Source organism: Odocoileus virginianus, chromosome 20, assembly GCF_023699985.2.
Source record: "Odocoileus virginianus isolate 20LAN1187 ecotype Illinois chromosome 20, Ovbor_1.2, whole genome shotgun sequence".
Taxonomy (NCBI): Eukaryota; Metazoa; Chordata; class Mammalia; order Artiodactyla; family Cervidae; genus Odocoileus; species Odocoileus virginianus.
Window position 1 is genome coordinate 47,556,284 of NC_069693.1, and position 68,994 is coordinate 47,625,277.

At 51.9% G+C, this 68,994-nt stretch overlaps 4 protein-coding genes and 1 long non-coding RNA gene across 10 annotated transcripts in view; 2 read left to right on the forward strand and 3 right to left on the reverse strand.

The window, feature by feature from the left end:
• Positions 1-14,153: 14,153 nt before the first annotated feature.
• FOXL1 (forkhead box L1) lies at positions 14,154-18,351 on the reverse strand. The gene has a single exon (XM_020892037.2). It carries the CDS (start codon positions 17,082-17,084, stop codon positions 16,044-16,046), a length of 1,041 nt encoding a protein of 346 aa, XP_020747696.2. The 5' UTR covers positions 17,085-18,351; the 3' UTR covers positions 14,154-16,043.
• Positions 18,352-25,626: 7,275 nt separating this feature from the next.
• On the reverse strand, positions 25,627-28,495 carry FOXC2 (forkhead box C2). Its single transcript, XM_070451429.1, has 2 exons — positions 26,338-28,495; positions 25,627-26,018 (listed from the first exon to the last, which is right to left on the reverse strand). Exon 1 carries the CDS (start codon positions 28,021-28,023, stop codon positions 26,515-26,517), a length of 1,509 nt encoding a protein of 502 aa, XP_070307530.1. The 5' UTR covers positions 28,024-28,495; the 3' UTR covers positions 25,627-26,018; positions 26,338-26,514.
• Positions 26,461-35,143, forward strand: LOC139029940 (uncharacterized). Its single transcript, XR_011482271.1, has 2 exons — positions 26,461-26,513; positions 35,048-35,143. It is a non-coding gene; the product is annotated as an uncharacterized lncRNA (long non-coding RNA).
• Positions 35,144-35,478: 335 nt separating this feature from the next.
• MTHFSD (methenyltetrahydrofolate synthetase domain containing) lies at positions 35,479-53,122 on the forward strand. Of its 6 annotated transcripts, none has more exons than XM_020892033.2 (8): positions 35,479-35,582; positions 39,093-39,196; positions 39,769-39,882; positions 41,985-42,098; positions 44,743-44,833; positions 47,031-47,143; positions 47,399-47,524; positions 52,338-53,122. In XM_020892033.2, exons 1-8 carry the CDS (start codon positions 35,567-35,569, stop codon positions 52,818-52,820), a joined length of 1,161 nt encoding a protein of 386 aa, XP_020747692.2. In that variant the 5' UTR covers positions 35,479-35,566; the 3' UTR covers positions 52,821-53,122. The 6 variants fall into 6 exon arrangements, with proteins under 6 accessions (XP_020747692.2, XP_020747693.2, XP_070307534.1 ...); XM_020892034.2 differs by lacking the exon at positions 39,769-39,882 and adding an exon at positions 39,915-40,028; XM_070451430.1 differs by lacking the exon at positions 35,479-35,582 and adding an exon at positions 35,768-36,216.
• A 12,299-nt stretch (positions 53,123-65,421) lies between these two features.
• The window catches only part of FOXF1 (forkhead box F1), a 4,500-nt gene continuing 927 nt past the window's right edge, over positions 65,422-68,994 (reverse strand). The window contains exons 1-2 of the mRNA XM_020892035.2: positions 68,344-68,994; positions 65,422-66,904 (exon numbers count right to left, since the gene is read on the reverse strand). The exon at positions 68,344-68,994 is cut by the window's right edge and continues 927 nt beyond it. Of these exons, the coding sequence (XP_020747694.2) occupies positions 66,744-66,904; positions 68,344-68,994 (812 nt within the window). The 3' untranslated portion in view covers positions 65,422-66,743. The remainder of the gene's footprint in view (positions 66,905-68,343) is intronic.

Genomic DNA, 68,994 nt, shown 5'->3' on the forward strand with positions numbered 1-68,994 from the left:
AACACAACACACCCTGGCTTAAGTAAATTGGCTTAAGAATTGATCAGCTCCTCTAATCAGATGTCTGGGGCAGGGAGAGCCTCAAAGACTCAAGTACTGTTCTCTGCCCGCCCCACCCCCATCTTCTCTTTTTTCTTCCAAGAAAAAGTGTGTGTTTAGTCGGACACGCAGTTGTGTCCAACTTTTTGTGACCCCATGGACTGAAGCCCGCCAGGCTCCTCTGTCCATGGGATTCTCCAAGCAAGAATATTGGAGTGAGCTGCCATTCCCTTCTCCATCTAAGAAAAAAGAAACCGCCAAACTGACACTGTCCTCCTTGATACAGTCAGATGGTGTGGGAGAGAACTGAAAAAGGAGAAACTTCTCCCTGGGTGACTTTTGGGTCAGCTCCCTCCAACCACGGAAGGCAGGAACCACAGCCACAGGCATCTCCAGGCTCCCATGTTTCTCAAGAAAACAGCACTTCTCCCTCAGCACTAGGGATTAAAACCCTGTGGTGGACTATGATTGGCCCAACAGGAATCACGTGTCTGAGGCTGGGCCCAATCACTGTGGCCCAGAGGTGGAGCCCGATCCACCTGCAACCACGGGAGGAATTCCGGGTTGCCAGTCCCAGTTTTTTCTGGTCCCTCCAACAAGGATTTGTGGTTTTCTCTTTAGTCTCTCCCCAAGCACCTGCTGTTACCTCCTGTTATAGCTACGGAAGGATGATGAGTTAGTGGGGGCATCAAGAAGGGTAAAGACTGTTGAAGAAGGGGAAGACTCAGAGGGAAGAAATGGTGTCTGAAGGGCTGCAAAAGAGACAATTAGATTATGCATAATAATTATTGTTTACAAGGCATCACAGTCCTCATCTCTCTGTTCCTCCATCAAAACCCTGAGAGATGAGGAGGGGGTTCAGGGCAGGGATTATATCCCACTCAACGGGGGAGACAGACATCGGGGAGGTGAAGTGCCTGCCTGCACTCACTGCTTAGATTATGAAGAAGAGAAGGGAAAGGACCCAGACTTTCTTGCTGCCTCCCCCAGTCTCCCTCCTCCCTCCTCCCCTGCCTGCCAAAGCATCAGCCAGCGGGGAAGTGTGAGGGTTACCAAAGCACAGACCACCGCTCCGTGATCTCATTAATATTCTCCTCTAGGTTGACTCTGGTTTTTACTTTAATAATTTTAAAAAGTGAACTTTGAAGGATTGCTGACGATGGACTATCAGTACCTCTTTGATATATAGATTATAACCAAAAGCAGATACAAGAAAGGGAAAACAGTGTTACTCAGCCCTAGCTAGACAATGTTACCTGGCCACAGCTCCACCTCCACGCCCAGGCCTTGGTCTGCTTTCCTTACATGAGAAGATCCGCAGGTGTTAGAGGGAGTGAAAGATGGTCCGACCTTGATGTCTTTGGATGGAGTGGAGGAGAATGGGAAGGGGCATTTCTCACTTTCTCACTGGGTGACTCATGATATGTAACACTCAAAATCAAATATGGGAAAGCATGTTTATTATGGTTGTGTGTTAATTTTCAGAGAGTCTCTGCTTTTTCCTGCCCCCTCATTCCTTCTGGGTCTTAGTACATGATGGAACAAGGGCCTGCCACTGCAACATCTGATATCTTGTAACTGTGATGCCAAGTAGGTAAAAAAGTGTGTGTGGGGTAGGGGGGAGGGAGAGAGAGATTGGAGGGGGAATTAATACTCGGAGAATAGAGTGAAATATAGGGCCACAGGGGCTATTTTAAGGTACAAAAAAGGAAATAGTAAGGCTATCAAAATGTAAAATAAATTGTTTTACTAGAATTGACTCTATGAAGTTTTTAGGAAGATACATAAACCCTAAGAAATTGCATTTTTTTAGGGGAAGAAAAACTTGTTAACTATAAGAATGTAATCATAAAAATCCAAAATGTGGGAAATCCCACATGATAAATGACATTTCTTCAACAAATAAATTGCCGAAAGAAAAAAAAAGAGAAATCAAAGGACTAAAAGTCACCCAATGTATAGCTTCATTTAGATCCTGATTCAAAGAACCCGGTTTTTAAAAATTATGAGAAAATGGGGGGAAATGACTCAGGAATTTTATGACATGGAGGAATTTATTGCCAATTTGTAATCAGGGTATTGTGGACCTTTAAAGAGTCTTTCCTCATGTTTTAGAGCTATGGACAGAAATATAGAAGAATGAAATGATAGAAAATCCAGACTTCATCTCAGAGGCAAAGTTGATATGGAACTGATAACTGCTGAAGTCTGGTAAGTAGGACATGAGGACATTTTCTACTCTTCTGTGTTTTAAAGGTTCTATGATAAAAAGTTTAAAATAAATCAGACTTTGTAAACATGTTGGAAGCCCCTCCTAAGTTCCATTCTCCTAAGTGTGTGGAGCCCAATCCTCAAAACCATCTTCCAGGTGCTGAAGTAAGAAGATGCATCATTCTTGTCCATCACCGGGCCAACAGCACGGCTCCTGGACAGAGAGGCAGGGGGCCCTGGTCCTGGATTTGGGGAAGGGGGTCCTGATGGGGCTTCAAAGGGGGCAGGTTTTGCCCATTTCACAGCCCACTGAGAATTCACAGTTCTCTAATTGTGAACCAAACATGAACTTTTTTTCAGCTAGGGAACTCATTTATGCTTGGCAAATGGCAACATCTCATTTCAAAGCCAGGAAGGGAGGACTTTAAAAGATTTAAAACCCAACTCCAAAAGTTCCTTGGACATCAAATAGCTTTTTCAAAACAAGGTTTTGATGAGTTAAGAGCAAATGAATCAGAAACATATGGATTAAATTCCCCTTAAAATCCACATGGGTTTAAAAAATGAAGGGGAATGGAGGTTGGCAAATATCTTTTTTGGTTTTATCAGACCCCAAGCATTTTAAAAACAGTGCAAGACGGTTGGCAAACCCAAGATGCAGCTGAATTCATCCTGTGATAATAGCGGGTCTCGAGAAGGACCCATTGCACAAGTTGGGGATGCCACGCAGGGCTGCTGTTAGCATCCCATCCCCCGGCGAGCAAAGGCCTCCCCGCCACACACCAGAGCTCTGTGAGCAGAGGACTCACGCGGATGGCTCCATAAAGGGATTCTGGTCGGTGTAGCCACCCGCGCTTCTTGATAACTGTGTGGCAGGAGATTAAGATAGACTGCAAAGGGCAGCATTTCCATTCTGTTCAGGTGTGCGTGCTCCGTTGTGTCCGACTCTTTGTGGCTCCATGAACTGCAGCTCACCAGGCTCCTCTGTCCATAGAATTGCCAGACAAGGACACTGGAGCAGGTTGCCAGTTCAGGTCCAACCTCCGATCAGAGATGCCCTCCAAGTCTCCCTCCCCACCCCCGCCGAAGCCCCCTTTGGGGGAACTCCAATGGCTCTCAGCTAAAGAAAGTAGTACAATCTCGGCTCTGTGCTGAGATGGGCCTGCCGCAGGCTCGGGACAAAAACCCAGCGTGTGTTCTGTAAGAAGGTCCCTGCAGAGGGAGGCCTGTGGCCAGGCGTATACGTGGGGGTCCCTCTGAGCTCAGACGCAGACCCCAGGTGTGTGAGAGCAGGGCAGCCCCCACCCAGCCCCAGAGAACTCCTTCTGTTACCGGTGAGGAGACAGTGCTGAGGGCACAGGGCCGCCGGGGTCACCTGTCAAGACACACAGCAGCGACGCCAGGGGTGGGAGCTGAGCTTCCCAATCCCCAGGTCACACTCAGGCTGCATCTCAGAGCACACATTGCACAACCAGGAACCATTCTGGAGCATGACTGACATCGAGCGTCCTCAAGGATGGCGTCCCGAGAGAGGCGCAGAAAAACATCCATCGGTGGCCCCCTGCTCCCAGAGTAAGCCCCAGTTCTCATCTTGCGTGTCTGCAGGGGGCACCCCATCCGCCCTGTCCACAGAGGACCTGCCAAAGAGGCGGATAGGAAGAGCGGTGAGAGGACGGAAACAGGGCCGGCCTGCCCCCCAGCTCCACCACGCAGAGCCAGAGCCGTGCGGTGCTGAGCGAACTGCCAGGGACCCTGTGGCCCAGCTGGCTCGCCTGTAAAATGAGGATGCTGATCGCTCCCATCCGAGCGCGGTTGGAGGGACTGCGTGAGTTTCTCCACGTGAGGCTGTCAGCGTCGGTCAGGCCCGGGGACCCGCCATGCATGCCCACGGTGCTGACGGTGACGCTGTGCCAGTCGCTGCAGATAAATGACCTCACCCCACTCCATCCTCACCACCGCCTTGATGTCATCACCTCCATTTGAGGGCTGAGAAATCCGAGGCTCCAGGAGGCTGAGTAACTTGCTAATGAGCTGCACAGACAGATTTCCATTCCAGATAGGGCCGGCTCCAGAGCCGCCTGCACCCCGAAGGCACCGCCACTCCAAGGGGCATGGGCTGGGTGTTCAGCCTGGGCTCAGCCCCCTCGACCAGCTCTGCGCCATGGACCAGCTGTGTGACCAGTCACCACAGGCCTGTCTGAATCCAAGGCCATCCACTCTCTTTAGGAGAGGAGACCATCCACTCTCACCGAGGAGAGGCCGAGGGGCGAAGGAGAGACACCCCGCCACCTTCAGTGCAGAGTCCAAGCCCAGCCCACCACCCCCCTCCCCGCTGGGTAACCCCAAGAAGATTCGCTCACTGAGTCTCAGTCCCCTCATCTGTAAGATGGGCCTGTCATTGGTATTTACATCATAAGGCTGGGAAAAATAAATGACAGAAGGCCTGTGCTTCTCTCGCTGGGCAGAGTTCCCAGCATGGCTAATTGCCCGATAATTACGGAGGCTCAGGCCTGCATTTTCCCCCACGCTCCAGCCTCCGCCTCCAGGAGGACAGGGTGTCTCCACAACAGAGTCCTTCACAGGCAACAGCGTCCTTTCCGTAGCCCAGCCTTGTGCCTCCCAGAACCTGTCTAGGGTCCAGGCACAGAAAAGCAACGACATGCCGGGGCTCCTTATGTCTGTCTCCACTGACACTCTGAGGTTGGCCTGCCTGGCTGTTCTGCCTGTGAACATGCAAATGGCTGTATCTCGTCACGCTTCAAAGTCCCATACCAACCAAGTCACTACAATTCTAAGATGCCACCAAAGATGGGGTCCTATAGATGGGACACCTGATGGGTATGGACTCAGCCTCCCCCCACCATGGTTTTCCCATCTGTAAAACAGAGCCAGTAACACCTGCTTCTACGGGGCAGTACCCAAAACACAACAAGTGCTCAGTAAATGATCCACCTGCCATGGGAGACTCTAATCCTCCATCCAGTTTCACACCAAGCACCAAGAAAACTGTAGATCAAACCATACCCCAAAAAAGTGCAGGGATGAGCTTGGCCTTAGGCTTGCTTCAGATGAAAAGAGCTTGCTTTGCTATGTCAAGATCACAAACCTATTACACTTTTAAAACCCAAAGAGGAGACTCGGACCCTTTGAAGCCAACGTAAATACAACTGTTTAACAGTTTATTTTAACTATCCAATGGGAACCCAGTTGCTTAAATGTATTCACGTTGCCAGCAATCTCTCTGCGACATGGTATTTGTTAGAAATCAGGATTTCACTTCACAAACCGTCCTGCGGTCGCCTCCGCTTTGTCTCTTAACAGGGCTGTCTTTATGTGAGTTTTCTTTGGCTTCCCAATAGAAGAGTAACAGATTCCTTTTGAAGTTTTTTTACTGATGAATGAGCCGCTATAAATAACCCTCCATGGCAGCCGCCCGATCTCTGAAGTTTACTCTGGAATAATAGTAGCAGTGGGAATGAAGGGCAGTTCACAGCAGCGTGTCATGAAATACTTTAATGGGCTTCATACTGTTTAACTTAATCTTTACAGATGTAAAAACAGAAATACAATTATTTTAACAACTATTATTACATATTGCTTTGCTAATGAAAACAAAGTCCTGGGAAGCACTGGGAGACACTGAGGGGATCCTTATGACCCTCATGGAGCTATGCTGGGTCCTGGAGGGTATGGGATCTGGGGACAGAGGGAAAGTCAGGGATGGAGCGTCTTGGCTCTCCCACAGGTCTCTTTCTGCCTCCCAGCTTTGACACACACACACACACACACACACACACACACACACACACATATGCAACCATACAACACATCCTAATGATGCTGTCATACCAAGTGCAGCTTCTCGGAGCTGATTTCAGGCTCAGCTCTGCGGTATGAATTATGGGGCCCATGGAGAATTTCTGTTGCTGGGAAAGACAACCGCTTGCTCTTAATGGAGCTCGAAGGACTTTTCCTGTTTCTCACAGTCCCCAGCTGCCACCCCGCCTCCTTGATCCCAGCTCTCCCGCCCCCGCCCCCTCAACTCCAGCTTCCAAGGAGCATCCTCTCGCCAGAGGGGACTGGGATACAGCTCACTCGCAAACCCATAAATCCAGAGGTCGCGCCTGCAGTCTGAACCTTCTCCCTGCCCCTCTGGGAAGTCGCGGAGATTAAATATGGAACCCCTGGGTCTCGTCCACTGCGCTGTGAAGACCGCCCTCCCCTTTGATTCTTCGGGGAGGTCTCTGCCTGCAGAGGCGCGTCCAGAGTCCAGACATGCCTTTTTCTCATGAGCTGTGGCCTAACCCCCCTCCCGCACTCCAGACTGGGAGCTGGGGGCCCCCATGCAACCCTCCACTGGGTAATTCTGTGCCTTCTCCTCCCTGCTTCTTGGAGCGGTCCTCGCCAGTGAAACTAGGAGCTTGCCTGAACCCTGAACCCTTCGGGAAATGACAGGATTGGGAAGGGAGATGTCAAAAATATGTATTTGGAAAGCTAAGCTGGAGACAGGGGCTTGTACCCGCGGCAAGCAGTAGATTTGCCCAGTAGTCAGTGGCTGCTCTGGATTCTCACAGCCCCAACCCCGTGGACTGGGGGCACTGGGCAGATCCTTGAGAGCAAAATAGAGGGCAGCTCACTCCCAGGGAAAAAGAGCCAGACTGGGACCCTGGATGCCTGTCTAGGTCTGCCCAGGTTTACCCATCAAGTGAGCCCCACCACCCGCCCGCCCTGGGCTGAGCAAGTAAAGGGGTGAGCAGCCTTGTGTGGAGAAAAGCACCAGGAGTCAGCAAGCGCTCTCCCGGGATCGTTCTACAGATATTCACTGTCTGCTCTGCACCAAGCGTTGGATCACAAGCCGAGGGACGCTCACTCTGGCAGGAGAGCCAGGCGTGGAGAAATGCAATCCTGTAACAAACATTTTTGGAGGCCTGCTAAGTGGCAGGCTCTAGGCTGGACATGATAGGAAAAAAAGGGCACAACAGAGAATGATGTGACCTTTGCCCTCAAGAGCGCATTGCATCGTGGGGAGGGACAGATGCAAAACTCATTACTGGGCAAGTAATTACTTAATTGCAGTTGGGATAAGTACTCTAAAGAGCTGCAGAATCCTCTTAAAGTGTGTGAAAGGGCAAGCGAAGAGAATCAAGCTGTGTGTCCCTCGGGCTGAGGCAGAGTGCGTGAAATGCGGCTCGTCTAAACTAAGATGTGTGGTTAGCACAGGATACACACTGGACTTCCAAGACTTGGTGCCAAAAAGATATAAAGCATGTCAATAATTTTTATATTAAACCACATGCTGAAGTGGGATTGAATCCAGGTCTCCTGCCATTGCAGGCAGATTCTATACTCTCTGAGCCACCAGGGAAACCCAGTACCTTGGATAGGTGGGGTTAAATAAAATAGACCCCTGAAATGAACTTTACTTTACTTGTTTCTTTTCACTTTTCCTTTTGTAAGGTGGCTCCTAAAAATTGTCAAATCGCTCTTCTTTGGCTCGCTGGGCTGGAAGATCCAAAAATGTATCCCTGAGCAAGAGGCTTTCTATGGCCCTTTAGCTTGAAAATCCCAGAGAGATGGGAAGGAGATAGAAATGTGGCCTATGCCACTAGCTCTGTTCTTTGGGTGTGTAGATCACACAGAGGGACTATCTGGGGTTTCTCAAACCTCAGGGCTGTAGAGTCAGATAATTCCCCACTGTGAGGGGCTGTCCTGTGCTCTATAGGATGCTCATGGCATGTCTGACCTCAAGCCCCTAAATGCCGCTAGCACCCCTCCCCTGGTTATGACAACCTAAAACGCCTCCGGACACTGCCAACTGGCCCAGGGGTAAGACTGCAGTGGTGAGAACCATCCTGCTCGACCATTGTGGGACCAGGTGAACATTCTGCACTAGAATCCTCAGCGTCTCTGGTAGAGGGGTCTGGGCAGCACATTTTGTCAAGCTCCTGGGAGGTTCTGCCGTGCAGGCCCCACTGAAGGCCTCGTGGAGGATGCTGTCTGCTAGGGGGTGTGCCCCCTGCCTGTCTCTTCCACTCCAGGAGGTGAGGAGGTGTTCGCCCTGTAGGCTCCCTGCTTTCACGCTTGGTCGGGTAAGACAAAAGAGTGGCTAGAGCTTTAAAGACAGGAATGCTCGCCTGAGTGTGGTGCTTCGCCAAGGATCTGCTTTGCAACCTGGGGGAGAGGGGTGGGTACTGGTAAGATATCAGTAATAAAATGGACACACTGCTCCCCAGCTCCCAAGTTCACCTCGAGATGAAAGAGACTGTGCAACAAGACCTCAGGATGGATCCTGATGATGAAGGAGGGTGCCACAGAGCTGGAGAGCCTGGATCCAGACCCAGCTCTGCCACGCATGGGTCACGGGACCCTTGGAAGTGACCAATCTCTCTGAACCTGCTACCCCACCTGTAAAAAAGGGGAAACTACTGTCCCTAGCTCTCGGACCCAGGAAGAGTAAATACACAGGAAGGGTGATAATACACGTAGAGTCCTTAGACCCCAGCAGAGACTGAGTGCTCCGCAAACACTGCAGTGATGACTAGCCCTCAGAGATCTTATCACTCTTTTGTTAGCTTAAGTTTTTACTGCAAATGCTCCTTCAATTATACAGGAACAATTTGCAAGCCACTCAGAGGATCTTTGCAAAGGCTACAGCCGTGGCTCCCAAGCTGCCAGGACCATAGAACTGGCCACCGCAGAAGCCGCCGCCTCCAGCAGGACCTGAGAGCTTCAAATCCTGGGTGGTTCTCACAGCTCCGGGTCCCAGGATCACTCCTGTGGTCCACAGCATCCAAGCAGGTACACAACCCCGCCTCCTGGCCCCCCTGGCTCCCAAGGTCACACCTGTACATCTGGTGGTGGGCCCTGGCCTAGCACACAGGTGAGCAAGGGGTGCCTTCTCTTCTTTCAGTATTTGAAAGATTAGATAGAAAGAATGGGAATCTATCAGGAATTGGAAAGCATTGAAAAGATTTTGAGTAATCATAAATATCAAACAGGCCCTCACTGGTGCCTGTCAATATACTTCGCTAGTCTCCCCAGGTGAATATAAGCCCCTCAAGGACAGGACCCGGGTCTGGGCTGTTTATGTACGACTAAGGTGTGCCACAGGCCTGGCACTTAATAACTATTTGGTGGATGGAGAATATCAAACTATTCTGATGACAAAGGCACTTGGAACAAGTTCCTGATTGTGGAAAAATAGAAACATTTTTGCTCCTTTCTGGGAATCCCTAAACATATGTGCATCCTTTACCATGAGCTGAGCATGGGTCGGTACTGGTGAGGCACTAGTTCAGGCAGCAAAGATGGTGTAAAAGAGAACAGGCACTTAGGACCCAGTGGCCTTGAGTCATCCTCCATCACATGGGGAGACTATTTTGATCAAGTGGAAATTGAGTACAAATGTGGATAAATAAGAAGAAAGGGTAAGGGGTGAACAACCCCTAAGCACGATTCCTTCCTCCCCTGGAGATGCACCTGAGGGCCTTGGTACCTGGCTATGTGGCTCACGGTCCTGACTGCGGAGCAGACCCTCCTAAGGAGCTTTCAGAAGCATGCCATCTGGTCCCACCACCGGCCAGCGGAGTGGGAACCCCTGGGAGCAAGGCACAAGCCCTGGGTGGCCATCCTCTATCAGAGAGGTGAGCACGAGGCCCCTGGGTTTGCTCTCACCCCACATGGAAAGCCAATGAACCCCTGGAACAAACAGCAGAGACAAGAAGTGAAACACACTGGAAGTAGATGTATTTCTCCTGAATCCCATCTTTCTTATGTGACTGAGTGGCCCTTACTCAGATGCTGCGCTGTCCCTAGGCTAACAGTGTCTCTCACACCCACCCCACCCCCTTGAGCCCATGCCCAAGGAAGGGAAGGAGCCGCCATTGCAGGGGTGCTCTGGGCACCAGCAAGAGCCCAACATGAATTATTCATCACTGCCTCCCCCCCCCCCCCATCATGCTCTCAAGATGGAGCCCGCAGGGCCGACACAAAGTCCAAAAATGTGGGAAAGTTTATTTATTTCTCCAAAACATTCCTGATTTGTAATGTGCTTTCTAAAAATGTTCTAGCTGACCCAGCCCCTGCTATATTTAGCCACAGCATTTAAAGAAATGTTCCTTACCCTTTATAAGGCGGGCCATGAAACATGAATTTAGGAAAAGCGGCTCCCCAGTCTGGTCCCTTTGTCCCTGGGAGAGGGGTGGAGCCTCTCCTTGACCTAGAGGCGCGTGGTCCTGGTGCTCCGGGCAGGGACAGCAGGGGGAGGGGGCAAAAATAAAGAGTTGCATTCATTCCCAAGGCCCTTGAGTTCACAATGGCTGGATGGCCAGCCCTGGGAAGTCCCTTCTAAGCTCTCGGGCAAAGAAGGAAACACCAAAGGACTGGCTCTCCTCTGTGAAATTGCTCTCCTGTGGTTTCCGAGGATCCCCGGCTGGGTATGGCAGTTTTTTAAAATTTTTTTTGCTTTTGGTTTCGTGTTCGAATGGTTGGATCATCTCAAGAGCTATCAGACTGCAAGGAAGAGATGAAATGGCTGCCAGCCGTCCCCGGACGAAGAACTGGAGAAGTCTGCCCAGGAGGCTCCCGCGACCTCGGAATTATGGAACGCGAGCAGGACTGTGGGTTCATGATTTTGTTACGAAACCGAGACATCACAAATGCACTCATAAAACAAAAGTGTTTAGATTAGAGGCTATGCCTGTATACAGAGATGAGACCTCCCATTTACCGAATGCTTCCTGCACGCCAGATATTTTATGTATATATATATTAACTGTTTTGGGCTTCCTTGATGGCTCAGACGGTAAGGAATCCTCCTGTAATGCAGGAGACAAAGGTTCAATCCCTGGGTCAGCAAAATCCCCTGGAGGGGGCATGGCAACCCACTCCAGTATTCTTGCCTACAGAATCCCATGGTCAGGGGAGCCTGGCAGCTACAGTCCATGGGGTCACCAGTTTAGTTCTGACAGCTGCCCGATGCTGAAGGCTTTAGGACTAGTCCATTTTTCTGGTGAGAACTAGGAACTTAGACCCACCATAAAATTTACTCCTTACAACAGCTTGACGAGGTGGTTACTAACATTGCCCCCATCTGTACAGGTGAGAAAGCTGAGGCACAGAAGGGTTAAGTCATTTTGCTGATGTCACACAGCAACTGGGTTATTAGCAGAGCTGGGTTATTAGCCTCTGTCTGGTGGGCACAATCTTGATGAGGTTAACACACTCCCCCCTCCTTCACCTGAACCTTGAATCACTGAATGGTAACGAGTCTTAAGACATTAATGGGAGGGTTTTCTTCACAGTAGGTGTGTCTGGAGAGACCTGGGAACGTGTGGAGCAGGAGAAGGTGACCACTGCCTAGGAAAGAAGTGTGACCCTGGGAGGAGGGTATGCAAAGTGTTCATTTTGCACAGGATGGGTCCTGAGTCCAGCTGTAAGCTAGGTGTTGTCCAGGGTGACATGGGCTTGTGAGCAGCAGAGGGCCACCCCACTTCCCAGAGGCCCGACCTCGCCGCTGCTGGGCTGGGACACTTTCTGGAAGTGTTAGACAGCCTCTGTCACGTTCTGCCTACTACCCAGGAAGGAACAGCTTTGTTTTAAATGCTCAGCAAACACAAACGGATACAAACTATGTGCAGTCATCCCAGGCCCCAGCAACTCAGCAAGACATTCTGGTCTCGGCCCTTGGACGCCAACAGTGTGGTCCGGGCCCCGGAGGAAGGAACCCCTCCTCCACTGTCCTGGCCACGCTCAGTTTGAATTGTCCCCACCGTGGCATGTTCTGTAGCCCTCTCTGCCCTGTGGACTGCTGTTACCTGGGCTCCCTGTAGGCTGGACTTCTGGTGGATTTAGCCATTGGGAGCACCTTGGTGAGGGTGGAAGGCAGAAGAGGAGTTGGGTGTTTCCGCTCAGCTCCTCTCAGTGCTCCAGTGGCATCTACACTCATTCCGCCCACTCCCCTGAAAACAGTCCCTCTCCCCCAGTCTTCTTCCAGTGGCTCATCTAAGTCAGGTTCTGTTTCCTCCCGGAACCCTGATTTTCACTCTGATAGAAAAGGAAAGTTGTGACAAATCTGTGCCCAGTCGGGCCCAGGCCCCACCACTCACTGTGACTCTCTCTAGGTCACTGTACCATCTATGGGGATCTGTCTGACTCTGCAGAACCCTGAGTCTGAGGCCTCTGGATAAAGACAAATGTAGATGAGAACTTGCTACTTGGGTATTCAGGCATACAGATTGCTTGAAATGTGGATTTTAAAAAAAGCTTTTACTTTTCCAACAAACTCATGCTCTTCAATTTTAATAATGAAGCTGGATTATTATCATGTGTATTTTTGACTGTATGAAGCAACCCCTGCTTCGTGGAAATAAGATTCCAGCCACCGTGAAGCACACCGAGTCATGGCACTCACACGGTGCATTCCTGGCGGACAGGCTCCGGCCTTCAGCTGCAACAATAAAATCCAGTGCGCCTGATTCATTAACCCACACGTGGACAGACACCGAGCACTCTTAGTGAAACGGCAGAGACCGCAGGTAGGCACCTTTCCAGAGAGGTGCGGTTGTACTGGAAAATGGCAGGACACATCCTGTTCCTCCGGTTCTGGAAAACCTCATGGGGCATGTGAGAACCAGGAGGCCATCAGCTTCCACAGGATCCAGGAAATACCCAAGAGCGGACAACACAAAGGCCTTTGCAGGGTCCCTGCACCCTTGCAAAAGTCTGGGAAGTAAAGGTCTCAGGGGGGTATGTCTTCCAAGACTCTTTCATAATGTCTTTGTTAGTTTCACTATAATAGTGCAAAAAACTAAATTATTCCTTGTTCAAATTCTATAGCGAAACAAAATCTTTCCCAAAGTGCCAGTACTTGGGTTATTCTAAAAGAAATCAGCACTTGCTCTGAGTCTATCTGCCTCAACTACGCAAAGAAAGATGAATTTCTGACCATTTGTGTGTGTAGAATATATATAAACATGTGTATATACACATACACACATATGTACATGTGTACATACATACATATACACTTACTTATCATTGTACATACACCTGCCATATCCCCCATTGTGATCAGTGTATTCGTGTGTGTGTGTGTGTGTACACGAGAGAAAGATCACCTACAGGAAACAGAATCTGTTCCTTTTGTGTAGATGAGAACATAGAGGCATACTTTACATTGCCCAAGAACAGGACAATATGGTTGCTTCTGGTTTACTCAAAATTTAGGTGATTTTGCTTTTATTAAGAGGGGAAACCTTTCCTTGGTCTCATTGATCCATAACCATGAGCACATGACTAAAACTGGGACATTAGAACAGCTATTTGGACAACTACGTCCCAAAGCCCCTCTTTGTCCTTAGCAGGGAGTAGAGCACATGGAATTGTATAGAATCCACAGAAAACGACCCCACTGTTCATTTCTGTTTGCTTTCCTCAACCAGATGAATGTGGGGCTGAGGTAAGAGAATTCCTCCTTATGTATGTATGAACGCTTACAGAGTGACACGTACTCCTGCCTTTTTCCTTCTGTGCCAGAAAAATAATGTTTGTACTATACTTTTTGGAATTGTAACTCTAAAATGCCATCCTTTTTAAATGACACTATTAGAATATTTGCTTCCCCAGAAATGAGCCATCATAAGTTAACAAAAGAGAGCAAATCAAACATAAAGAGAAAACATTAAAAGCATATCCCGCTCAGCAGAATCTTCATCTTATTGGGGACCCTCAGGCAACACCCTCCAGTCCTGGGGTTTTCTGTCCTGCCCTCCAGTCCATGCAGAAGCCCTCCTCTCTCAGAAGCCAGAGCCCGAGAAACGCTGCTGGGGTTCCCAGATATGATCCCAGTCTCCCCTTTTCTGTTATACTCTTTGTTCCCCCCAGTAATCCACTGAACCAGTCCCTGAGAGGTTAATGAAAAAAACAACTTTATTCACAGAGGTTGAGACTTCGGGATAACAATAGCCAACAAACGGCCCTTCCAGCACATTGTAAGTTAATCACAGTGATCTTGGGTCTCAACACGGTTCATCAGAGTTCTTAACATCAAGGACGCTGAAGCTTGCCCACCACAGTGCTCCCACCAGCCCGGGCGGAGCTTGGACATGGACGCTCCTGGGGGTCAGTAGCAAATGGCCTTCAGCATGAATTCTCAGTCACCTCTGTGTTTGCTAATTCATAAATTATTCTGTTTGTCTGAAATATCATTTCCAACATATTAACCAACAGGCTCTCAGATGTGATGTTTGTGTTCACTTTTATATAAGTTCTGGAAACTGCTTTAATCTGCTTTAAAAAATTATCTCAAAGACCCATCTCTGCCTCCCTCCAGGAACTGACTTACTGTGCTTTTCCCACATTTGATAAAATTAAAGTAGCTGGGAGGTTCAGGAAATCGAGTCTCAGAACCGCCACCACAACCCAAAGAGATACCGTGAGAGCTTAGATGCATTCCCCCAAAGTTCCCAGCTGAAGTGGGCTGTGAAAATCTCAATTTCCATAACCACATCTTTGTCTCAGCCCCCTGCCCTCCCGCCCACTCCTCGCCCCAGACTTGCAGTCACCTCCAAAAGGTGTTTGTTTAGCTGCAGGCTCTGGGCCTGCCTAGCTGGCACTTGGAGGGAGGAGGAAGCTGCCGTTGGCCAGGGAGCCTCCCACCAAGCCTCCTGTTCCTGGGGGCCCAGAGAGCTGACCACCCCCAGACCCCAGGGGACTCCCTTGCTCTTCTGAGCGCTCACCCATCCCTGCCTCCACTTGCTTTCCATGTGCTTGTTTCACCCAACTCTTCAGGTTAAAAATAGTCCTTCACCACACAGTTCTGCAAAATGTGGCAACAATCAAGCTTCCCTAACCCTCATGCACTTCCGGTGTCCCTAGAAATGTTTTGACCCCTTAAACAATAAAGCTAAGAGATAGGATGTCTGTGGTTGGTAACAGGCATTGGAGAGCACGTGTTTTGACTAAGGAGCTATCGAACTATCTATTGTAATGCAACAAAATGCTAAGTTACACAGAGTGCACTTTTTAAATAGAGGTTGTTAATACAGATGTTCACAGGGCAACCCTTATAGTAAAAAGAATCAAGCTTTTAGCCAAAGAATATAGCGTGTTCCTTTTACTATCTAAAAGGAAAAGAGAGAAAATTTCTCTATTTACAATGAAAGTGTGGTCTCTCAGCTTCCGCCTGAACATTGGTCTTAAGTCCTCATCAAGCCCTAGGATCTGCAAAAGAACCTAAAAAACAGGTTGCCCCTGGTGTCCCCACAACTGGACCTTAGCGACAAACCCAGCTATGAACACCCATCACTCCGTGGAGCCCAAAGCCAAGGCCTGGGCCACAGTGACAGCCGAGCTGGCGATGGTCAGATCGTGGCTCTTAGACAGAAAGGACCACACTGCGGTCATCTGCCTGCCCTCCGATTGTCTTCGCCCTCCCCCACTCCCTCCAGACGCGCAGGACCTGTCTGGGTGCTAGTGGAAGATCATGCCATCAGACTGACCTAAGGTTCAAGGAATTTTCCTGCGCCTGCGGTAGGAGGTCTGAGATGCCCAAGTCGCAGCGTGGGCAGGGTCTTTTAAATCTCCGAAGCTGTTCCAGTTCTGGGAAGGTCCGTCTTGCAGGAGGCAGGGGAGTGTGCCCACTCGTGCAGCTGAGGATGCAAATACTTCCCACGATCCATATGCAGTCAGAGGAAATCATTTATTTTAAAACGCGACTACTTTCTCAGCGGTGGGAGCCCTGCTTGCTCACACGGAGCTCAGACCAGGGCGAGGGAAAGGAGCCGCCGTCTGCTTTACTGGAAATGAAGCACCGCTTCCGGGAGCTGCAGGGGGAAATAGGAGAGAAAGGGGATCCCGAGCTGGTAGAAGCCGCCCTGGACGTGCGGGTCGAGCATCAGGGAAGCGTTGAAAGGCGGACGGAGGCTGGAGGAGGTGGCCAGAAGCGAGGCGCCCAGACAGCTGCCCGGCCCCTGCTTGGCGCACCCCAGGAGCTCGCCCCCTCCAGCCGGCTTCTGCCCCTGCCGTCGGGCCAGAATGCTGTCTATGCTGAAGCTCTTGGACTTGTCCGAGCTCTTAGGAGAGCTGCGGGAGGCGGGGCGCGGAGGAGTCTCCGGGCCGTCCACCGTGCGCTCAGGCTGGCCGACAGCCACCGCCGCTGCGCCCTGGAGCGCGTCGCCCGCGTCCCCATCTGGGGACCCGGGCCCGGGCCAGGGGAGGGACGCTGGCGGCGGAGAGGAGGCTTCCCGAAGGGGCGAGGGGCGCGCGGGCGCTCTTTCCTGGATGGGGGTCGCGGGGCGGGGGCGCCCTCCCGCGCTCCGCACCTCCGGAGGCGCCTCTGAGCTGCGCTCCTGCGTCTCGGCGCGGACCCGCTTGGCCTCCGGGCCCCCCGGGCCGGGCTTGGGCTTTCTCTTCCGGCGCCGGTAGTTGCCGTTCTCGAACATATCCAGGCAGCGAGGGTCCAGCGTCCAGTAGCTGCCCTTGCCGGGTCGCCCTTTCTCGCGGGGCACCTTGACGAAGCAGTCGTTGAGCGAGAGGTTGTGGCGGATGCTGTTCTGCCAGCCCTGCCGGTTGTCGTGGTAGAAGGGGAAGCGGTCCATGATGAACTGGTAGATGCCGTTGAGTGTGACCCTCTGCTCAGGCGCATCCTGGATCGCCATGGCGATGAGCGCGATGTAGCTGTAGGGCGGCTTCTGGGGGGGCTCCACCCGGCCCGAGGCCGCCAGCGCGCCGGCGGGGGCGAAGGCCAGAGGCAGCCCGGGTCTCTCGGGGCCGTACAGATAGAGCATGGGCGAGGCGGCCAGAGCAGGCAGCCGGGGGCTGAAGAAGTGGCTCATGGCGAGCGGGAGCCCGTGCGGCGCTCCCGGCGATGCCTGAAACCCGGGCGGCTTAGGGACAGCGCCCCGCGCCGCAAGGGCCCTCCCGGGGAGCCTGCCCTGCGTCTGCCTCCCGCTCCGCCGCTCTCCCCAGCCGCTCCGCGCTCTGTCCCTTCTTCATGGCTTTAAAAAATGTTAAATAATTGTTGTAAGTTTGCTATTATATGTTGACTTAGCGCTGGAAAATAAATTGTCTATGATAAACAGTCGCTGTGTTCTCAGCCCACCCACATTAATTAAAATTTCATTGCTGAAAAACTCCAAGCTTTTCCCTCCACGTGTCTTTTTGATACCAGCCAATCGGTTTCAGGGTTATTCCTTCATTTGTTTATAGAATTAGTCTGTTGATAAGTCCGCCCACCCAAGTTGAATCAAGCTGTGTTTATTTGGAAAAATTTCCGGGCACCCAATATATAAACGCACTGATCTGATGTTTGAAATATCACGTCCACCCCTTGACGCTGTAAGCACACACAGTCAGTCAGGCAGGATGTGGATCGAGGTGGCTCGGGAGCAGGGTCTGCCCCACCAGGAAGAAGAGGTGGAGCTGGGAGGGGCGCAGGGGTGAGTTTTACCTCTGGCCTGGGGGAGCCCCGAAATCCCATGGCCTCCCACAAAAGACCTTTTCTTCTCCCAGGCTTAGTAGGAGATGGAGAGATGACACAGTCTCATAAATGCCTTCTGAGGTCTTGGAGAGCTCTCAGATATTTTAGCAGGGGAGAGGAGATAGATGAACGCCTGATTAGAAGAGGATGCAGCCCTCCTCTGAGACATCCTCGGGATGCCCTGGAGGAATTGGGCGGCTGGGTGGCGGGGGGTGTGCTCCCTAGGGGCCTCACATCCCAAAATGGGCAGGCCTGCCCCCCTAGGGCTCCCTGGGGATCCAAGAAGACGATCCCAGAAGCCCAGCTTTTCCAATGCCAATGGCACGGGGCACTGAGAGTTGGCGAAGGCGTGCAGTAGCGGGTCCACAGCTTGGTTGGGAGCAAGTTTCAAAATCACCCCTTTTGGAGAGTCGAGGGGGAGAAGCTAAGGTCTTTCTGATGGGGCTGAGATTGCAAGGAGGAACACCATAAAAGGGGAATTTGGCAGCTGGCGCGGGAGAGCTGGTATTTGTGAATGCGGGTCTCTTGCTTTATATTCTGCGCTTTCCTGTTTATAACAAGGAGGGGGTTATAACAACTTTACAAGTGCACGCAGCTGGCCCGTGATTACATTAAGCATTTGGGAAGCCTGCTCGCTTCCCCCCCTCCACCCCACCCACTCACCCTGGGGTGTAAGCACTCCCCACCCTGACTCATTTTACATTTAGCCACGTCCTGGTTTGAATCAAAAACCTTGATGATGCTGATTTAGAAGGAGGTGTCTCCCCTACTCTGCTGCCTTTGGGGAGGGGGGTGGATTGGCACTTAACATGACTAGTTCCTGTTTATGATCTTTGCTGGATATATTTTAAAAGAAAGAAAAAGCTCAGGATAACTGAATTAACATCTCATTCAGTAAACCATGTGGATGCCCAAGAAGAAGAGGGCGGGGTGAAGAGGGAACGTGGTGGTAGCTTGAGGAAGGACACTAAAGGTACCTTAAGGCACGTTTGCTGCCTAACTCCTTAGGGCTGTCCCACTGTCACAGAGGTGACACCATGCTGGGGACCGGCCACCGGGGCTCAAGTCATCTCTGAACGTGGAAAAGCAGGGAGAATCCCAACTCTAAAATGGAGGATCCAGAAGGTAAAGCCTGTGTTTGGGGGTTCTGCAGAGACCACAGGGGAGCAGGGACGTTTGAAATACCTAAGAGGAAATCGCTGACAGGGTCGAAAAACCGGTTTGGGTGCAGGCAGGGCTTGAGGGAATGCCAGGTCAGGCCCCGGGACACATTCAGGCCTCTGTCCCCAGCGCTGCTTTTCTAACTTAAGCCCAGTGTCCCGCTGGTCCCCGCCTGGGTCTCGAGGATGGCCCTCTAGCCAAGAGGGGGCGGGGCGCTGTATTCTTTCTGGATCCCTGGCTTTCATCGGAGCACCACACTTCAATCCTGGGATGGAAAAAGAACCTCAATGTCGGCGCTTCTGCAGCCCACGGGCTCCACGGGCTCCAGAGTCACCCCAACCCTCCAGATCAGCGCGCTTCCTGCAAGTTCAAGTTTGCATCCGGCCTTGGTGCCGGCTCCAACAGACCCAGAGCGAGAGACACACCGGTGTTACTGCGCGGTCCCTCGCCCCCCACCTCCTCACCCGAGCCCTCCCTGGAGTTTCCCGGACACCCAGCGTCCAGCACGCACAGCCCTGCCTGAGGCGCGCCACCGCGGCGCTCCTTCTAAACTAGGAGGCAAATCCGAGCTTGAATTCTTACAATGATAAACACCGCCCAATTTGGGCATGGGCGGGACGCAGGCGGAGACACGCGCGGCTGGTGGGCAGGGCACTGATAGTAAAGAAAAAACAACCCCAGTTCTAGCGGCCGTCTGGAGAGGCGCGTCCCGCTCCACGTGCTGGCAGCAGTTAGCAACCTCTCTGGGAGATTCTGGCCACAGAACTCCGGCAGGGCTCCCCGACCCGGCTCCGGCGAGGGGTCGGATCCTGGGTTCCCAAGTGAAGTGTGTAACTGAAGCCGAGGACGCCGCGGGCAGGAGCCCCAAGTGGGGGCTTATTTCCGGGGAGCGCCGGGCACAGGCGCCGAGAGCCGAGTGTGGATGCGCCCTCGTGCGGAAGCTCTGTCGGTAGACTCACTGGGGGACCAGCCGAGCCTGGGAGACGGCGGGGAGACAGGGTGACTCAGAGAGCCAGATGGAGACACTGACCGTTCCCTGCAGGTTCAGAAGTCTTCAGGTCCCGGAAAAGCACATTCATCTGTGAAGTCAGTGGGCGCGGGTCTCCCAGAAATCACGCTTCCGGAAGGACAGGGGCAGTTCCAGCTCCGGGGCCCAGCGTGGGACGAACCATTCCCAGCGCCCTGGCAGGAAGCCTGCTCCTGGGGCTGGTCAGGCAACCAGCGGGGACCACAGAGGCCCCACAGATAAAGGCTTGGGGTGGGGGACAGCAGCTGCTCTTGTGCCCCACCCCCATAAGCCCTTCTTCTGTTTCACCGGTAAATAAAGAAGGCTGACATTCAAGTGAACCATGATCTGCATCGTGTTCCCGAATACCTGCCTCACTTTTCTAAGTGTGAAGACAGTTAACACATTGTGTGTGTGTGTGTGTGTGTGTGTGTAGAGGTAGGGTGAATGAATGATTCTTCCTTAAGTCTGAGAAGAGTAGCACTATAAAGATGCAAGATCGCTTTACTGACAATCTAAAATGTTGAGGAGAATGATAGTAATAAGGATAACATTAATAGCTAAATCTGTCTTGAATTACTATGTGCTGGCACTCTTCTAAGTGCTTTCCTTGTATTAAGTCACTCCATTCTCACCGTAATCCTAAGAAACAGAACTTTAAAAAAAAATCATTCCCATTCTGCAGACCAGGAAACTGAGGCCAGGAATTTGATTTGCCTCAGGTCTCCAAGAGGAAGTGTTCCAAAAACAGGGAAACAATCACATTATAATAGCTACTGTGTGTGGATGCTGAGGACCCTGTGGAAATTCTGTTGAGAACCCTGCCACCATCTACAGAAGATGGGAGGATGGATTTGCCCATTTTACAGATGAGGAGACTGAGGTCAGGCAGAGAGCACCACAAAACAATGAAGGTAGTAAATAGCACAGGTTGGAATCCACATGGTTTCCTCCAAAGGTTGATTCACTGCAGTTCGACACCCTCAGTTGAGCACAGAAGCTGAGAGGTGTGTCTGGAGTAATCAAGGTGGGGGGGAAGGGGAACCCTCTGGAGAGGAGAGGTGTGTGCCGTCCCACCCCCCAGAGCTGGGAGATTTCGGGCATTGTAAGTAGGAGACCCAGAGTCCTCACTTACACCCTTCCAAAACCGGGGAGACTCTTTCCTCCCCTGCCCTCCTCTCCCACTTTGAAAGGATGGGGAGTAGTGTCGTCTGCTTCTCTCAGGGGATGTGAGCCACGAAGGTAAGGGCTGGCTGGTCAGCTGATGCTGATTTATTCCCAGAGAGCAGGGGCAGTTGGGCCTGGGCACTGCCCTGCCCAAGCACATCAGCATGTAGCTTGATGTACGCAGCTAATTGAGATCCAAGGATCCTTTCTCTTCTGTTGTCCAGGTACATCCTAATAGCAACAGTCTTTATGATGGACTTGACATTTGGAAGCACTTTCCACACAGGTGTTGGGTTCCTTAGTCTTCACGACAGCCCTGTTCGATGATCCTGCCACTTTTTCAGTTGAGAAAGGGGCTCAGAGAGCTTGAGGTAACATGGCCCAGGTGCGTGAACCCTCAGCTGGCCTGTGTGCACAGGACTTGAGTTGGTGCCTGTGGGTTCCGGTTAGAGAAAAAACTTCCTCTGGGGAGACCATCTGGAAAAACAACGCGAGGGCACAGAGAGTGTCCAGAGGGGCTGCTGGAAAGGTAGGACCCAAGGTCAAGGGCCACTGAGCCTCCCTGAGGTCAGAGTGGTCTCTCTGGCCTCATGACCTTCAGCCTGGGTGGGCCTGTGGACAGAGCACAAAGAGCTCCCCAACTCCATCCCCCTCCAAGGGACCATGGATGCCAGCAAACCTGTCAAGCTGTCCACCCACCCCCTTCCTGCGTTTCAGCTTCCACACACTCACAGCCCCAGAATAAAGCCCCACAGACCTGCTACAGCAAAAACCGTAGCACCAGTAAGACACCTTCGAGAACCGAACTTCACACAAGTGCCGTCCTGCTGCTGCAGAGCAGAAACGCTGCAGCAGCAGAGAGAAGCCTTGCGTGAGTTGAGGTCCCAGCCTTCCCAGCTGCCTGAAGCTTTCTCCCCCTTCCTCACATGCCTCTGTCAAAAAGCAACATCTCAGATGACTTGGTGAGCTGAGACCATGTAAGACAGAGGCCGGCAGGGAATGCTTCTCAAGGTTTGGGAAAGCATTTCAAATATGTGGTACCAGTAGGCACACTGGGTGGCTCTGACCAGTGTGTCCCACTCACCTGGAGTCTGGCCTCCCAGCACCCCTGGCCTGGCCGCACCTACAGGCTCCAAACCTCAGAGCTCTACTTCTCCACTGACCCCACACCCCGAGCGCAGGAGCCCAGGGTCCTGGCAATTCTGGTTGTCACATCCCCTGAGACGCCCTGAACAGGCTCCGAGCCCCCAGTGCCTCTGCTCATTCTTCGGGGGAGTCTTTTCCTGGTGGCTCATCTGCAAAGAATCTGCCTGCCAATGCAAGAGAAGGAAGAGATGCAGGTTCTACCCCTGGGTAGGGAAGCTTCTCTAGAAAAGGAAATGGCAACCCACTCTAGGATCCTTTCCTGGAAAATCCCACGGACAGAGGAGCCTGGCGGACTACAGTCCATAGCGTTGCAAAGAGTTGGATAGACTGAGCCATTGGGCACATACATTCCCATTGGCCAACCTGGCCCCAAACCCTTGTCCAGTTTTCTGGATGGGCGCTGGGGATGAGGATGGAGATGAGGTTGGAGGCAGTGAACACTCAGCCTCCAGGGACCTGGGAACTCGGCTCTGTACTTCGGGTTAAGCTCACCAACCTCTCCCGGGCTCAGAGGCAACCTTCCAGGCAGTCTTGGGTAACTGGGAGGAGATGGACCCCCAAAGATCTATGAGCCAAAAGCTGATGTTCCTGGGACCCTGCATTTTCTTCTCCCTCTAACTTCTGGTCGTCATCTCTTACGAGCAGCAGAGCAGAGAAGCGAGGATAAGTGAGGGCCCATCGCAGGAGCCGGGGATGAAGGAAAAAGCACACCGGACAGCCAGCACTGCACTTGCACTCACCTGCTCATTTTACAGATGAGAAAACTGAGGCCAGACAGGAAAAGCACCCGTTCACACAGCGAGATGTGGTCCTAGACCCCCTAGCCCATTGCTCCAGCAATTTGAGAGCGCATTTGGACACCGATTTTGGCGTCCTCCTGGACAAGCCACTTGAACCAGGGCAATGAGGGCCGCTGGGCCGCACACCCAAATCTGGTTGCAGGAGAGAGGCCCAGATCTCAGCCTTGGGTGAAAGCAGAGAACTTGAGTTTCTCTGAGTCTCACAAGAAGCAGAGCTACTCCAGTTGCGGGCCCTCCAGGGCTGAGAACCAGGGTGCTCAAAGCCCACTGGGTCTCTCTGGCGGCCTTTACCTGTCAAAACTGGACCCTGGGAAGAGACACAGTCCACCCAACCAAGGCCAGTGAGGGACGCAGGATTATATCTATGGGAAACGGTCTCTGTCGTGGTGCTCGGGTCGCTTCTGTTTTATTTGCAGTTTCTTTGAGACCTGCCCGGCTGTATCTTACTGGGTCAGGAAGAAACATGGCTATCACACGTGGCTTCATGAAAACTGCGTCTGTGGAGCTGCCCAAGCAAGGAGTCCTGGCAGCCTGAGACCGGCATTCCGGCCCAGTTCCCGGCCTCCTTTCCCCAGTTCCTCCAAGGCCCCGAGCCTCCCGAGGAGAGCGGCGGGGGAAGGAGCTGCGTGTGGATGGATCCGTGGAGCCAGGACGTCCCCCGCCCGGGGTCCCCCGCGCCGTGTCGCGCGCCGTCTGTGCGCGCCGGCGGCAGAAGCGAAGACCAGCAAGGCCGCCAGCGGTGCCTGGGCTCCGCGCTCAGCCTCGTCGGCTTGCCCTTACCACTCCGCGGAGCGACGGGCGCCCCAGGCCGCGGAGCCTGGCGGCCGCGCGGGCTGCGGAAGGCCGAAGGCCGGGGCTGGGCCGGGCTCCGAGAGCCGCGCCGGGCCCCCCGCGCGCCGGCCTCCGCGCGCCCCAGGCCCCGACTCGCTTCCACCCCGCCGCCTCCAGGGTTCCCGGGTGAAGCTCCCAACACAGTCCCCAGGTGCCCAGGTTCCCAGGGGACTGGAAAGGGCCCTGGCCCTGGACTCCATGGCCTTCTGGAGCCACCCCATCAGGCGAGCGGCCCACGCACAGCGGGGACTTATCTAAGAGACTTTCGCAAAGGTAGGAGACCCCAGGCATCAGGGCAGACCAGGTCTCAGACCGGTGGGTTCCACTTCTCTCTCCGTTGTTTTCCCTATGTCTCTGAGACCTCCTCTGAGTTCCAGATCTTACGGTGAGAGTAGTCTTTCAGGGAGACTTCTTTAAAACATCTGGGGAAGAAGAACTCGCCAGAACCCTCTCCTCGAGGGGAGCAAAGTGAAACCCCAGTGCCCTGAGCCGCAAGCAGCGATCTGCGGCCTCATTCTGCCGCTCAGAGAATGGTCTCCGGGGTCTCTCCCTCTCTGTCTCTGGTCCTTCCCACTCATTGAGCACCAAGCACCTTGGCTCACCCCTCCTGCGGTCACGAAAAGGAATAAAATGCAGCCCTCGTGTCTTAACCAGCTGCCACCTATGGGGCCATAGATTGAAAGAATCTGTGTTGCACATATGGGGGAAATTATTATGCTCAAACTTTCCCCAGTGCTATTTCAGCATAATACAGAGACAAAATGGCATGTTAAAAACAACAGAATACCCAGGTTACATTCAAGGCCACCATATCCAGGAAAATCAGTATCTCCTGAAGTGTGAAGTTCCTGGGAGCTGCACTTCAGGGAAGGTTACGGCTCACCTGCTGGGGTGGGAAATGCATTCCCAGTTTGGAACTCTGGACCCCAAAGTCACACACAGAGAGACCAGGAGGGGAGCTATGTTTCGGCCAGTGAAACAGCAAAGTCATTTTCTCCCGCAGCTGTACCTCATAGAGGATGTGTTGCTATTTAAAATTTTAAGGACGAGATATCAAAATTGAAAAGTCATCTGTCATTTAAAATCCTGGAAAAGTTGACAAATTTAAAACTCTAAAAGCATTGTAAATTATTTTTGAAGTGCTACGAGGCTTTAAAGTTTTTCACTGCAATAGGGTAAAGATTTAGAAATCAAATCCAGAAGTAGAGAGGTCTAAAATTCACCTCTAATCTGGCCACTCCCAGGGACAGTCATTAAATGGTACAGAATCAATCCCCTTTGGATTTTCGAAATCCTGGTTCAGATCCTTTTCTGGAGTACTATTAAAGTGGGGAAGGAAGTCCGCATTTTAGGAAATTGAGGAAAAGCAGGACTCTCCCTGGTTTGCTGGTAGCTAATGGAAAATGTTTATCTTCCCCTCCCTCACCTCCTAAATTGGAGCTGATTGGACTTTGGGATGGAATGGTAGTGTTTGTTTTGACTATTGGCATGTTTTTCTGCGTTTAACAAAATGCATTACAGCAAATGTCATTACGGCTCACAGCCCTTCAGGCAGCCACATCCAACCAGGACTGGTTCTCAATTGCCAGGGTCAGGGTGGGATTCTGAATTAATCAAAAGCCTTTTCTGACACTAGCAGGACAATAGGGGAGTTCCCTCAGTCCTCTGTGCTCATCTGTAGATGTCTACACATTTACCCACCTGTGTAACAAAAATAATCAAAACAGGTGGATTGGTGAACACACCTCATTTTTTAAAATTCGAGAATACAAACACACTGTCCGGACTTTGGGCAGAAAAACAACATGGGTTTATTTTAAGGCAAGTACAACAATTAAGACCACATAAGACAAACACAGGTGAAGTTAAATTTTTAGTGTTTTTTTTTTTTCTTTTAGGAATGCTGGGGGAGGAATCTACTATACAACACCATCACACTTTGTAAATAAAAAGTATCAGATACTTGACTTCTTTATCCGCCAACAACAACAAAAAAATAAATTATTTTCTTGTTTTGTAAAAGACCTACAACTGGGAAAAGAATTATGTCTCATAATTGTACAGGGGAAGGAGGAAACCCCACATAGGTTTCTTGAATTTTCACTTTGGCAGTTAGAAATGGTCGGGCAAGATGAGAAATTATCCAGTGAACTCAACTTTAAATATTATATTAATGGCTCTGAAAAACAACAAAAAATAGCCTGATTACAAATCCACACATTTGTACAGCACGGTTAGAGAAATTTAAAATTACACACAGCACATACATAATCTATAGAGACCCCCATAGACCTATGGGGGTCTCTACAGACAGTCATTACTGGGTCGCTATGGGATTTGGTCCATAAGTTATAATTTTTGAAACCCCAAATGGAGCAGTGAGCACAGCCATCCTGGAAGGGGAGGGGGATTTTTAAATCATTATTCATTTCGTTGGGCCGCGTCCCTGTACTGGGGCTTCTTGGGATCTCAGAAACGGGGCGGCGAGTTAAAGTTACCTGCAGCTTCGCAGAGGGCGGAGGCTGGCACGCGCGCTCTCTCTGCTCCCGGGTCTGCGGAAAAAGCGGTGGGCAAGTTTTGGTTCTTTTTGCGTCTCTGCAGCCTGAACTGTCTGAGAGGGTCGCGTCTGGGAGGCGAAGCCGGAGCGGGCCAGGGCAGAGGAGGGCCAGGGCAGGTCAGTATTTCGTGCAGTCATAGGAGTACGGAGCCGCGTGGCGGTAGAGGGATGGCGTGGATCTGTAGGGCAGCTGACAGCTCGCGTTGCTGCTCACCTGGGGTTCCCCGAGGGTCGAGTTCTCAATCCCCAGCCGGTGGGAGTTGAACATCTCCCTGACGTTAGGGAAAGTCTGCTGCTGGGCCGCGAACGTGTGGCCGGACAGGTGGTTCAGGTCCCCGCTGTGGTTGAGATACCAGGAGGCAGCCTGGGCCGCGGCAGCCCCGGGCTGCGGCGCCGGCTGCGGCTGGGGAGCCGGCGGGGGCGGCGGCGCCTGCGGGTGGTGGTGGCCGTGATGCTGGTGGTGGTGGCCAGCGGCGGCGGCGAGCGCGCCCTCCTGGCCGGCGGCGAGGTTGAGGGCGCTCAGGGGAGATGTGGGGCCGCTCGGGTGGTCCGAGAGGGCCTCGTCCAGAGCGGGCGGGACGCACATGTGCGCCGGCCGCTCGGCCCCGGTGTACAGGCTCATGGCGCGCATGCTGCACTGGTAGCCCCCGGCGCCCGCAGCCTCCAGGCCCTGCGCGCACGGCTGGCCATAGGCGGCGGGCGGCGCGGCGGCGTAGGGCAGCGCCAGCGGCGGCACCACCAGGCCCGCGCGCCCTGCCGCGGGGCTCAGCTCGCCGCCCGGCGGCGACGTTCGCAGCGTCATGATATTCTCCACGCTGAAGCCGGGCAGCCCGTTGGGCGCGCCCGCGTGGTGCTCCGGCAGCGAGCCGTCAGGGGAGCCGGCTGGCGTGGAGGCCGCACTGCGCGGACTACCCTGCAGCGCGCTCTCGGGACTCAGTGTCTCCACCTTGGTGATGACCGGCAGCGCCGGCGACGCCGCCTCGCTCTTGATCACCACCTTCTTCTCGGCCTCCTTGGGGGTGTCCGCTAGAGGGGGGCCGGCCGGAGCGCCCTTGGACGCCGCCGGGGGCGGCTCCTTAAGGTGGGCGCGCTCCTCCTTCTCCTTGGGCACGTCTTTCTTCTTGAAGCGCCGCCGGCGCCGCAAGAAGCTGCCGTTCTCGAACATGTTGTAGGAGTCCGGGTCTAGGGTCCAGTAGCTGCCCTTGCCAGGTTTCTTGTCGTCGCGGGGCACCTTGACGAAGCACTCGTTGAGCGAGAGATTGTGGCGGATGCTGTTCTGCCAGCCCTGCTTGTTCTCCCGATAGAAGGGGAAACGGTCCATGATGAACTGGTAGATGCCGTTCAGGGTGATCTTCTTCTCGGGCGCATTCTGGATGGCCATGGTGATGAGCGCGATGTAGCTGTAGGGCGGCTTCACCAGGTCCTTGGGCGCCGCGGGCTGGTGGTGGTGATACGGCGCGTAGGAGCGGCCCATGCCCGCGCCGTACTGCTCCGGGTGGCCGGAGTAGACGCCCATGGGGCTGGTCATGCCTCCGTAGCTGCCCGCCGCGCGGTAGTAGTTCTGCTCGCTCAAGTAGGGCACCACTCCCAGGGCGTTGGGGTCGGACACAGAGTAGCGCGCCTGCATGCTGCGTCCGAGACGGCTAGCCACCGCCTGCGCGCACGGACCGCGAGGAAGGCCCTACGAGAGCGAGCGCGAGCGAGAGAGGGAAGAAGGGAGCCGGCGGGGGGAGCCCCGGGCGCCTGGAAGCCTCAGGGGTGAGCTGGAGGAGGCGCCGGCGCGGGGCGCCCGCCTTCGGACCGGGAAGGGGCGCTTGCTTTCAGCGGACCGGGCGGAGCAGCATCTTGGAAGGCGCGCCCCGGCGAACGCAGCGCCGGCCCCGGCTCACTCCTCGCTCACTCTCGGGACTCGGCGGGCGGCCGGGGACCGAGAGGAGACGCCGCGCGCGCGGTGGACCAAGGCTGGCCGCTCAGTCCGCGTCAGGAAAGGGAAGGCGGCTCTCCAAGCCCCCCCACTCAGCAAATCGGCAGCCCTGAGGGTCGGCGAGCCGGGGTCCAGGGTGCTGCCCTGCCGAGCCCGGAAAAAGAGGCAAAGTCCCTTTTAGGGAATGGGAAAAGTTTCAAAAGTCTTCTTGCTGAAAGCGAGGTTTTACTTTCCCCCGGCCACGCCCCCTCCGGGAACTTTGGACCAATAAGGCGGCCTCTGTGGGGACTTGGCACCAATCAGGACAATGAGCGCCGGAATCCGTCGGCTCTAAGACCCAGCCGCGCAGAACCAGACTTTCTGCAGCCCAGTCTTAACTTGAAAAGATTTTTTTTTCTTAAAAAGAGTTATATCTTATTAAAATTTATTTTATTATCACATTTTGGTTAATGGACCCACGTGCCCAGAGCAAAAAAAACCCCAAAAAACAACTAGCGCTCCTTTGCAGATAAAAGTGAGTTTGAGATATAAAACCGAATTGATTAATGTAGTCCAATATCTCCCCAAAGACCTTGTAAGTAGTAAAGAACCTGGGACTATTTTTCTTATTAATGAGTGATGAGGCGAATAATTAGATTTCCTAATTGTGGGGGCCCAGGTGTAATGGATTCCAAGTAAATGTGCTGAATTGGAATGGAGAGGCCTCCTCTGGATTTGGTCATTATTTAAGGCAAATAATTAACAATCAACGGGGAGTTTCCAGGTTCAGGGCCGTCAAGAATAACCTATAAATGTTTAAGAGGCGAATTATAGAAACCGAGTGCCCCTCACCCACATCTGAGGAGGCAGGCCCAGGCGTCTATAGGGGAAAGGCAGATAAGCGAAGCGGGGAACGTAGCGATGCCTCCAGAATATAATCCTCTAAACTCGCCGTGGATTCGGTAAAGCATCCCCGACATCGGTTGCGGTGTTGTGGGGTTTGGGGAAGAGAGGGAAATAATTCAGCTCATCTCCCCCTCTGCCCTCCCGCGTAGACGCTCGCAGCCCACCAACCCCAGCCTCGCCGCGTAACTACGTTTTCCCAGAGATAAATTCCCTTTGACAGGCTGACTCCCGCGCTCCCCGAAGCCGGGAACAATGCACCAGCCACCCGGCCCTGCGGCAGAGCCGGGCTCCCCTGCCCGCGAGGAGAAACCCGAGCCGCAGTCGGCGGGGGCTTCGCCGGGGACGCGCGTCCGTAGCGCGGGCTCCTGACCGCGGCCCCGCGGGCAGGAACCCGCAGCCCCGCGCGCAGCCCCCGCCTCGCGCTCCTGGCGAAGCCCCTCAGGAAGCCCCCGCGTTGATTTTCTGTATGTTAGTCTTTTTTGTTTGGCTGCGGTGTGATAAGGTGGTCTGGGCACCCGGGCTCCGTGTGAGGATGGGATAAGCGATTGCAAATGGTTCAAGACACCTCGGGAGACGGTATTATTCTGGATACGAACCTGGAGCGACTCGGAGGTCTTCGCCCTTCAGAGCTTTCTCCTTCTCTCGAGGAATCCCGGAAAGTTTGTTTATTTGTGCACTGAGTATTTATTTCTTCAACACCTCGAATAATCAGGTCCCCTTTCGCTCGCTTCCCCGAAGGGGCAGGACACTCTGTGACGGGCTAAACGCTGGTCAGAATTCTTCTGGAAGTTGTCTATCCGGTTGGGTAGGGAAGAAGACTTCGGATACAACTTTTGTATTTCAGGATTCCTTTCCCCCTCCTCATTGTCCCCGTCAGTTGTTTATTAGGTTCCCAAGAAAAGGGTTTTCGAGAATCTACCTTAGCTTTTGGAGAGGTGAATAGAACACGCTGGGGACACTTCATTCATTTTCAAAAACGGAACAAAAAAAAATAATACTTATGTTCGTTACCAGTGAATGGTATTATGTCCTGATAAATTAAAAATCAAAGGAAAAGCATTTAGTACAAAATAGGTTCCTATTACCTAGAATATTCTGCTTCTGAAACATTCTCTCCATTTTTTATGGGCGCCCTGGGTTCTTTCTCTAATTTGAATTTTAGGGGGGCAACGAAGTAAAATGAGGCTGCCCACTCTTCAGCTCACAGGTGAATGGTTTGAACTCCCACCCCTCAGCTTCCATTACAACCTTATTATTTTTTCATACCTCTAGTATTTTCACATCCATTAAAAAAAAAAAAACAAAAAACCTTTAGCAAAAAGTGTCTTTCTCCTCGACTGCGTGACAGGCAGCCCGAGTTCTCACAATTTTACTGGAAATGCAAACTATTGATCAGGAAACACCCCTCAATCTGTAGACTTCCTGCAGGAATATTATTTACTCTGCTTTTATGAGGTGCGTTTAAAAAATTTTTTTAAAGCCTTATCACATCACGGGGCAAAAACCAAAATAGCTAAGGACCACGAAAAATAAATCCCCAAATGGCAGTTTCTGCCTGAGTTTCTATTTACAAGGGTGTCCAAGTTTAAACCAATGACATCTGAAAAGAACTAGACTGAACTGCCTAAATTATCCCCCCAATGCAAAAAAAAAAAAAAAAAAAAAAAGTGGGGTGGGGTGGGGTGGGAGGGAAAAAGTCCTTATAATCAAGACAGAAGAGGTGAGAGAGACATTTTCCTTTGCCCCTGGAATTAGGTTTCTTCTCCGCTCAGTAGGACTCCGGGAGAGATGTTTGTTCAGGTTATTAAAACAACACCTTCCACACACCTGGACTTTGCAAAAACCATGTTTCCGATCTTTTCTTTTTCCTGCCAAAGTATTTTGGATTGGAGGCTGCTGATTTCTTCCTTTCTTGACCTTGCTGTCAGTGAGCTGAAAGCCTAATCGGGCCCCAGAGGGCCCCGTGCATCACTAGAATAATAAGCGACGATAACGGCAGAAGATACCGAAGTCAATCCCCCGCTACCCGGCATGGAGCCCTAGTCTGGACGCCTCGGGCTCCTGCACCTGGAGGCAGCTGGGGGGGCCCCCGTGGTGTCGGCGCCACCTTGAGGCCTACTAGGGAACTACCCTTAAAATAGTTGGGAGGAGGTGTGTGGGGGTGGGGGAGGAGTCAACCGTTTTGGTTACAATGGAGGTGCTGACACCTTATGGAGGCACCTTAGCATTGCATGGCAGGAATAAAGTAGAGAGAGGCTAAATAAACTGTGCCGAGCGTGGATCAAGAAAAAACAAAACATTTTCCATAGTTTTGCAATGTGTCAAGAACATGATGTGTTGGAAAACAGAAATGTCTTTGAAACTGCTTGGGGAGCAAGAAATCCTCTCTAGGGAGACTTGCTGAGGTTTTAAGCAAATAAAACCTGCTCCTCTTAGGTGTCTACAAGTCTGGCAATATTTTTTCCAGGGCTGTTAACAAATTGCTCTCCTCCGTGTCTCCCCGCGGCAGCTGTCTTTCTGCCCCATGTGTAGCGTGAGTTTCAGGGAATTCATCAAAAATGTTTTTTTCTGCATGTGTGTGCCTGACATTGGCAGTAACAACCAATAACCTTAACCAAAGTTAAAAGAGACTTAAACATCTCTGCAACCACTTCTGCTTTTGAGGCACAACAGAGAACTCAAAGATTGGACAAGTGAAAGGAGTTTTGTGTCTCTTCTCACTATTTTCAGTACATTTTTCTCTTGGGCTCTCGAGGTTTTAGGGAAAGGGTCCAGGAATGAGAGCAGTCTCAGGCTTCCAAAAGCTACCTGGGATCTGATGAACCCTTGGGTTCATCACAGTCAATGCTGTTTCTTAAAAATCCACTGCAGTCCAGCACCTAGAAATGTTTCCCAGGGCAAAAAGTGGGTCATTGCTAGAAAGTTTTCCAAACCACCGTTCATAAAAGGTAGCACCATGAACAACAAAATAACAGGGGTAAAGACTATTCTTCACTAAAATATTAAAGAAACTTGACAACTGAGTGCAGTACTTAATCCTAGATGGAGGAAATTTTAAAAAACACTAATACAGGATAGGTTTGAGAATACCTGGAGAAATTTTAATCTGGCGTCATATTCAGTAGTAGTCTTATATCAAGGTTAAAATTCTTGAGTGTGATAATTATATGTGATCAAGTAAGAGCATGTCTTGTTTTTAAAAGATGCATGTCAAAATATTTAGAGCTGACATTAATCATCTCTGCAACTTTTAAAAGATTGAACTAAGAGGGAGGGTGTGTATAGAGAGGAGACAGAAAGAGAAATTTATCTAAAATGAGGCCAATTGCTGAACCTATGGTATGTGGGTATTCATTGTTTATTAATTTTGCAATTTTTCTCTAACTTTGAAAATTCCCAAAATTAAAAACAAATGGGAGGAAACCACCTTTGTTATTTTGGAAATTAAAAAGGGATGTGACACAGAGCAAACATCTTTCCATGGAAGGAAATTAGGGTTTCCATATTGCAAACACTACCGTGGGGGCCCAACTGACCCCAGTGTCTCCCCTCCTTGTGTTCTCCAAGTTTCTGAAAAACAATCTTGAACAATCATGGATTTTATACATTAACTTGTGGTTGTTCTGTTTGTTTGTGTTTTAAAGCTGACTGTCTAAGGAGCCTTGTTGTTGTTCGGTCACTAAGTGTGTCTGACTTTTTGGCAGCCTATGGACTGTACAGCACACCACGCTTCGCTGTCCTCCACTATCTCCCGGAGTTTGCTCAAATTCATGTCCATTGAGTCAGTGAGGCTTTCTAACTGTCTCATCCTCTGCCGCCCCCTTCTCCTTTTGCCTTCAATCTTTCCCAGCATCAGGGTCTTTTCCAATGAGTTGGATCTTTCCATCAGGTCCAAAGTATTGGAGCATCAGCTCAGCTTCAGCATCAGTCATTCCAATGAATATTCATGGTCGATTACCTTTAGGATCCACTGATTTGACCTCAAAAATATAGTCATGTCCAACTCTTTTCAACCCCATAGACTGCAACCCACCAGGCTCCTCAAGCCATGAAATTCTCCAGGCAAGAATACTGGAGTGGGTTGCCATTACCTTCTCCAAGGGATCTTCCCGGTCCAGGGATCGAATCTGGATCTCCTGCATTGAAGGCAGATTCTTTAGCATCTGAGTCACCAGGGGAACCCCTAAGGAGCTTATCTTTATAATTCAAGAACTGCCCCAATTAGCACAATCAAAATTGGAGAAATCTAATAGAGTACTGTAGATGTTTCTAAAACAGAGTACTAAAGATATACATATGTTCTTCTTCTTCTTGTTCCGTCACTCAGTCATGTCTGACTCTTTGTGACCCCATGGACTGCAGCATACCGGGCTTCCCTGTCCTTCACTATCTCCCAGTTTGCTCAGAGTCATGTCCATTGAGTCAGTGATGCCATCCAACCACCGTGTCCTCTATCATCTCCTTCTCCTCCTGCCTTCAATCTTTCCAAGCACCAGGGTTTCTTCTTAAAGAGAGCTAAATGCATGCCAGTCCTTTATAGTTGGCCTTTTCCTTGTTGCTGTATAGCTGGTTTGCTTACACAGTGTATCAGTCAGTTGAGGCTGGTATATGCTGCAGTGATAACCCCAGTCTCACTGACTTCATAATCTTGAGCCAACAGCAGGGTGTCACTCAAGAGCCTGGGTTTTCAAAGGCTGCCTCTCCTGTCACCTCGGCAGGGGCAAGAGAGGGAGATTCTGCCCTGGGAATTAACTGTCCAAGTGACACGTCTCTTCCATTTGCAACTCACTGAGCTGACCACACAGTCCCAACACACCCCAGGGACGGGAAGTTTCAGTCTTCCCTGGGCCCAGGCAGATGATAAGCTGACTTTTGTTTAGCAACCTCATGTCTGCTACACAAGTCCTACCTCTCCAGGCGGTGGCAACTCTGTCTTGTTTCTCTGCAGCCCTAGTGCCTTGTAGGGTACCTTGGAGCAGGCGGACAGGAAGTGTTTATTGTATGAATGTATGACTTTTCCAAGACTTTTCTCCCTGATAAATAAAGAGAAAATATAATGCATGCCCATTATGTACCAAGATGTGTTCTGCCTGTGACATCTCATTTAATCCTCTTTTGGGGTAGGTACTGTTAATATCACCATTTTAAAGGTGAGGAAACTTAGGTCTAGGGATTTTAAGTAACCCTAAATTTTCAGCTACAAGTGAGGGAATTGGGATCTCTTAACTCATTACTTTGTTGCCTCTTTAAGATTGGGGTTAGTGTCTTGGAAATTAGAGACAACTTAAAAAGTTAAAATACAAACATCTATGTAAATAGTCTATGTGGAAACATACATTTATATAATTTCATGACTATATATATATACACAGTCAAGAGTGTATTCGTGAAGGCATGACTTCTGAACACATGACTCAATGTCTATGACATTTTAGTTTTTTATACCACCAACTTACAAGCCTGTAATTAACCCTGTGGGGTAAAAGGATTCATTATCAGAGCCCAGAAAAAGCAGACTGCTCCCTGGGAGGTGCAGACAGGGCTTTGATTGTTGGACAGGGCAGGGAAAGAAAGAGGTGAGGAAGCTGTTTTTCACTGAGTCTGCAGACTGTGGGTTGGGTATTCTGAGCTCCAGGAAATACATCAGGCTTAGAATCACCATACTCCCTCAAAGTGACCACTGGGTCTCACGGTGACCATAAGAGAGGGAGATCCTAGGGGCCTACAAAGGACTAAAAGGAGCAGAGTGACTCACTCCCCAGGGGGAAGGGAATCTAGCTTCTCAGGAGCCAGCTTCTGTTGTTATTAGAATTATTTATTATTCTATTTATTTACTTTTTAGCACTTCAGGAGGTGTTCGTGTGAAGATGATGCGGAGAGAAGACAGGGAGCAGAGAACAGACCGTGCCATTTAACATCTGTAGAGTCTCACAAGAAAGGAATTGAGTCATGGAGGAGCAATCCCGGTCGGCTTCCCGGAGTAGGGGGCCTCTGGGGACTAAAAGTGGAGGTGGGTGTGTTTGAACTGGCAGTGGGCTCGGACAGGCTACGGGTGTTCACTCGGTAGCCCCCTCTTCTGCCCACCCAGCTCCTGGCAAATGCCCGTCAGACCTAGCACTCAGTGCCGGCCTAATTGAGAATAAACCTTCAAGGGCCACACGCACCGCCCTCTTCCCGGCGCGCGGAGAAGCACGCGCATGCGTGCAGCGGCACGTTCCCACCAGGCCTCAGCGGCGAGGCCACCGAGCCCCTAACCCACCCCGGTCCAGACCAGTGCGCAGGCGCGGGAAGTGCGCGCACCGGTGACGTCACTTCGTGCGGGACTCCGCCGAGGGAGGCGTCGCGCACTGACAGCGTCGCCATGGAGCCGAGGGCGGGTGAGGGGCCGCCCCGGGCACCACCTGAGAAACGCGCGGGGGACACGGAGGGTCCTCATGAGAGTCGGGCAGGGGACGCTGAAGACTACATGAGAGACGGGCCAGGGAAGGCTGAGGGGCCACCTTAGTGTTGGGCGGGGGACGCGGAGGGGCCGCCTGAGAGACCGACCGGGGGTCGCGGAGGGGCCGCCTGAGAGACGGACCGGGGGTCGCGGAGGGGCCACGTGAGGGACGGGCAAGGGGTCGCGGAGGAGTCCCCGGGGATTGGGCAGAGAAACCGCCAGAGACAGAAGAGGGGACATGGACTGGCGGGGTCTCCGAGGGTTCTGAGCGGGGTTGGGACGCTGTCGGTGGAGTAGGTAGAAGTGGGACTGCCTTCTGGGTAGGTGGTGGTGTCCGTTTCCGGACCCCTTTCCCCCCCCCGTGAGAGCTGCCTCCTGTGTCGTCTGCCACAGGCCCTGAGGAGGCTCGCCCCCAGACCCCTGAGCTTCGGTGATTGATTGCAGCAATGCCTGGCAAAGATGGTACTGAGGCTCTCGCTGCCCCACGGTCTATTAAAGCCGAGTTCGAGAAATGTGAATAAATCCCCTCCTCCGTTACTGCCCGGGCAGCATGGAAACAGCACAGGAAACAGGTGCTGGTAGCTCAGTGGAATGGTAACAAAGACCTTTGGAGACGCCTGCCAAGTGCCAGGACTGCGCTCCGGGCTAGAGGTAGAAGGAGGAGGGAGACCCAGGCTGACCTGACGGGCAGTAACAGGGTACAGAACAGGGTTCATGCATTTCTCACATTAATATATGTCACCTTTTATTATCCTAATTATTCCCCATGTTTTGGTAACTTTCCAAGGGCAGGGACCTGCCCTTTTATTCTCTCCCTCCCCTTGCAATTAGCCCACTGCTTTCTAAATGGGAGTCACTCAGATGTGATGATTAATTGGCTCTGGAGCAAGGGCCACAATTCCTACAATTCCTGGGTCCCACACAGCATCCTGCACAGTGCTAGGGGATATTGTTGGACCTCTGAGTTGTTAGTGAAAGTAATGTCATAGCTTTTTAAAAAAATTGTATATTTATTTGGCTGTGCCGGGTCTTCGTTGTTTGCAGGGGTTTTTCTCTGGTTGTGGCAAGTAGGGGCTACTCTCTAGATGTAGGACACAGGCTTCTTTTTAAGGCCGCTTTCCTTGTAGCACAGAGGCTGCAGAACGTTCAGGCTTCAGTAGTTGTGGCTCCCCCGCTCTAGAGCACAGACTCAATAGTTGTGGCTCCTGGACTTAGTTGTCTCTCGGCATGTCGGATCTTCATGGATCGGAAATCAAACCTGTGTCTCCTGCTTTGGCAGGCAGATTCTTTACCAGTGCGCCACCAAGGAATTTGTTTTAATGGTTTCTGTTTTGAAAAAAAAAAAACAGTGAGGGTGTTTGGGGTTCCTCAAGAATCAACGGTCCCAAAGGAGGAATGTCTGTCTCAGCTAGCCCTGACGGGAGAGGAGGAGTGAACCGGAGAAGGGAAGAGAGGAGGTACAAAGACCCGAAAAAGACAGGGGTACAGAGTGTGTGGGGCCAGGGACCAACATTGGGCCACTTTTAAAATTCATGGTGGGGGGTGACAGGAGATGAGGCGGAAGTGGACAGCAACGCTTTGCAGCTCATTCCACACTCTGTGTCCAGGGATTCTCGGAGCACTGGAGCAGCATGGGGGGAGACTTCCTGGAGGGGGTGCTGAAGCTGGGCCTTGAAGAGTCAGGGTTTGACTGACAGACAGGGAGTAGAACAGACTTCCAGCAGAGACCAGAAAATGCAGAACTCCCAGCAGGAAAGAAACAAGCCAAGTCCTGGAAACTGCCTGCATGGCCTTAACCAGGCCATGCACTATAGTCCTGCATCCTTGGAGATGCTTGTTCCCTAAATACACAGTGAATCTGCAGTCTTGATTTCTCCCGTGGTTCAGAAGCACAGCTAGGGTCAAGAGGCACCAGAGTGTTTGCAGTGGGCTCCAGAACGCTCTGGGGTCTACCTGTGAAGGGCCTGGTATGAGTGGTATTCCTAGGGGATCTGTGTCTAGCCTGAGGGCATAAGCACTGGAAACCTTTGGCTCTGGCCTTTAACATGGTAAACTACATGTAAAAGTTTAACAAATCATTATAAAATTGGTGTAGTCTGTAAAGGTTTATGTCAGTAGCAAGGTTGGAAACCCCCCTGCCATCAGTCAAGGACTGCTTGAGTAAAATTTGACCTGCCCGAATCGTGGAATACTATGCAACTGCAGAAAAGTATGAGCATACTTTTAATATACCATATGGGCCAATCCGCAGGATGATAAGTAAACAGCAACAGAACTCAAAGCAGTATCTGTAGCTGCTTGTCTTGGGCACCCTTTTAGGGAAAGAGGATGAGAAGCCTGAGATGCCTGGGGAAAAATTCATCAGAACAAACGGATTCAACTATCTGAGGGGAAGGGACGGGACCTAGTACTCAGTAAACAGTGAGGCTCTTCATTATATAGATGCCTTTGTGTGTTTTAAAACTACATTTACAAAAAAGTTATAATTCATTCACAAGATTTAAAGTCACATAATTCATAAATGTTTATGGTGAGAAGCCAGCCACCAGTCACATCCCACTGCCCAGGTTGGTGGCTCCAGGTCTCTGCTGTGGGACTGCTGTCCTGTGTCACTTTTGAGCAGCCTTTACTCACTCAGGGGAGACTGAGGACCTGAGAGGGTGAAGCTGCCCCTCTTTCCCGCCCAGGTGTTGAGAGGTGCCATGTCACAGCAGAGTGATTTGGCACAAACTTCTGCATAGGTGCAAGGATAGCCTTTTGGACTGAGAAAAACAAAGCTCCATATAAATGCATTTATATGAATGTGCCACTTTTTTTCCCACTCGACTGGAAACTGCTTTTTGTAGTTCTCTATTTCAAGAGGAGCACGTGGTTAACGTAGGGTTTCTAAGGGCTTTCCCTGATTAATAATGAGGGAATATTTGTTGCCTGAAAATTCATTTCCAAAGTGAGATCTAGAATAAAGAGTCTTGCAATAAAGTGGATTGTAGTAGGTAATCCAAAGTAGCAGCTGGCTTACACATCACTCAGGCAAGCGAACAGGCCTCGCAGAAGGAGAGAAGTAATCATAGCTGTCTCAAGACTGACAGACTGAGAGTGAGATCACAGAGCCTTGACTGAGCAGAACTCGTGTCTCCAAGAAAGGACTTAGGAATGCTTGGGTCCATGGCTTGAGTGGTGTTTGTGCTGCCCCTACAGGTTCATAGAATAGGCTTCATTAAGCACATGGGTTATGTTAAATGTACACTGTGTTTGGACTATAACAATTTCTTGAGGTGTAGGACGTCACCAACCTTGGTTTTTCGACGTAGGGGTTAGGAGCCCTAGATTCTGTCTGGCATGGCAGAGCTGAGGGTGTAGTGGGAGCAGGCAGGCTCTGGGCCCTGAGACTGCTGCGCTGTGGGGTTCCTGTCCATGTGTTTATCAGTCACACCCTTTATTGCCATAGGTGTTTCCAAACAGGACATTCGTGAGCAGATTTGGGACTACATGGAGTCAAAAAATTTAGCTGATTTTCCCCGGCCTGTTCATCACAGGATTCCCAACTTCAAGGTACTGAAGCATTCTTGGAGCATTCACAAGGAAATTGGGATATTCCTGAATGAGTAACAGTAGTAAGACAGTTACCATCCCGCTTCACGGTGAATTTGAAGTCGGTGAACAGTGAGTGGTGTGAAATCTGAACCAGCTGGCCAGGATGTCTCTATGCTTAGAGATGTCCTTCATCATGGTATTAATACTTAACACTTCCTCTTAAGCGCCTCTTGCCTTTCTGTGCAGGATTGGTGTTTGGGTTGCATCTTGCCCTGAGGTGGTACTGAGGCTACCGCTTCCCAGAGCCTCAGAGTGGAATATTTCTCCAGGCTGGAAGCCTTCGATCCTTGTGGTGCCTTTTCACACAGCTGGCTCCTAAGGGCCAGCGTACTCTGAGAGGGAGACCCAGCCAGTGGGACTGGCCTCTAAGACCTTTGTATCCTGACTGCCCCCTTAGACATTTCTCGGGTGACCCCAGACCTGGTCTCAGAACTGGCCCCGCGCCTGTGAGGGGGTGGTGCTGGAGTGTCAGGCTGCAGGTGGCTCAGGGCAGTGGCCTCTTGGTAACCTGCACTTGCATTTAAAAACAGGGTGCTTCTCGGGCCGCCGAGCATTTCCCAGGTTTGCAGGCATTCAAAATGGCCAGAACCATTAAAGTCAACCCTGACGCTCCCCAGAAAAACGCCCGTTTCTTCGTCCTTGAAGTAAGTGCACCTCTGTCTTTGTACCTAACCAGGGCTCTTATCTGGCTTGCCAAAACATCAGAGACCTTGAGGTTTTTGCCAGAACTCAGGAACTTAAAGTGGACCCTGATAAACCACTGGAAGGCGTCCGGTTGCTGGCACTGCAGGTAATCCCATTCCGTGAGCCAGAGCCCTGGCTGCTGGCCGGCCTGCCCTCTTCAGGTGACTGTCGAGTGGGCACCATCCTGCATTTGGAGGGAGGGTTCTGACTCCCTCCATGCAGAATGTGTCTGTGGAGTTGTTTTTCCCAGGACATTCAGAACTTTTTCATTGTCAGTCAGTCAGAAGTCCCAAACATGTCTGAATTCAAAGAGAAAAGGCATTGATGTACCTCTCCAGAAGAGAACAATTGCAATATGTATATTTCTTCTACTACATTTGTGATACTATAATTCTTTGAAACTTGATGACTTACGAGTGAAAAATCTGATAAGTGAGTCCCCCAAACACATGAATTAGAACAGTGTTTCTTAACTTAGATATAATAGGCCCCTTTTCAAGAAGAAAAATTCTCCCCGGGGTTGCCTTGATTTATAATTTCATTTAATAGCATAAATATAAAACTTGGAATAAATTTTAATTTCGTACCTCCAGTGTGATTATAAAATCAAAATACACATGCAAATATAAACAAAACTATAAAAGCAGTAACATTCAGGTGACAGCCTTTCTTTCATGTAATGGTTGATGTTGGGGCAGTGTGGGGTCTGCTGCCGTGCTTCAGGTGCTTCAAGACATCTTGAAGCTCAGTTTCCCTACTTCCCTTCTCAGTTTCCCTGAGAAGCCTTGCTCTGCAGGCACCTTCCGTCCTTGGTCGGGGGGTGCATACTCGATCAGGCTAGGATGGTGATGCACATGGCCGCAGAGCATGCCTGGGGGCACAGCTTCCCAGGTTCAACCCCAGATCCTCATCTGGTGCTATTACTAGAAATTGGTCATAGTAAACTCACTGGTGAAGCTATGAGATCTCCAGGTCTGAGCTTCCTATCTGTAAGTTAGCACCTGCCGGGGAGCTTTGAAAGACTGTTGCTGATGTCCAGTTCTGAGTCAGGCTTAAGTGGACCTGGACTTTGGTGAGCCTCAGAGCTCCCCAAGGACCTCTAGTTTACAACCAGTGGGTTAGCAGAGTATCAGGCAGTACACCAGAGTCTGGAGACTACAGACAAAGTCACCCACCTCTCTCGTTACTTCTGTTGAAATACTCTTCTTGGGGTTGACAACTGTTAGAAAGCCAAACTGTAATTTTATGGGACTTTTATTGGTCTGAGACTGTCATCCCCTGCTCAAAAAGTAAACTATGCTATTTTTTACATAAAAGAGCTTATAAATTTTATAATTGTCTCATGGCCCACCCCTGTATAATCTGCAGCAGTGTCCTTGGCCGTGGTTCTCAAACTTACCCTGTGCATCAGGAGTACTGGGTAGGCTTGTTACACCAGGCTGCTGGGCCCCACCCCAGAACTTCTGATCATGTCAAACAGTGCCCAGGGGCCCTCACGCTGAAAACCTCTGCTCTAGGTCTTGCAATAAACATTTGAGAATTAAATAGAAGAAAACAGCTATTGACACAAGTCAGTATAAAATATTGATTGTAATGAGTACTGATCTCTCAGACTGATTTACTGAGCAGCGAACTAGGTATAAGTGCTTGATAGGGTAATGTCTTAATGTGGCTTCAAAATAAAATATTGTCCCTGGATAGGGCTTAATGCCAGGAGCGTAAGGCACAGCAAGGTATGGTTGGAGTTTTCTTCAGGACAGACTTCTTTTGGATTTGCATCATCATTTTCACTCGGAACAATTTTGAATGGCAAGTAGAATAGAATCAGCCAGTTTTACAAACCCTCACCCCTTTTTTCTGAGTCAGGGTAGTATAACTGCTCTTAAGTAAAATCGTGCCCAAGTATTATTCAGTTGAGTTTGCAAAGCAGCTCATCTTCTTGACACATACCCCAAAATACAGGTAATAGTAGCTTGCTTCTGTTCCTGAAATGTTAAAGTGATACATAAGAAAGTTCCCATGTTAAATTTTGTAATTTATTCACTGTCTTTTCTTTTAAAAGAGCAAAAAAATATTATTGGTTCCAACACCGCGACTGAGAACGGGGTTGTTTAATAAGATCACTCCACCCCCTGGGGCAACTAAAGACATCTTGAGAAAATGTGCCACCTCTCAGGTGAGTTTGAGAAGCAGCGCCAGCCACAGGGAAGAACCACTCTCAGCCGTGCCCTCCGGTGAGTTAGAACAGTGTGACTCTGCCACAGGGTTGAAGTCTGGTTTAGCAAAACCAAATGAAGAGTGGTGTGAGGTATTCAGCAATCTTGTCATTATAGGAGCCCAGCAGAAAAGCTGCCAAGCATTTGGTTTTTCTTTTGCACCAAGGTGACAAAGAGTAAATTCCCAGTAAGAGAGAAGGAAAAGTGAATTCTCTGGTACTCTGGCGCCCTCTAGAGTTACCTTTTGATGCTGTTCAGTGTCCTAGAGCATTTTCTCAGATGCCACCAGAAACGGTAGAATTTCCAAAATATGTTCAATTGGAAATTGTCTCACCAAGTACTGAAACAATAAAGGCTTTAGTAATTTAGCAATATGTTTTCTTTTAACTTACCCCTAATGCCATGAAACCAGTATACTGTAAACATTACATTAGGGTGCCTTATAATGAAATTTGTCTGGTATTTTATAGACAAAGAAATAGAATTTGGTGACTTTTTTCAGAGTTCTAGAATTGACCCCAGGTCATTTGGTTCCTAATCTGGTGGAAAGGAGAAATGGAACATTAAGAAATACCTTTCTAAAAGGGATTTTCCACTTAAGTCTAGTGTATGACAAGTGAATGCTTTATTGTCATTTATTGATAACCTGTTTTATTGAAAAACAGAATTTGGCATGACGTACAAAAATACATACAATAAAGGAAGATAACAAAACATGTGGGGAAAAAAATAAAGGGATAACAAATGTGAGAATATAAGACATGACCCTGGTTCTGGTCAGTGTTCAAAGTGCCCACCACATGCTCCCCTGCAGTTGGTGGACGTGGCCACAGACCCGAGCCCACACTTCTGAGGGCCGGCAGGGAATCTTGTCAGTTATAATCATGGGTTCTGGACAGTAAGAGCAGCCCTTTTCCTCATACTGAAATCCAGGTCAGATGTGGCTGTGTCCCCCTTCACAGCATCCCCCTCCCCTTTGAAAGGTGACCGACACTCGGCTCATTCCCAGGAGGCTCTGTGACGCGCCAGCACTGGCCGGTCTCTCACGGGCACTCCTGAAAGTATGGCCCGGCCAGAGTAAAGCCAGGCTGGCTCCCATGACTGAGCTTGAGTGCAAATTGGACAGTGTTTGGGCTCTTTTATATCATGAGATACTGGCTAGAAATCAGAGATCCAGGGTCATGAACCTCAAAGAGTGTGTTGTTTTCTCTGTGGTAGAGGAAAATGGCAAATAGAGAGTCATAGACACATCTAATGCAGATGAAGATTTAATACGATTATTATTTAGGTGGCCAAAGCTTAGTGGTGAAATGCTGCCACCGTGTATATCACTTTAGGAGACTGATGTCGCCTCACTTCATGGCAGGCAAGTCTCTGAGTTTGTGCCTCAGCTTCCTGCCACTGTCATGCCCCAGCCACCTGTGTCTGCCCTCATTGTCTCTGCATTTACTCTTTGACTCAGGAGTGTTCTGGGAACCACTCCAGGGGGAAGGCAGAAGTGTCTGTTAACTGCCTAAGTCCCTCTGCCCCTCCAGTGACTCTTGGTTAAATAGAACAGGACTTTGGAGTGTCAGGAAGACTCCTGGTTGCTTGTGCTCTGTCTGGTCAGACTGAGCAGGTGAGGCTGACCACTGAGAGAAGGGGGGCCTGACAGACGGGTTACAGCACAGAAAACCTGATGCCGATGTCTGCTCCCCAAGGCTGCCAGGTGCTGAGCCCCCTGAAACAGGCTTGAAGATGCCAGCCATGGGCGAGGGCACGTCCTGCCTGGGTGTGGTGAGCTTAAGGAAAGACAGGCTTTCCCCCAGTGGGGGCACCTGGGGCCAATGACTGTGGTTTGACTGTTGGGAGGCCCCAAGCTAATCATAGTACTGGTCCTTGGACCAGTCACTTGTCGTGGACTTGTCGTTTGCCTAGTGATCACTCCTGCAGTGTACTGGGCCACGCAGTGTCTGACTCTAGTTCCCTAGATTTCTCCCGTGCCTGTAATCAGTGTCATGGCCGCAGCGGCCTCCCTGTGCCCCCACTCAGGCCTCGTTAGGATAACTGGGTGTGCTTTGGGTGGTCTTTGGTTGAATAATTGGCTGTTCATGCAGAGAGGCCTCCAGTGTTCACGGTGAACTAAAATGTCCCACATGCTTAATGGCCATGTCTTACATGCTGGATGCTTTGCCTGCGCTCTGTCATCTCATTCCAGTGTGCAGGGCGAGGCAGGACTGTTGTCCCTGTGTCACAGAGCAAGAGACTGATGTTCAGAGAGCTTCCTCTGCTAAGGCCGCAGAGGAGGGGTCTGGACCCATTTCTGTGACTCCCGACCCTGGGTTCTAATCACTGCGCTCTCCTGCCTCCTGGGGGAAAATGATTTGCTGAATATTATGAATGAATATCCTATTCGTTTTGCTGTCAGTTCCCCCTGGTGAAGGATTGTGGGAACTGCCTTAAAATGGTTCTGATCCATGGTTTCCTGAGCTACTGCTTCCGCGGTGCTGTGTCGTTTGCTGTGGGGCGGCCCACTTGCTTCCTGCTGGAGGTTGAGACCCTGAGCGCACATCTCTGTGGGTTTTGAGGCAGGCAGGAGCTCTCAGGCTGTGTGTCTGTTCACAGGGTGTGAGGAACTACAGCACTCCCGTGGGCTTGGACTCCAAGGTCCTTGTGGACTTAGTTGTGGTGGGGTCCGTGGCTGTTTCTGAAAAAGGTAAGATTAAGAACAGAAACTCTGAGATGTGACCAGTGACTCTGCAGCCTGCTGTTCCCCCAGCGCTCCGGTTGCCTTAGAGATGTTGACAGTGAGTAATTTCAGCTTTCTGGATGCATGCCTGGCCTTGAAACCACTGCATCTATCACTCATGTTGAAGAATTAACTCAGTCCCTCCCACTCTTATCCCCACTCAACACCTTTACAGCATTTCCACTTTTTCTTAACAGGATGAATGACATGAGGTCATCTCTCTTCAGGTGGTGAAAGATTTCCTCTCTGTTCTTCAGTTAACTGGAACTGGAGCTGGATTTATTTGCAGTGCGTCAGTAAATAGTTGGTGTTGGAGAGCCTCCAGTAAATGGAGAAACACTGGGTTCTGAACCTTTTTCTTGTGCAGCAATAGCCTCGTGGTCAGTGTGGGGTGTCCTGAGCCTGCCTGGGGGCCTGAGGCTTCTCCCTGCAAGCCTGTGAGCCAGGACAGCGTGGGTCACCCCGCCAGCCTGTGTGCTGGGCTGAGCCGCCCTTGGACTCGTCCCTGGGGTTCCCTGGGGCCTCTTCCCCGCTGCCCTGCCCACTCCAGGCTCGGCTTGGTGCTGTCTGGGAACAAGCTGCTGCTTCTGGAGTGGGGTCAGCACACTGCAGACTTGAACCTGTGTGTACCATTGGGGCCCCTGCCACCAGGAAAGCCATCTCTTTCTTCTTTTCCTGCCAAGAGAATGTCCAGAGATGCTCATCCCCAAATCTCTTTGGAAGTTAATCAGCCAAAGCCTCTTCCTTCAGTAGGTTCCCAGTAAATCGTTGGTGATTCCCAGTAAATCATTGGTAAGAAGTGCTCTAAGTCTTTCGTTCCCAGGCCTGAACATTGTGTTTTTCAGTGTCAGCCTTTGATATTATCACCCTAAATTTACTCTCTTCCCTGCTCCTGCTCTGAGCTACTGTGTGAGATGCTTAGGAGTGGATGTTACAATCGTGGGTTCCTTGTTCCACGTGTTCCCGTTACAGACGCTTTGCCTATGTCCTCAGGATACCCTCTGCGTGCAGACACACAGAGGGTGTAATGTAGTCCTGTCCTGTGGTCTAAGGGAGCCTTTGAGGACTCTGTGGGATGACTTCTTGGAGAGGAATTACCAGACCAATGGGTTTTTAAATCCTTATGTCGCCTAGTTACACTGCAGCAGGGGTGCCCACCTCACATCCTCGCACACCATCTGCCTTGCCTCTCTCCCTCTTCCCCTGTTGATAACTAGGATTATCCCACCTCACTTTTTGTGTCTGATAGTGAGCAATGGTATTTGAGTTGCCTCTTGATTTATATCTGCTTTGGGTGAGCTTGAACGTTTCTCCTATGAACACTGTCACCTGTCTCTCTGGTCTGTTAGTACCCTTTGCTGCTTTGCTATTGAACTGTCTTTCACTTCTTTGCATGTATGATTGAAGACTTCTCATTGTAAAAGTAGCACAGTCAGGTCTGACTCTTAGAAGGATGCCTGAGTGATGGTGCTTCCGCGCTCGGTAATGGTGCTGACATCACATAGAAGTCAAAACTCCTGGCTGGCCTGGGCGTCCTACTGAGAGGAGTGACTGGACTTGGCTGGGAGCTTGAGGCATGCTCACGTCCACTGTCCTGCGTCCTTTCCCCCTGCTTAGTTTGTCCTTGAGCTTCAGATAACAGATTCTTATCTTGTGCCGCGTTTGTGAATTTGCAACATAGCCCTGCTTAAACCGCCTCCTTCCAAGTTGTGGGGCTGTGATCTTAGTTCCCTGACTAGGGCCTGAACCGGTGCCCCCCGCAGTGGATGCGCAGAGTCCTAAGCACTGGACCACAGGGAGGTCCCTCCTTAGTGCCTTACAGGCAAGGCTGAGCCAACTCACATCCGGGTCCCTGATGCAGACTTCCCGCTTTCCCTGCACAATGACAAAGATTTGCCTTTAGTAAGAACTTGTTTTTAGTGCTTTAAAAACTACTCTTTCACCCCTTTTAAATGTGAATCTGTTAACATAAAGCTAATGTAAGTGCTAGCTCCACTTCCTTTGTAAAGGTGCACAGGGTGCCAAGTTCCTTGACTGTGTGTTAACCACGGTACCTGTCCCGCGTGGTGCTTCCCCTTGAACTCCTCCAAGTCCACGATGAGAAGTGTGCTCCTGCCTAATTCCCCAGAACCCACACGTGCTGCTTCTCTGCATTGCCTCTTAGGCTGGAGAATTGGGAAGGGAGAAGGCTATGCCGACCTTGAATACGCCATGATGGTGTCAATGGGAGCCGTCAACCAGGGGACGCCAGTGGTCACCATCGTCCATGACTGCCAGGTGCTTCCTGGGAACAGGCCAAGCAGAGCCACCACCGGGCATGGAGCGCCGGGGCCGGGGCGGGGCAGCTGGGTCTCTGCCTTCACTCTGCGCCACGTCGGGTGTGGCTCGGCTGGGCCGGATGCGCTTGGTGGCGCAGCAGCTCGGCCTTGAGCAGGACAGGTTTGGGGGACATCGTCCTTCCATCAAGCGGTGCGGCGAATGCGGCCGGGGCTGTATCCCCACTACCTCCCTCACCTGCTTCTGTTCGACCAGGTTGTCGACATACCTGAAGCACTCCTCGAGGACCACGACCTCACTGTGGACTATATCCTTACTCCAACTCGAGTCATCACCACAGGGTGTGAGCGCCCCAAGCCAGCGGGAATCGCATGGTCCAAGGTGGGTCACCGTGACGTGGAGCGAGGCCAGTGCTGGCTCGTGGCTCACAGACACCTCCTCTCTCCCTGTGTTGTCTGTCTGTCAGGACTGCTGTCCCCAGGCCTGCGTGGCTGTGTGTTAGAACATACCTGGAGAACATACTTAAGAAGCCTACCAGTTCCTACAAGCAGGCTGGATTCAAGGTCTGCACATGACACCAGCGGTAGTGGCAGGGGGTGACCAGCTCCACCAGGAGAGCTAATGCATTGAATCTACTTGCCAGGTTTTCATCTCTAAGAGCTGTCTTCTGACATCCCAGCCACACATGGTCCTAATCATCAGGCTTTCCTTTTGTAAGCCCAGATTTTCTCAGTGCCGTCTGCATCTCCGTGCAGAACTGAATAGGGTAGGAGGCAGTACCCACAGCTTCATATGTTGATGCCATGGTGACTTTATCTCCAGAGTAGGCAGTAGCATGTATCACAGACTGGTCTGCAATAGAAGTTTGACCCCAGAAGCCAACCTCTAGGTATGATGCTGTCTGCTGGAAAATAGCCAGAGTTACTGAGAAAGCTGGAGAATTTGTGCTCCAATTGGATTGAAATTCTTGGTCAAATTAGCACGTTTGTCCATGTTTCACATTCCTTACACTTGAGTCATCCAGGGCTGGAAGGCTGCTTTCCTCTGGGCGTGGGAATCAGCAGTGTCCACCGCCAAGGATGGCCCAGAGGGGACATCCTGTGCTCTCACCCCACCCCGAGGGCCTCCCTGCAGAACACCTGCGCTCCTGCTGGACTCACCCCTGGTGAGAGCAGGGAGAAGGTGCAGCATCCTTCGTGACTATTGAAACATTGCTCAGGGTGTTTAGAACTTAGGGTTCCTTGGGATCCGGGCCCACAGGCTCCCTTTAGATGAGTGGTGGCTGAGACAGTGGCCGTGGGAACGAGGTGGCTGTGCTCAGAGCTGAGAGTGTGGTCTGGGAGGATGCGCCCACGGGGCTGCTCTACATAGCTGAGGGCCAGCTGCAGTGTGGGGAGGGCGAGTTCTGGGGGCCTCGCCAGGGAGAGGAGATGGTTGCCTCGGAGAATACCCATAATTTAGTAAGAAAAATATGAAAACAGGAACAAGTTAGGTTATCTGTTGTGTTAGATGAATATAATCCCTCTTAGATGAGAGAAACAGTCCAGCCACAGTTTCCTGAGACCCCCTCAGCCATACCGATGCCTGCTTGCCAGGACCTAGGCTTACTCACCATCTTCCTGGGGGGTGCTAGTCGTCACTGAGGCCGTGGCGAGAACCCCTCACCATGGGTCCTGAGTTCTTAGTTCTGCCACCAGCTGGTCATCCCTCTGTGTGGGTGGGTCCTGTGAAGGTGGGGACTCTCTGGCCCCCGGAGTCTTGCCCTTGCCTTCAGTGTGTGTAGCCAGAGCACCTTGGGGACGGGGAGGTGGTGGGGGCAGCTCAGTGCTGCTTGTAGTGCTATTTCGGGTTGGCTGCTGGGCACATACAGTTAGATCCTGATCCTTCTGTGATGCTCCCCACATAGACTCACGTGACCCCAGTGTGGGATGGGGGTGAGGTTAGAGCCAGTGTCGTCTTGGGTTGGCAGCAGATGCCTCGAGAGTGAGACTTCTGATTGTGTTGGGCTTAGTGTGCATTTCTAGGGGAGAGGTTTTAAACTTAATCTCTAAAGGGAACATGCATTAATAAATGACCGCCATCTGCATGCTTCAGCAAGAAGTGATTGGGGCGTACAAAAAAAAAAAACAATTTTGTTTTATACCAGCTTTTTAAATGGAATGATTTGTTACAGAAGGCATAATTTTTTTTTCCTGTTTGATTAACAAGCACAATCTTTTATTTCACATGGCAAATTGACAAAAAACTAACAAATGTTCCTAATTGCCAGCCGGGAAAAACAGCATCCCCGCGGGTCCCTATGTGGGAATCCAGCCTGTCTGCTGGGCTCTCAGAGGCCATCCGCTCTGGGCCTCCATCAGCCCACATGTGCCGTTCCGCAAGGAGCACAGTGTGGGCAGAGGCCTCCGAGTCAGGCTTTCCCTTTAGAACGCGTGGGGCGTGGGGCGTGGGGCGGCAGAGAGGTCACTAATGCTGAGCTTTGCTGTCCTAAAGAACACAGTGCTCTCAAAATAAGCAGTTTTACATAAAAGCCTTGCATTTCTGCACTTCCGTTCCCAAGACCCCTTAGTGTGTGCCAGCATCGCGATGCTGTGGACTCGGTCGGTTTGCGGTGTGCTGGAGGGCATTCCTTGTCCTGCCGCTGATTGCAGTCTGTCCGAGTGCCCGCTCTGGTCAGGGAGTTCTGGGGATGTGCACAGAAGGATGCGTGTGTGCTTCACACATGTTCTAGGATGGGTATCTGCTGCGTTAGTGTGGAGCCTTGCCCCACGGGGCCAGGCTTCTTGAGAACGTGCATGTCTACCTGAGGCAGCCCTGTGGATCCACTGGGCAAAAACCACGGGAGTTTCAGCACTAAGGGGCAGTCTTCCGGCGGAGACGGCCCCACAGCGGGCCCAGTGGATGCACGGCGTTTACCAGGAGGTGTGGCCTTGGTGGCTCCCACTGCTGGTGCAGGGCCTGGGGCAACGTTTTGCTCTTCCATACAAGGCCATAGACACACTTTTCATTTGACTGTGATTACTGGTTTAAACTTGATCATCCTTTCTAAATGATCCAGTAACTTAAGAAATCCTTAAGACTAAATATGAGCAGTTTAAATTTGCTGCTAAACACTTCGAAAGAATGCAAGAATTTGAACTCCTTAAGAAGGCAGACCAGGGATGTGGGAGGGAGTGAGTTGGCTGGACTCAGGAGGTCTTTGGGATTCTTTGGGACCCAGAGCCTCTAGTGGAGGAAAATGCCCTTTGATCAGGAAGCATAGCCTCATCTTATGGGTGTCTTCATGGCATAGACATGGTTTTTGTTTTCTTTTTGCATCTCAGCAGTGGGGCTTGCCTGATAGCCCAGTTGGTAAAGAATCCGCCTACAATGCAGGAGACCCCAGTTCGATTCCTGGGTCAGGAAGATCCACTGGAGAAGGGATAGTTTACCCACTCCAATATTCTTGGGCTTCCCTGTGGCTCAACTGATAAAGAATCCACCTGTTTTGTGGAAGACCTGGATTTGATCCCTGGGTTGGTAAGATCCCCTGGAGAAGGGAAAGGCTACCCACTCCAGTATTCTGGCCTGGAGAATTCCAAGGACTGTATAGTCCACGGGGTCCCAAAGAGTTGGACACAGCTGAGCAGCTTTCACTTCACTTCACTTCAATGGGAAATGTGAGGAGGAGGGAGTTTTTCCTCAGTGCTCTGTTCTGAAGACTTGCCTGGCTCCTGACTCAGCTGTGCCAGCGACAAGGACAGCGTCTGGCTGGGGAGGCGCTAACCCCCCGGGAGGCTCTGCTGCGGTGGAGTCACCTACCTGCATAGCAGTGGGAGTGGGAGCCAGTGGGGGATAGAAGCCTCTAAGTCTCTGGGAGGGCATTTGACATGCTTGGTTATTCTCGTTTCTTCTCACTCTTACCCTAATCCATTGATTCTCAACCTGGGACCGGTGTGCCTCTTGCAGTTTGGAGGTCCATGCACAGGTATTGGGATACTGTACACAGCTGTAGGGGATTCTTTTGTGGGAGGGAACCTCAGCTGCTCTCCAGGGTCTCTGGCACCCTGCCAAGGATAAGAACCATTGCCCTAAGTCACATGTGATTGTGAATATACTGAGAACTCTGGTACTATTTGAACTATTTATTTTTGTAGACAAATTAGACCTGTTCATCTTGTGTGCTGATCCGTGATGAGGTACTCATGTCTGTTGGAAGCCTGCATTTGAACCATTGCTTGCCTCTTGATGACTGAATTTTTTTTTTTTTTGCGGGATCTTAGTTCCCTGACCAGGAATTGACCCTGCACCCTCAGCAATGAAAGCGAGGAGTCCTAACTACAGAAGCACCAGGGAATTCCCTTGGTGACTGATTGTTTATGTGCTCTGTGCCCACAGAAGCCAGAATGCACCTCTAAAGAATGGTTTGTCAAAAAGACCTGAGCAAATCTTTCTGTTCCTTCTCTGCCGTGTGGTTCCTTAAGACCCATGAGACCAGGTCTTCCCCTGCTCAGCCCCCAGTGCCCCCAGCACACAGCACAGGGCCTCCGCCTCGAGTATTAGGGCTCTTCTGTCACCTCCGTTGCTACAAGTGCTCTTTGATCAACTTAGTCAAAAAGCCGAAAGTGTCCTTTGTATGAAAGTCCTACTGGCTGAGATATAACATTGTGTGTGCAATCCGTTGTTTTGTATCCTGATGACCCATTGTTAGAAAGTGTTCTCAGTGTAGCGTTCTGTTCCACATTTGCCTTGATTGTGCTTTTTCAATGACGCCTAGATGGGTTTGGCCCTTAGGAGGAGGAGGAGATCCCCACAGCCCCATTAAAGACCTCACCCCACCCAAGGTGTAGGTCAGGGGAGGGGACAGATATGGAGGTAGAAAGTGCCCTGTAATCCTGTGGCATTGCCAGGGCAGTTGCCATTTACAACCCTGTAACCCTCATACCAGTGATCTTAGCTCCACTTTTGCGTAGGATGCCTCATTGTCTGCCTTCTGGGCCCCCAGGAAAATGGAGAAAGCCATCCAGCTCCTACCAGGTGCCATGTCCTGTTGGGCAGACGCAGAGTGGCAGAGGGAGACGGCTGGCCTGAGGGTGCTGTCTTCTGTGAGCACGTGTGGCAGAGGCCCCTGCATGACTGATGCTTCTTCCCTGTGACCGAGCTGTGGTCCTTCCTGGATGCCCCGAGAATAGCTGGAACTGCTTTGCTTTTTCAGATCAGCTGTGAGATGATGGAGAAGATACCTATCCTCAGAAGCCTGCGCCACCGAGAGGAGCAGGCTGGGAAGGACGTCACCCTCCGGGACGGGCCCTGGAGCCCTCCAGGTGCCCAGGCCGCCCCCAGCACTGCCAGAAGCCCTTGGGACCCGGCCCCACCAGAATCAGGCTCCGTGCCTTCCAGCTCTGTTGAGATTGGTAACCTCCCCCAGGATGTCAGGGTGAGCCAGCTAAAGCGGGCCCTCAGTGCACTGGGTGTGGTGCCCTCACGGCTCACCTGGCAGGGGCCACAGCACAGGGCCTTCCTTCACTACCGGGACCCGGCTGAGGCCCAGCAGGCCATCGCCTGCCTGCAGGGCTTCCGCCTGGGCGCCAGCACAGTGAGGGTGGTGCTGGCCAGGCAGCAGAGGGCCGGTGACCTTGGGGGCGGCCACACCGCAGAGCCACTCCCTGACCATCGACCGGCCGTTGCTGGCCCATGACGACGTCCCGCTATGATCCCCAGCGAACTTCCGCCCAGCACAGCGGGGCGTGGTGGAGCTGTTGCTGCCTGAGCTGCTGTTGAGTTTGGTCCTTTCTGGGAAGTCAGAGCTCCAGTTGCTGCCCAGTGTCTCCTGGGGGCAGGAAGTCAGCCCGTGAGGCACTTGGAGTCTCTTGGGAGGCAGGAAGTTCATATTCAGGCTTCTGCACATCCTGGTCCTTCAGCCTGTGGAATGTAACAGCCCTGCTGGTTTCTTGGTTGAGGGGACTGAGTGAGCAATAAATGAGCAGGAGTAAATTCTGACAGCAGTCTAGGGGGTCTGTGTTCTGAACTTGAGAGGCATGGGGCATTAAGAGAAGGTGGATGGAAGAGTCTGCCAGGAGAGCCCTTGGCAGGGACCAGCGCAGAGGCACAGCAGGGTGGAACCAGAAGTAACCCTTGTGTTCCTACCTTCTTGGCCTCGCACTGCTGGAGGGGAAAAGGTGCGGTCAACCCAAAGAAGCAGGGGGTTCAGTCCAGGTGCCGGGGCACAGTCTGCGCGTCTCATCTCAGCCCTGGTGCTCGAGGTGGCGGCCAGTCCGGCAGGGCCCCTTGGCCCTGTGGTCTCACCTCTGTCCCCTCCTCACCATTGCAGCCGGGCTCCTCCCTCTGGGTGAACACCCCCCCGCCCACCCCTGCTGTCAGCCAGCTGCCCCCACTCAGCAGGAAGCTCTGCCTCTAGGAGATCCTGGCTTTGAAAAGTGAGTGGTCCCAGCCTGTGTCACAGACGAGGCCAAACAGATGCTCTCACACTCATTTGCCCTCTGCTATGTGTTGTGTGCATCTTTCCCTCCATTTCTCTGTTCCTAAAAATCAAGCTGGACTTTGGCTGAACTGTGCTTTGTAAACAGAAGCGCTTTTGCAGTTGATCTTGGGTGAAAAGTCAAGATAAGCATTTAAGTGGAGATTTTTTTTTTTCAAATGTATATTCATTGGAAGTGTTTATTTTTTCACCAGAAGGTCTCACTGAGCATGGTTTGAACCCATCATTAAGCCTCAAGGGGGCAGGCCTTGCCCGCACTTTGAAGAAAATGTTCTCAAGGCATTGAGTCTCTCTTTGAAAAAGCATTTTCTCATTGGTGGAGACTTTGGGAAGAGAATTGACCCTTAGATTTGCTCGTTAAATGCCGCCTCTTTCCACATTTTCATGGACAAGATCAGGGAGTAGAATATCTTAATGCAGGCCAGGCTGTCAATCATCTGGGCTCACCTTTCTCTGCCTGACCCTACGCCCCTGTCCCTCAGCTGGTTTCATTGGGTCACTTGTGTTCAGCTTGGCCATTCTAGACCAGCTGACCGCCCAATCCAGAGTAGTGGCCTGGTATCTGAACTCCTCACTCCTCTTGAGTTTCCCCCTTTACCCAGAACACCTCTTGTGTTCGACATGCTCAGTTTTTGTTGATGTTTTTATTGTTGGTTTGCCACCATTGGAGCAGCGCCCTGGGGGGATAGGAAGTGAGCCTGTCCCTGCCTATACTCTCTGCCACCCATCCCCTGGCCTTGAGAACCGCCTGCTGATATGTGTGCAGAAATGAAAGGACCTATCAGTCAGAGCCGAGGGGCAGGCTGTGTCCACGTCTCACTCCTGGGGTCGGGTGTCTGGTGAGCCTGGAGCCAGCTCCTCAGACTGCTGATCTTTGCATGTCAGGAATGACCCCTGTGGGCTGGGCCAGGTTGCTGGGCTTCCTGTCACTTTTAGCCAGAAGAACCCAGGTGTGTTGATACACAGATAATGTATTCATCGTCTTCATATCTGAGACAGTAGGTTAGTAGGTGGGAGACAGGACCAGGGGCCTGAAATAGCAGCCTCCCAGATGTATCATGTGTGTGCCTCCCCTCCATCTACCTCAGGCAGCCCTGGAGTCAGAGTTCTCAGCCCTGCCAGGAGGGGCATCAGGGACCCAGTTTTTGTTACCAGGGTTCTTGAGTATTTGTCAGCGTCATTATTGTGTAATTCATGTAATAAGAGAATAATGGAAAATGAGCACTTGACAAGTTGCTGAGACTGCATGAACCTTTTTAAGTGGCTCTGCCGTGACTCCTGGGTCCCATCCTGTTTCTTGAGCAGCGGTGCAGCTCTGCCTGCGATGCGAGGAGACTTGACCACGCCCGGAGCAGCACCCCTCCAGAAACCCAGCCTCAGCTCTGTATGGGGGCCAGGTCCTGGGGCTGTGCCGTCTCCGCTCTCAGCTCCTATGATGTGGCCGCGTCGTGGAGCCTCTCTGGGCATTTGTGTCCTTGGCTTTATAGCGAGAGGGTCAAGTGTGTTGTTTCTAAGGCCTGGCCCATTCTAACATTCTGTTTCTTTTGAGGTTCACTGCTCGCCATCACTTAGATTTTTCCATTCTGGAAGTCTGGGGCTGTCAGAAGTATTATACAAAGGGGGTCATTCCTCACCCCACCGCATAAGCAGCCTTGACACTGCCTCTTATTTACCCCTGGTCTTTCCTCTGCACAGTATTGAAACACAGCTAGCATTAACACATGTGCTTCAGAACTACACAGATTCGGCCAAGAGCATCCATGTTACCGCTGCCAGGTACCTCCTCTCTGAGCTTCCACGGGCTTAGCTGTGAATGGACATAGTGATGGGATCGCCTCTAGATTTGTTGTTTTGAAGGGTGAACAAAGCAGCTTGGATTTCTAAATCGTTCAGTCACTAAGTTGTGTCCAACTCTTTGCGATCCCATGGACTGCAGCACACCAGGCTTCCCTGCCCTTCACTGTCTCCTGGATGTTTGCTCAAATTCATGTGCATTATGTCGGTTATGCTAAATCATACCACGTGTAAAAATAAATTCCAGGCTAATTAAATATCTAAACATAAGAATAAATGTGAAGGAATTTGGAGATAATAGAAAAGAATGTTTTCTAATGTTGGGTTAGGAAGGGATGGACAAGACCTTGAATTTAAGGGAGAGTTTATTCCTTCATCACCCTTGGAATCCATACGAGCCCTCCAGGATGAGCTGTCTTCTGGGCGCTTCTCCAGGCTAACCCCTTGTGTTTTCTGCATCGTGATTTCTATATGTTTTCTCTAAAATTTGTCACTATGCATGGACAGTTTTATTTAGTATTACTTGCACATTTTTGGAGTGTTACTGCATGTGTCTCCTGTGTCTAAAACCGGCTTCTGGGCTGCTCAGGGTAGCGCTTAGTGGCCCCTCGGTACGTGCAGGTGAGCGTGGCCATCCTATTTCTTGGAGTCTGGCCCCCAGCGCAGACAAGTACATGTGTCCCGTGTTCTCTGTGGGCCCAGGCCCCAGCACGCTGTCTCAGCTGTGGAGCAGCGCACAGCGTTCTACCCGTTTCCGCACATGAGAAGAGTAGGGCCACTTGGGCGCAGTGGTCTCCCCACCTGGCCCCACAGCCAGTTCTGGCAATGCTGAGCCTCGTACAGATGCTCACCTCAGGTCTCTACCCACTTCTGCCCCCGTCTCACACCTGGGTCGTCTGGACTGGGGGCTCCCCAAGGCCAGGACTGCACATCCCAGCAGACAAGAGCTCCACCTTTTGAGAGTGCCTTACCTGCACCAGCAGATGGGCGACTTACAGATGAAACGGGGCTCTCAGAAGGCGTGACCGGCTTGTTCAAGGCTCCAGACCCAGGCAGAGGTGAAGTGGTCACTTGGACCCCAGCCTCTGCCCCTAGAACCCTGCCGGCTTCCTGAATTATGGGTTGGCCGTCCACACCTGCTGATTCCTCACCATCCCTGGGTTCAGCCAACTGAGAATTTTGACTACAGGATGCATTACCCATCGATGTAGAAGGCCGACTGTATGACACAATTTTATACAAGGGACTTGTGCATCAGTGGGTTTTGGTGTCTACAGCAGCTCCTGGAAACAGTCACACAGATACCAAGGGATGACTGTACCTTACCTCCAGCAAAGGAGCCAAGATGACACTGTTCACACCACACCCTCCCCAATCCAGCCCCCAGCCCCTGAGGTGCCAGAAAGTGGGGGAGCCAACCCCCCTAGACTCTGAGGGGAGGGATCCTGCCACAACTTCTGTAGGTTGGCCCTGCTGTCGTCCTTCAGCCATCATTTGGCCGCCCTGGTTCCCCTCCAGTGACACACACAGACCTGCCTTCAGGTGCCGCCGAGGGGGAAAGAAACATGATGACACAGGCTGCAAGCAGGAAAGACTTGAGCGTCAGCTCCCCAGGGAAAGAGAACCCGTGTGGCTGAAACCGAACAGCTGACATTTGGTGAAGAGGGATATTGGTGCGAAGATAAAATGTCAGAGGAGAGCAACGTTTAGAAAACCATAATCAGGTCCAGGGGATAGTAAAAATGGGGCAAATACAGCTCCCCATTCACACCCACACCCACTGCAGACATCAGTCATAGATCCCAGCACTCCTGCTGGCCAAGCTTGAGAAAACTGCACTGGGTTTTAAGGAACCAGGGCCAGATATGAGATACCAGTATGAGATAATGGAGCTTTCTGTATTTTGGCCAAAGGAGCAAAACAGGGTCCTCCCCTGCACCTCTTCTTTTTATTCCTCGGGAGCATGGCCACACATTGCCATCTGCCCTCCCCCACAGGCTCCTGCTCTTGCAAGCCACTCTGCTCTGGCTTGCAGAGGACGCGTCCAGATATTCATCCTCACCCCCCCTGCACTCAGCAGAAATAACTGAGTGGGAATTGCTACACTCCCATCCCCTGTATCTGGATCTAACCTGCCAGTGTTCCAAATACAACTGGTACTATGGACTCTCTGGTCATTTTCAAAGTGGATTTTTTGAAGGGTAGGGCTACCCTGGGGAGGTCTGTCTTCAAAATAAATCTTACACAAAACTCCATACTTGAAAGCAGGAAGAAGAGGTCAGTGTGTGGGTGAACACTTCCCACAGTATGCCACAGGGGGCACTGCCTACCTGACCCCTCCCCCATCCTGGAGCTGGAAGTGGGGTGACATCCTCTGCTGGTATCTTGTGTCTTCCCTTCTGAGAAGAATGCCTCTAACTTATTGAGCTGTTTTAAGTGCTGTGGAAGTTGTAGGATGCCACCCAAAGTTCTTCAACAGCCCCATTGAGAGAAGAGATCTGTGCACATCCCCTTGAATCTGGGCACTGGGACAGGTGGGTGAACACTGTCGAACACCTTGCCTGAGAAGGCTATGGAACTGGCAGCTTCCACCCCATCTACTTGGGACACTTGTTCTTAGAGCCCAGCCCCCAAACGGAGAGGAAGCCCAAGCTGCCCATGGAGAGGGCTCACAGAGAGGAGCCACCACTGCCAGCCCGCCAGCCTCGGGGGTGTGCCATCTTGGAAGTGGGTCCCCAGCCCCGGAAGAGCTGTCTTAGCTGATGCCTGCTGGAGCAGACACGGGTTGGTTCCACTGAACTTTGCTCAGATTGCATTCAGGAGTGAAGTGGGTGATTTTTGCTGCTTTCGTTTTGGAGGGTAATTTGTTCCTCACTAATGATCAGTAGCACAGTTTCATTTATATTATAATGATGTTAATGGATAACATATTTATAAATATACATTACTGAAGATGTAATTTAGAAATACAAGTTAAATAGATAAAGCAAATGCATTATTTCACCTGATCCTCATAGGCACTTTCAAGGGACATCGCTATTCACAGGCTGGTAACTTGCCCATAGTCACCCAGCTTTGTTAGTGAAGCCAGGAGTCAGGATGTAACTGATCATAGACTGAACCAGAATTATCTATGTATCTTCTATCCCATCCCTGTGGGTCACCGTCACCGTCTACCTGAGGTAGAAAGAGGCAGACAAAACCTGGTCATTTTCTAGAAGAAGGATTGGTGGGTGGGGGGATCCCCCAGGGCACGCGCATGCTAGTGGCAGACACACCCTTGGGACTGGGGTCTGCTCAGTTTGGGAGCCTGCAGGGGAGTCTCCCGACAGCAGGCGGAGGGTTTTGTCCACTCCCCGTATCAAGTCCCTCCTTTCAGTTCTGATCTGCATGTCCCTGTTGGAAGCCCTGCTCCTGATGGAAGCCCACCGTCTGTCAGTCACCGGGCCAGCCTCTCCTCTTGCTAGAAACAGACCTGTGTGTTACTGCGTGGATAGGTGAGGAAACTCAGGCACTGAGCTGCGCTGGCTTGTTCCCTGGTGTGAGGTAGAGCCCCTTGTCCCCCCACCCCACCATGCCCTTCCCTCTGTGTTCCCATTGCCTCCTCAATCCCTATCATCATCCAGGGTTTTCACTGGAGACTGCCTGGGCAATCTTTCAAACATGCAGAGACTTCTAAATAGTGGAACCCGCACTCCTGTTCCTCTAGTGGGGCAGGATTTCTTCCTGTGAATGGAATTCTTTATTTTCAACGTCCATAAATCCACAAAGGTTATGATGGGAGCTGACATGTGACCATGTAATGTGGACATTTTGGACTTCGGATGGTTTGGAAGCAGTAAACTTAGACCCTGAAGTGCTGAGTTGTGAGCAAACTAAAACATCCCTCCCTGCCTCTGAGGGTGGATTCTCTCACTTAACCCTTAGAAGAAACCCACAGAGCAGGCCTTGTCGTCCCTACTCTCTAGGGGCAGAAGGTGCAGCTCCCAGAGGTCATTCGGCTTGATGAGGTCACACAGCAGAGCTGGCCTTCAGTCCCAGGGCCTCTCCCCACCATCAAGGGAGAAGCCTGTCCTCTAGGGAGACATGGATCCCTCGCCTCTCGACCACCAGCAGGCCTCCTGGGGGAGCTGGTAGACACGGTGGCCCGTGGGGACAGCAGAGGTGGTTGATTTGGTGGTGGAGGTACGTGGTGTGGGAGCCATATACACCAGGGTTTGCAGTGAATCCTGCTTCCACAGGCCCTCGCTGTGTCCTCAGACAGAGTGCTTGCCCTCTCTCGGTTTCTTCACCTGTGAGCCCTTCAGATTCTCTGATTCACTGAATGCTTTGAGAGAAGTGCTCCTACCATGACCCCCATCTTACAGACGGGGAATCTGAGGCGTAGAGGAGGTTGAGCGTCACAACTGCCCGAGCTCACAGTTGGGAGCAGTGGCGTCAGGACTCGGACTCAGGCCCTCTGACTCCCAGGGTCTCCACCATTGGGCTTGTCATCCTGCTCCAGGGACAGCAGGGTCTCTGTGTGCAAGGCGACGTCTCCTGGGGTTGACGTGCTGTCTCCGGGGGGTGGGTTTGAAGCCGTGTTTGCTTTCTTCCATTCCCTTTTCCACAGTTTATTAATTTTAAATAAGCCCCCTCATTTGTATAATTAGGAAAAGAGTAAATTCATTTAGTTTGACCCTCTCCCAAAAAATGCCAGCTGCCCCTCAACAAAAGTCCAAGGTCCTCACACCTCAGAATCGGTTCCCATGCACAGCTTCTGTCCACGTTCCTGTGAGATCCGTTTTCCCGGAGGGCCCCTGCTGTTGTCCCGGCGCAAACTGCGAAGTGGACAGCAGGTGGCGCTGCCTCCCCAGAAGCAGCCAGCGGCGGAATTCCCTGCGCTCAGACGCGCGGCCTCTCCCTAGGAGGGTCCCTGCCCCGCTCACCGCGCCCCACCCCGATCTCGGATCTCGCCCCCAGGGAAGGACTCACTGACCCTCGCACCATTTGGACAGAGATGGCCCGCCCTCCCTGCTCACCTGAGTTGTGACCGTGAGAAGGTGTTACTGCAGGATCCAGAAACGCGGGCCTGCTGAACTCTGGGGCGTGGTTAGGGGGAAACTTCCAGATATAGAAACATTGTACCCTCTTCCAGGGGACATCCGAGGGTCTGGCGTGCCCTGTGGTGGTAAGTCCTAGACACGGTAGGACTCTCGGGGTCCGGGCCTCCTCCCTGATTTTAGTAAGACAAGCCTGGGGAAGCACATCACCACTGTTACTCCTCAGCCGCTGTCCAGCCGCAGTGCTTCTCCTGAGCCTCCTGACACGCGGCACTGCAGGAAATTAGCCACAGGGCACGGCCGCCACCTGCCCCCAGCACCTCCGTCCTCTCGACAGGCTCGCCCTGTCCACGTCCTCACACAGCCTGCTCTATAAGTCAGAGGGGACCTTGGTGACCATGCCAATGTGCATGTGCGCCCAGCTGATCGGTAGTGTCCAACTGTTTGTGACCCCATGGACTGTACCCCACCCAGGCTCCTGTGTCCATGTGATTCTCCAAAGGATCTTCCCTACCCAGGGATCAAACTCGAGTCTCAAGTCTTGAGTCTTCTGCGTTGGCAGGCGGATTCTTTACCACTGTGCCCATTTGGGAAGCCCAGCCATCCAACATCAGGGTCTTAAACAGCGCCAGCTTTCTGCCTCTGCTCAGGGCTTGGGTGCCTTGGCCTTGGTGCATGTCACCTCTTTGGGGCGTTGGCATGACCGACCCCAAGTATCCTGGTGCTGGAAACAGTGTGCTGGTCTGTGGATCCGTGATGGTAGCGGTGTGTCAGCTGCTGAATCCTGTCTGATCCAGTGGCAGAGGGTAGTGGGTGCTCAGTATTCTGAACGAGTGAATTTGTGCCAGCTTGTCCTCTGCCCGTTTCTTGACAAAACAGTATTCCACGTTTGCAGACTCAAGTGTCCCTCTCTCCTGCCCATCCCTAAGGCCCAGAAATCAATGTGGCCATGGTTTGTCATGGTCCCACAGTAAGTCAGTGTCCCATCATAGCTTGCCAGTGGGAGATGCTAAACAAGCCCCTCCCTCCTTAAAACAGCTCAGAACTCTGAGCCATTGATGGCCAAAAATGCCAGAAGCAGAGCAGGAGGCTGTAGCCACACGTCCTGCCCCAACTGGCCTCTCTTGCCTTGCACTTCAACTTTTGTTTGAGTTTTTCTCCACTGGACTAGGGGGAGTTGAGGAAGTGAAAGGATCTCTCAAGGGGGGCTATGGTGGGAACCCATGGAAACCAGGTTCATTGTCCCAGAGAGGAGGTGAATGTCAGGGGGTCTGAGCTGGGGCTGTTCAGGGAGCTTCACCACCCCATCCAAAGGCCAGCAAGGAGATCAGAGGGACCCCAGTCCCCTGTGCAGACCCTGCCCATCATAATTTCCTCAGCACAGGTAGCAAGCTGGATCATGGACCAGACTTCAACTTCTCCCTTTTTTCACTAGGCTTCGTGGCTGGAGGAAAATGGGTGTCCAGGAGCCATGTGGTATTAATACAGTGGATGGGGACATGGGCTTTGCATTCAGTTCTACCTCTTACCAGGACTGTCTAGATAAAGTCCCCTAACCTTCTCGAGCTGGTTTCTGCATCTGGAAGCAGTAGCAGTGAGTTATAGGATCTGCACAGGAGGGCCGCTGAGGAGGTGAATGGAGGTGCCATGTAAAGAGGACAGCCACAGGCCAGCCCGGGCACCTCCTGAATGTGAGAGAGCCCTGTGTCTGCTCGCCCTGGCTCCAGGCACCCTGCGCCAGCTGCTTCTCCATTAGCATCACAAGCCGGCTGGGCCGCTGGACGGGAGGGGGCAGCAGAGGCCACAGTGAGGCATTTTCTCCCAGGTTTTCTCAGGAGCCCAGAGAACTTCGGAGGAGAGACTCTAAACTTGGCGCCCATCAGGACCCCCTGGAAGTCTGTGGGCCCGAGGATTCCTGGGTCCCTCCTCCAGAGATTCTAACGCAGTGACTCTCAGCACACACACACACCCCACCCGCAGTTGGAGCAGACAGACACCCCTGGTGTTTCTGATGAGGGCAGTCCCTGAGTCACACTCTCAGAAGGGAAACCTTGAGCTTAGGGGTCTCCTGACCAGAGGTTAGGAGGTCCTGGGGGGGGTCCTTATTGGAACCCCTGATCCAGCCCCATGTCAGAATTCCATCTCTTGAGCCAAGTGGGATGATGTCTTCCTCCTCCCTGGGAAGGGAGGGAACGAATGTCCAGGTGCATCATATTGGAAGATGGGGACTCCAGCAGTCCCCAAGCTGGATGCTCAAATCCTGAGGGGGCGGCCTTGTAAGATACGAGTTCTTGCATCTTGTTTGGCACCCATCCCAACAATGAAGGGGAGAAGGATAAGAAATGCCTGGATCTCATGGCCGTTCCCATCTGGACACCCTGAGAGCTAGACCGTCCTCTTGCTCCCAAGAGGCATCACCTCGCTGACCACCATGCCCATAGGTCTACATGACGTTACTACGTGAGGAAAAGCGAGGCTCAGAGGTGACGTGGCTTGCCCAGGTCAATCCTTGCGGGGCTGGAGCTCCAGCCCCATCTTTGCACTACCTCCAGGAGTGCTGCCGGCAGGGAGCCAGGCTTTCAGTACCTCACCCTCCCCACCCCTACCCCTTTGGTTTCCCCCCAAGAGCCAAGAAAACAGCAGGACCGGGTGGGCACTTTCCCTTCCTTCTGAAGCGCACACCCTGAGTGCAGACTGGCCGCCGGGCCTGCAGATCCCCTCCACCAGGGGCTGGGGAGCCAGGACACAGCGCCAAGGCGCTGCTGCAGCTGCTGCCTGGGGCCGCCATGGCCTGTAGCCGAAGCGCGGCTGTGTCCAGGGCGTCGGCCCCTTGCGGAGAGCTGCAGGGAGCTGCAGCCTTGGCGGGATGTGTCACCCTCTTATAGAAACCCTATCAAGTTCTGTCCTGGCCGCTTCCCCACCCCCTGGCCTGTTACTTTGGGGGGTATTCATACCTTTAGGGTATCTCATCTGCATTGTTCCAGATCAAACACCCTAAAGGTATGCACAGGACTTTTGAATTAATTCTCTCAAAGGTGTTCCTAAGCTAGAAGGATACGCACCCAGGGCAGGGTGTGTGACCACCTTAGAAGTGCGTTTGCATTTTAGGCTGGTAACTCGCAGGAACACTGCACGCTTTTGTGTTGGCACCTAGCAGTAGGAGCTTCATCCCGCGGTCCCGGTGGGAGCCGGACCAAAATGGGCCTTGGGTCCGCCTCCGCGGGAGCGAATGCAGTCCTGTGAAGCAGGCCTTGTGAAATCTTGGTCGTGGATGTGGACGCAGTTACGCCTGTAGAATCTGGCCCTTCCGGGTTTGCCTGGAGCCAGACTCTCCTCTCTGCAGGGAAGGCTGGCCTTTTCTCTCATCCCCAGACCCCAGGTCAGGCCCATCCCTGATCCCTGGGCTCCCCAGGCCCAGTTTTCCTGCCCCAGTCCCTCTGGGTGCCTCCCATCCAGGCTGGCGGGGATGTGAGTGCGCTAGGAGATACCGCCGAAATGAAGGCGCTGCAGGGGCGATGAACAGGAAACCGGGGTTCACTGCCGCCCCAGACTCTGGTCCAGTGGCGCCAGAGCCCTGCATCACCAGGGCATGCAGAGGCCTCCGGCGCGCCAAGGAGTCAAGGGAGTGGGCACGGGGTCTGGAGACGCCTCAGCAGAAGACCGGGGCGCGAGCAGACTGGGCCGGCATTGGGTTTCTCCTAATCAGCCCCACTTCCCCGCAGCCTCCATCCTAATTGGGGCGCAGGCTCCAACGGAGGAAGGAGGGGGCCCCCTCCCGCCTGCCTGCCGAGGTTGTCTGGATCCCCAGCGCAGCGGTTCCGCAATGGAGGCCTGAGGGCTTTTCTCTGGCCCGTTCTCCAGGGCATTGGTGGGGGCAGGGGATAAGGAGAGGTGGCCTCTGCCCCAAAGACAGGGCCTCCTCCGCTCTCGGTGAAGCTGCTCCCCACACGCTGCCCACTGCTCCGGCCGCCTGAGACCTGAGGGACAAAGTTGCCGGCTTCTTCCTGTCCCCTTTATCTCCGTTTTATAGACAGCTGTTAGTTTGGGCATTAATTGCCCGGGCGAGTTTATTGATAATTTTGATGTAACAGAGCACCGGAGAAATTGCCCTCACGTCCAAAATGTCAAATTTGAGAAGAACCAGGTTCAGAGGCTCATGACCCCACGATGCGGAGAAACTGTGGTGGGTCTTGAACGGCTGCACCGGCATTGTGACTTTATTGTGTTTGTTTTCCTAGGTAGCTGGGAATTGGAATAGAAAGAGGGTCAGTAGGGGAGACAGACTTTTTAAAATGGATTTCCCCCTAATGATTTAGGGGGAAACGTGCCTATCACCTTGCTCTGCCACCAACAGCCTTTTTCTTGTTCAAAGTTTACTTGCTTCTCCATTGGGGAAAACCAAGTGTAGGGCACCAAAAAAAAAAAAATCCTATGAAAAAAATAAAACCTTAGAAGATGCTCCATGATTTATAACAGTTGGAAACAGTAAAGTTTGAAACTCAAAATACAATTCTCATTGGTCCTGGAGTGACCAAAAAGAAACTGTAAAATATTTTATATATATATATATATATATGCATGCACACACACACACATATATATGCATGTTTTTCCCTGGGGGAGGGAAAACTACAGTTTTTTTTTTAAGTTTGATTATTTTTTTAAAAACAAGAAATGACATTTAGAGGGGCAAAGGTTCTTCTTAAAAAACAGAAGCCAAGAAAAATAGTTACTCTTGTCCAGATTTCACTTCAGTGTGAAATGAGTGAAAAAAGAAGGATTAGCCAAAAAATAAAAAGGGGGGAAAAGGATTAAGAATCATCCATACTTTAAATACGAAAAAGAAAAAAAAAAAAAAGGCTGGTGATCCCAGGCCGGTTACTGTCTATATTTTGAAGATATTCTGCAATCCCAATAAAATACTCATGCAATTTTATTTCTAGTTGATACAATATAAGGCCATATACAAATGTTATACATTTTTATTTTTGTTCTTTTTTAGGAAAAAATACACAAAAGGCAAAAACATCCTCAAATTGTCATTTTTATACAGTGCAGAAGGAAATTTAAAATACGTGTCACAAACGCTGCACCCCAGCAGCCAAAATACTAAAAAAAAGGGGGGGAGAGTCCTTCATTTTATATATATATATATTTATATAAAACATATGGAAATTTGTCTTTACACAGATCGGACTTAGTTTCAAATTTACAATGGATATCTAAAAAAAAAAATTCTACGCGGCAAATATTGCCAACAAAGTTACACCATTAATACTGATAAACGGAGGAGCCTATGCGGTGTTTCGGTTATTAGGGAAAGAAAGTAGAATAAATAACAGGATGAGCCTTGCTATCGTTTTTTAAAAAAAGTGCCTTAACCTTTCTGCGTCACCGCAATCCTGACTCAGGGCGCTCGGCGGGCCTTCCCCATCCCCACGGTGCCCTGCCTGCCTCACGCTCCCACCAGAGGGTTTACAGTAGAGATCGGAGACCCACCAAACAAGTCAAAACGAAGTTCGAAATCAAACCAAAAAAGCCTGAAGAGAAGGAAGGAGAGGAAGGCGGAGGAGGATGGTGGCAGAGGCCGGGAGAGCCGCCTGCTTCTGGGCTCCTGGTTTCTTTGCTAAGATGAGCAGTGGCTTCAGAAATGCAAGTTACTCGCACAATGATCCACCTGTGGCTGACGGGAAGACTTCTGAGGTGGGGAGGGAGAGGGCGACTTCTTGTCACCTCCTCCTTTCCCTACAAGAGACGGCTCTAAAAAGGAGACGCGCATTCCAAGACATTCTTTCAAAAAAAATTAAAAATAAAACGATAAATACTCAACCAAAAAATAAAAGTATTTGATAATGACGGTTTCACACGTTTGCCTTTCTCCTAAAAACCTTCCCCGACATTCGCCGTGGATAGGGGAGAGGGGGAGAGACCGCAGCAGAAATAAGTGTTCAGATGTTGAGAGTTCTTCCCCAACACAGCACCTTCTCAGCTGGTTTCAGTCCGATCAAAAATAGATAGTTATTTATCAACAGCTGCAGTCAGATCAGGCCCCCGCCATCACCATTTAAAAAAAAACTGTTGAGGGAGTGGTGGGGGGGGGAGGTGCCGACCTCACTGGGTCTTTGCCTCCTGGGATCCCTTTCCCAATAATCCGGTTGGGGAGGGGTCAAACCCTTTTCTTCTGCCGACGGTTATACCTCAAAAAAAAAAAAAAAGCAGTTTCTGGTGACGGGTTCCAAAGTCCCTGCGCCCAGCCCCTGCCTGGAGGGACCCTGGAGCTGTGGCCTCACATGACACAGGGCTTGATGTCTTGGTAGGTGACCTGCTGGTGGTAGTAGGAGCCGCCGCCGGCCGAGTGCATGGACGAGGATGCCATGGTGTTGAAAGAGAAGACGAACTCCTTTCGGTCACACATGCTGGGTGACTGCGAGTGATACCGCGGGATGCCTGTGGGGGTGAGGCGACAGGAAAGGGGGCGTTAAAGGGTGGCCTCCAGAGGCCCGGGCTCCAGGTGGAGAAGCACCGTTACCGTGGGTCGCGTCCCGGGGGCAGGTCTGCCTGGCTCCTCGCTGGGCCGACGCCTCCCCAAGTCCCAGTTCCCGATTTCAGGTCTCAGCCGGGCCGGCGCCCAGAGGGAAGAGTCCCCAGACACGAACAAGGATCCCTGCAACCCTGAGTGCCCGCTGCCCCGGCCTCTCCCTCCACAGACACCGAGCCTGGCTTGGGGGGCTTCCAGTGGCTGACGGGGAAGTGGTCAGAGGGGCCAGCAGGGAAGATCCAGCGGCCTCCACTTCCAGGGCAGCCTGAGGCCTGGGCCTGGCGCCGGGCAGCCACCTTCCAGCCCCCAGAGATGGCGGTGTCCCTAAAGCAATGAGCCAGGCCGGCAGGGGCCAACACAGGGGCAAAGAGGGCTTCTCCAGAGGAAGAGTCTTTGGGGAGCCAAGCCTGCGGGACTGCTGGAGCCCCCGCTGGAGTTTGAAGCAGCCCCAGCTGGGCGACCCCCATGGAGACAGCCCTCCAGCCTCCAGGCCCGGCTCCTGCCTCCTGCCGGCTGCTGACAGCTGACTCCTGACAGGCCCCTGCTTGGATCCCTCCAAGTTCTTTCAAGAACCAGACCCAGAAGGCTACTAGCACGTGCTGAGACTGAGGATCCAGAGGGGAAGATGGCTGTGCATCTTTTTTCCTCAGGGGGGACTGCAAGCGGAGCGGTACCTGTGGGCCTGGAAACCTGGATCCTGAGAAACAGAATCTGTTGGGGCCTGCAGCTCAGACCTTTAATCTGGGCCCCTCTCAGCCTCTGTCGCCACAAAATGCCCCCTACTCAACGTTCGCATGCCCCAGGCCTGGTTCCCGAAAGGCCGGGCTCTGAGCGCCAGCGCAGAGCCCCGCCGGCTTTGGGCCTAACTCTTCGTCCTGCCCGGCTCAGAGCAGAGGCCGCTCTCCCGAAGCAGGGAGAGTGAGCCAGCTGCCCCGGGGATGGGCCAGCTCCATCCTGGGAACTCGCCCAGGTGTCAGGGGGTTAAGGGACCTGAGGGGACTTAGAATATTGGAGTCTAAGTCTTTGAGGTGAGGATGGGGCCTACCTGGCCAGGCTGGGGCAGCCAGCATCTATCTGGGCGTTGAAACAGAAAGGAAAACGGAATGTTAGTCTATGGGGGGGACTCCAGGCTGCATTCAGCCCTCAGACGGGGAGAGGTGGACAGAGAGACACCTTGGGCAGCTGAGGACTCCATGGTGCAGCTTAGGGACTGGCACCCCATGAATGTGGCCACAGGCTCCAGACCAGGGCGCCAGTAGTCTGGGGGCTAAGTCTATAGTGCACTCACAGAGGTCCACCACACACCCCCACCCCCAATCCTGGGGACAGCTCGGGGCTCCCCACTCACCTTGTAGCTCAGCAGGGGCGTTGTGACTGTTCTGGTGCAGATATGGCTGGTCCAGGGAGTGCGTGGAGAGGCTGCCGGACAGGGGGTTGGCCGCGGGGTTGCAGGGGGACAGGGGCTGCTGCTTAATGTAGGAGGCGCTGCTGTTGAGCGCCGCCGAGGCAGAGGGAGGCCAGGCGGCCGCTGAGCCCGAGTAGACGGCGTGGGGCTCCATGACCCCGCCAGCCGCCGCGGGCAGCAGCGGCGAGGCGGGCACCGAGCCGTCGTGGTGCGGGTACTCGCCGGCCGCCGTGCCGCCGCAGCTGCCCATGTACGAGTGGCCGCCGTTGGCAGGCAGGTGGGGCACCGAGTGGCTGGGCAAAGCCATGCCGTCCACATTGCCCGGCAAGTGGCCGTTCATCATGCCCAGACCTCCCTCCAGCGCCAGGCTGTTGGGCGGGCACGAGAGGCCGCCGGCAGAGCCCTGGAAGCTGTAGGTGTCCGGGAGGTGGTTGAAGCCGAGCCCGTTCATCATGCTGTACATGGGCTTGAGCGCCTGGCATTTCCTTCGGAAGCCGCGTGGCCGCCGCCGAAAGGAGCCCTCCTCGAACATGAACTCGCTGGCCGGGTCGATGGTCCAGTAGTGGCCCTTGCCCGGCCGCCCGAGGCCCTTGG

Bases quoted from the DNA above. Each gene is read 5' to 3' on its own strand.
- FOXL1 (XM_020892037.2), bottom strand. From the start codon at position 17,084: ATGAGCCACTTCTTCAGCCCCCGGCTGCCTGCTCTGGCCGCCTCGCCC.
- FOXC2 (XM_070451429.1), bottom strand. From the start codon at position 28,023: ATGCAGGCGCGCTACTCTGTGTCCGACCCCAACGCCCTGGGAGTGGTG.
- MTHFSD (XM_070451430.1), top strand. From the start codon at position 36,195: ATGGAAACAGCACAGGAAACAG. The intron at 39,197-39,768 runs GTACTGAAGCAT...ATTTAAAAACAG, and splicing joins ACAGGATTCCCAACTTCAAG to GGTGCTTCTCGGGCCGCCGA. The intron at 42,099-44,742 runs GTGAGTTTGAGA...GTCTGTTCACAG, and splicing joins GAAAATGTGCCACCTCTCAG to GGTGTGAGGAACTACAGCAC.